We start from the raw sequence: 58,457 nt of genomic DNA, 5'->3' as shown, positions 1-58,457 counted from the left end.
TATTACTACTACTGTACTGGGAATTCTTTGGTTTTTTGAAAGTCTTCATATTTATATCACAGCTATTATCAGTTATTGTTACTGAATGCAATAATATTAATAGCCCTTATGTGGTCAATATTTAGAATTTTCAATTAACAGAATTTAGGGTTTTTTTTAAAAAAAAAAGTCAGATGAACAATCTGATTTCAAACAGATTTTAAATCAAAGTCCTATTGGGGAGAATTTCTTCAAAAAGTTATAGTTGTTGAAGAGATTAAAAGAAAACACATTTAAACTTTAAGTGTTCGTTAAATCTGGCTTTTAAATGTATTCTTGATCCATTCTCTTAAATGGCTATAAAAAGGAAGAAAGACTGATATATCAATTAGGAAGGTATGTATGTCCATTTATGGCTGTATTTGATGGGTACAGACAATTGTGTTACAATGAATTAATATACAAGCACTTGGTTTGAGGGTGCAGTAATTTTCCTAACCTTGTCAGTACTCAGTCTGGTTGATTTTTGAGAAGATAGCCAGAGCCCCATATTGTATTGCAAGCAAAACCAACAACTTTTAAACTCTGCAAACTGAATTAAGATTGATGACAATCATTTTATTATATGATCTGATATATGACTTGTGAATACTTCCCTGAAATAGGCTAATTTGCTGTCCTTGTCAAATTGTTGAATCATATTAGTAGTTATTTAAAATGTGTTCCAAATTACCTTGGAATTAGAGCTATGTTTTCCCTACAAATACCAGTAAGCTGCACCATAACAAAATTAATATCTTTTAAAATTAAAAAGAAATCTCCCATATCTTCAAATTTGTTGTGTGGGTGCATGTTTCTTTTTTAAATAGTATATTATTATAAAGTATAAACTAACAAAAGGAAGAAAAAGATAATATCAACATAACACTATGTTTAAAAAAAGCAAATGAAATGTAGGAAAATAAAACCAAAAAAAGACAAAAAAACCCTGTCATTTCTAAGTATTTTTATACAAATGATTTTACAGTATTTTAACACCTATTTAGTTTGTATTCAACTGAATACTTTCCTTGTATAATGTTCTTAAATAAAAGGAAAAGTATTAAAGTTTGGATTCTGTGAATTGTTCCAACTTTCTTTTTATTTCTGATATTCCTTCTACAGACTTTGAATATATGGGCTGTCCTAATGTAAACATGGTTTTTAAATAATAAACTAAGATATATTTTTTTCACCATTTCGTATATGCCCAACTCAAAGTTGATCAACATGTTGTTCTTTTTTTAAATATGGAATAAGGTTTAAAAAGGTTATTGACTTCCCTTTCATGTTTCAAAGAATTATCAAGACTAATCTCTGACAGTACACACTTCGTTTCTGAAAAGTTTGGTGTCAGAAAGTAGAAAATCTCTAAAGTCTCAATCAATTGTTTTGTGCAAAGAGAATCAAACAATTGTCAAAAGCAAGATTAAAATGGTAAACATCTCATTGAGATTTAATGGTATTAATTAAAGGTGGGTTTTTTTTGGTGAAACTCCTTGGTTAATGTTAAACAAATATAAATTCAACACCCCCAAAGAACCAGTTGCTTATTTATAATTCTGGAAGAAAATATTACATTTACTTAAAATGTTTGCAAATCTTTCACGCAAACATCCTCTTGTGGTTATCCTTCATCCCTGATACCACAAATAAGAAAATAAGAGCCAAACATTTTTATCAACTTTCCCAGTAGACCCTAGTATATTTTTACTATTTAAAAAATGCTTTATTTTATATTCATCTAAAACTATTATCTTTCTGTTATATCAAAATGATGCCATTAGGCCTATATCAATATCTTCATCCAAAATGAGAGGTTTTTAGTATATAAAATAGGGACACATTGAATATACAATGATGGTTGGTATAAGGATTGAGTATGAGTCCCAAAGGTGCTTTTTTAAGAGGCAACTGAACTTTCTGGGGGGGTTTTTTTTTGAAGATGTGTTGCTTCTCATCCCAGGAAGCTTCTTCAGCTCTGAGCTGAAGAAGCTTCTAGCATGAGAGGCGAAATGTCTTCAAAGAAAAACCAGATAGAGGCAACTGGACTCAAGCTCTTGAGCTGAAGAAGCTTCCTGGATGAGGAGCGAAATGTCTTCAAAGAAAAACCAGAAAGTCCAGTTGCCTCTTGAAAAAGCACCATTTGGATAGCCATGACCTGGAAGACTGAGAATCTCAACAGACACTAAGTATGAGCTACAAAGACACCATATATAGCATGATACCATTGCACAAATAGTTCAAACCAACTATGCTATATTTGCAATTATGTCACAACTGAAAAAAATGATAGTTCCTGCTTCCCTCCAAGCCATGGAAGATGACCAGGAAGGTATGGCTGTGTCCAATCAATGTACAGTACTTTCCCATGGATTACTTCAGTATTAAACCAATCACAGGTGGCTGGATTTTCAGAGCATATGGACGTTAGTCTGTTATATCACTATAATACACTAACACAATGTAATCACTTACATTGCTGAACTAGTTCCTGGAAAAGTTGGGCTAAAATTCATGCTTTGCAGTGAAAATTCACTGGGTGTTTTTTTTTTTGTCTCGGAGGCCACCCCTATTCTTTTGACCTGGCAGAGATATAGGGAGAAATTGAAGAAGTGGATATGCTACATGCCTCTCTGAGAAACTGGACAAAAAGTAGTCTCTCTCTCTCTTATCTATATCTCTCATCTATCTTCTATCTATCTATCTATCTATCTATCTATCTATCTATCTATCTATCTACCTATCTATCTATCTATCTATCTTTTATCTCTCTATCATCTCTCTACGTATCATCTATCATTTATTTATCTCTATTTTATCTATCATCTATATCTATTATCTATATATCTGCTCATATCTGTATCTATCATCTACCAATCATCTATTTATCAATCTTTTTTATCTATTATCTATCTGCTCATATCTGTATCTATCATCTATCTATTATCTATTTATCATTAATCTTCGTTCTCATCTATCATATATCTAGCTATCATCTATCTATCTATCTATCTATCTATCTATCTATCTATCTATCTATCTATCTATCTATCTATCTATCTATCACCTACTTATGTATCTATTTATCATCAATCTTCTTTCTCATCTATCATCTATCTATCTATCTATCTATCTATCTATCTATCTATCTATCTCTCTATCTCTCTATCACCTACTTATGTATCTATTTATCATCAATCTTATTATCTATCTATCTATCTATCTATCTATCTATCATCATCATCATCATCATCATCATCTTCAAAAGAACAACCTTCATAGTTCTAAGCCTCAACCATACTTCTCGGATTGTACTGATTGAATTCGCATCTGCCTAAGCAAGGAATCCATATTTTACTCTCATGAACCTAGTTAGTGGGCATATTACGGGGAGGGGGAAAAACCCCTTTCCTGATCTCTGAATGATGCGAGAAACCCCCTTTCCAGTCAGTTGTCTTCTGCTAACAAGATTTCCCGTTTTCAGAGAATCTATTTGTTCAGAGCACCAAGCAAACCCGTTTTGTTTGCTGTTTCTCCATTCTGCTTGCATCCCTGATGGGATTTGGCTGGCTTCCAGCAGACCCATGGCTCCTCTCTGGCGGCCAAGCACAGACCCACAGGCGCCAGGGAGGACACCTTTCCTTCCATTGCACTCTGTTTAGGATCAGTGACCTTGGATGCATCAGTTCCAGGCAGTCCTCTCCTCTGAGGACAAGACAATATGATTCCAGGTTCCTGGATGATGGGACCAGTTCCACCTCTTGAATTGTGCCCATTCTTTATTGACTTATCATTGATTTATTGAAAAGAGTCTTGTGCCTCTCCCTGATCACCAGAAATAATAATAAAAAATCATTACTATAAAAATTCAGGAATCCAACCTCCCAAGTTCTAAAGAAATTAGAAGAACACCACTATCACCTAAACCAATGATCAGCCAAAATTTATTTTATTTATTTATTTATTTGATTTGTCAATCACTTACAAGATACAGGTATAAGAATAAACATAGTTTTGAATACATGAGGTGGATACTTATAAGAAAAATAAAAAGAAACAATAGGACAGGGACGGTAGGCACGATTGGACGGTAAGGACACCCCCATAAGCCAAATAGGGGAGGGAGGTAAACTGCCTTTTCCCTCTACCTTCTTTCTAAAAATGTGGAACTGAAAATATGAGGATACCCTCAAAATATGAGAATTCAGTCTAAGACTTCTGAAGGCAAGAAGTTCGTAACGATCAAGGCAACCATAGAGATCTGTTTCAAGGTTTCACAACCTATGGGGAAAGGGATCCAGAGCATAGCCTCTTGGCTTAAATTACAGGGGACTTCAAACTTGACAGCTTTAAGACCTGTGGACTTCAACTCCCAGAATTCCTCTTCCAGTCATGTTAGCTCAGGAATTCTGGGAGCTGAAGTCCACAGGTCTTAAAGCTGTCAAGTTTGAAGACCCCTGGCTTAAAATGTCAGAGCTGTCCTACAATGTGCCTGTTCATGATAGACAACGAGTGGGCATGGTGAGAATAACAGAACAGACTTGGAGGGAACCTTGGAGGTCTTTTAGTCCAACTATGTCTTCTAGTCAAGCAGAAAATCACTATAGCATTTCAGACAAATGGCTGTTCAATCTCTTCTTAAAAACTTCCAGTGTTGGAACATTCACAATTTCTGGAGGCAAGCAATTCCACTGCTTCATTAGTTCTCACTGTCAGGAAATTTCTCCTTAGTTCTGCTTCTCTCCTTGATAAGAGACTTGGAGAGGAAACTTCAAGGCACAACAGCCTCTCTCAAATCAGCAACCCATTATTTTCAGATTTCAGTGCAGCTGTGAAGGTGAGGATCTTTGCAGTTCTAATTATGATGCCAAAAAAAAGACTAGGTTATCCCCTCTCCCCCAAAGATGTCACAAATACTTATTTTCAGAACATCGGAATGGATTTGAGCAATCAAAAGCAAGGGAGACACATCGAAATGAAGAATATGATTCTAAAAGCCAGGATAATATTTTGATTATTATTAGCCTCCAGTGGAAATGGGAGATGTCAATATAAATGGTCGCCCTCGACTTACAACCACAATTGAGGCCAAAACGTCTGTTGTTAAGTGAGACATTTGTTAAGTGAGCTTTGCCCCACTTTATGACCTTTCTTGCCACTGTTGTTAAGCGAATCACTGCAGTTGTTACCCTGTTGTTAAGTGAATCTGGCTTCCCCATTGACTTTGCTTGTCAGAAGTTCACCAAAGAGCCCTCAGGGACAGCAACAGTCATAAATAGGAACCAGCTGCCAAGCATCTGAATATTGTTTATGTGACTGTGAGGAATGCTGCAGAGGTCATTAACCGTGAAAAATGGTCATAACTCACGTTTTTCAGGGCCGTTGTAACTTCAAACAGTCACTAAGTGAACTGTTGTAAGCCGAGAACTACTCATACTCTGTACTAGGAGTGGCAACCTTTTTAAAAATTATTATTACTAAGGACCATATTTCCTCAGTCAAGAGGAACGATAGGTGAGTTTAAGCAATGTAAGCCAAATATAAATAGGAACATATTCTAAAGGTGTTCACACAACACGTACACACAGCAGTTGCAAACCTGGCAGCCATATTTGCTCAATGTGCTGAGTCAGGTTAGGTTTTTTTGTGGCATAGCACAGTTTGTGCAAATTCTATTTTTTTAGAACTTTTATTCAGGTTGTGCAGGCATTGCAAATAATGCTTTGAAACCCATTTTCAATGTTGTCGTTTTCATTCTCTTTAGGAAGTCACATGTTTTAGGAAGAGGCACTGTTGACTCTTAAGACAAGTAGGGTGAGAAAGAGGTACCTTGGTCTATATACTAAACCAAGGGTCTTGGTAAAGTTTAAGGCTTATGGACTTTGCAAGTTTAGGACTTGTAGACTTCAACTCCCAAGAATTTTTGAGCTAACATGACTGGGGGAAGAATTCTGGGAGTTGAAGTCCACAAGTCTTAAAGCTGTCCAGTTTGAAGACCACTGCACTAAATGAATGACACATTGGGATAAACAACTTACCTTATGTGAGGCCAGAATCTGAAAACAACATTTAACACAGCATAGTATTTCAGCAAAATGGTTTGGTTGAGATTGGCATACGTGGACTGATTTTGGTAGATTTTACGGGTGACAATACATTTTAGCATATTTTATTTATCTATATATTAAATCATTGTATTTTATTCCAATTTCATTTTAAACTGTATTTTATTCCAACTTCATTTTAAAATGTAATTTATTCCAACTTCATTTTAAATCATATTTTATCCAATTCCAATTTTAAACTGTTTTTATCAGATTGTAGTAATAATTTGTGTCTGGAACTCTGCACTTTGATATGGACCAAGAGCTAATGAATAAAGTAAACTAACTATCTTAAGACAAGTAAGATTTCTTCCACACAAGTGTTGGAGTTAAAGCTGGTTTATCATCCCCCTTTGTGATTTTCTAAGGATAAGTCCAAGAGTTGAGTTTGCACAATACAGGAGCTGAAATGCGGTTGCTTAGCTTGTGACTTAATTGCTGAATAATTGACTTAATCTTTCATGCAAGCTATTTTGAGTCAGCTTTTCTACAGAAAAAAAACTTCAACTGACAAAAAAACCTTAAAATAATGTAAGTCTTGCAATTCAATCAGGTGGTTTAATTTGTTTAAGTAAAGGTAGAACAGCAACCACCTGTAGGTCATCCCAGCAAACACATTAATTATTATTATTGCTATTATTATTGTTACTATTATTGCTATTATTATTATTGTTGTTGTTGTTATTGTGTGGCTTTTAACTTTTATAGGAAAAATGGTGAGCTTGTGCCAAGTGATTTTCAAGAGGCAGTCAAATAATAAGGCTACCCTGTGGGAGAAATAGGTTATCAATAAATCAATGGAAGTTGGCCTAATTATCTGTGTAGGCTAGAAGAACTTATGTTGGAATGGAAACTGGAGGCACCTTTCCTCGAAATGTATATGCTTAAGTTTACAGTTACCTCTTGACTTGCAACAGTTTGTTTAGTGACTGCTCGAAGTTACAAAGGCACTGAAAAACGTGACTTATGACCGTTTGTCACATTTACAGTTTCCCCAAGGTGATGTGATCAGAATTCAGATGCTTGGGCAATGACTCACATTTATGACGGTTGCAATGTCCCAGGGTCACGTGATCAGCTTTGGCAACCTTCTGACAAATATAATCAATGGGGAAGCCAGATTTCACTTAACACCAAACCGCAGGAGATGAACACCTCATATCAGGGAGGGGCTTCGAATTTTTTAGCAAGGGGCTCTCTGCCCTAATGACTGGCTGGGTGGGCGTGGCTAGGTGGTCATGTGACTGGGTGGGTGTGGCCAACTCAATGTCAGTTCTTTGGCCTAATTACCTAAAAAATGATATATACCAAAATGTTATTTATAATTCCGTGCATTTAATACTTAAAAGACTGGGTGAAGCCAGGCTTAATAGCAGTAACTGTGAGAGGGATCTTGGAGTCTTAGTGGAGTGTCTGGTGAGTTGCGTGATTCTTATTATTTGGGAATTAATCTCCTCGGAGGCTAGTGGCTATGTTATCAGATTTTCTCAATGGCTCTCCTTTGAAAACGCTGGGTGGATTGTTTATCTAGCTTGCAACAGTTTTACGAGCTGTGAAATGCTCTTGGCTGAATGCCCAGAAGTTCAATTAAGCCTATTAAGAGCTTTCCCTTGTTGCTTCTCTTTCTGAGGCTATTGGGGCTCTCTGATGCCCGCAGAGTCTTAGCTAGGGGCTCTCCTGAGCCCCTGCGAGCCCCCAGAAGCCCACCCCTGCTTCATACCTACTCATCCCTTTCAATTAAGGTACTATGGCCTAAACTCACTCACTCACTAGATCTCCCTCACACACACACACAAAGGAGAGGGGTGTGGGGGAAAGGAAGAGGGAGAGATACAGAAAGACAGACTTATCATAACTCCAAGAATACCTAGCTAAGGTAGACCATAGCTGGGTGTATTGGGAGCCATAGCCTTAACAGCTGTGGGGGATGCCACATTGCAATTTAGCTTAGCTGTAGCCTTCCCCAAATACAGTTGCTTCTCTCCTTTGTTGCACTGGCTTTAGTAGCTGATTTTTTGCACATTTCACAAAAGTTTTCTTATTGGTGCCATCTTTTGCCTCGCTCCATATTTGCGGTAGCTCTCAATGCCCCGTTATCTGTAAGAAACCCACTGCCCCAGGCACTAGTGAATTCTAGTTCAACAAGTATAACAGCATCCAAGCAATCCAAATCCCAGTTATCGACTCAAGTCATTTACCAACCCAAAGATGTTTTGTTTTTTTTCTTCAAAAGGCAACTGGACTTACTTTGGTTTTCCTTGAAGACGTTGTGCTTCCCCATCCAAGCAGTTTCTTCAGTTCTGCATTCAGACTGAAGTCCTCGGATGACAAGTGAAATGTCTTCAAGGAGAAACAAAAAAAGTCCAGTTGCCTTTAAAAAAAAAAAACACCTTTGGGACAACCTAGGTTAATCTAGTGAAGAGAAAGACCAAGGGAGACAGGATAGCAGCCTTCCAATATTTGAGGGGCTGCCACAGAGAGGGAGGGAGTCAAGCTATTTTCCGAAGCACCCGAAGGCCGGACAAGGAATAATGGGTAGAAAGTGATCAAGGAGAGATTCAACCTGGAAATAAGGAGAAACTTTCTGACAGTGAGAACAACCAACCAATGGAACAGAAGTTGCCTTCAGAAGTTGTGGGAGCGCCATCACTTGAGACCTTCAAGAGGAGATTGGACTGCCATCTGTCAGAAATGGTGTAGGGTCTCCCGCCTGGGGGGAGGGTTGGACTAGATGACCTACAAGGTTCCTTCCAACTCTGATTAACTGTTAGGTTAGAGGTTTTCAAGAAGAGACTGGACAGCCATTTGTCTGAAATGGTATAGGGTTTCCTGCCTGAACAGGGGTTGGACTAGATGACCTCTAAGGTCCCTTCCAACTCTTATTTTTCTTTTCGGTTATTCTTTTTCTTTTCTGAGACCCATTGGGCAGATGAAACTGAGCCGTAATCCTCGTCCTTGAACTATAGTATGTTCTCTATAGTGTTTTTCTAAGGGGTGGGTGGGTGGAATATTCTGAAAAATCTGATTATGAATCCAGACTCAGCAGTAAGGCATGATAACCGTGACTTGAATGACTGTGAAGCTCCACAGTCATTGACCAACTCATTTCTTCTCAACTTTTTTCCATTGTGGGGAGAGTCTTCTTGCAGGAAGACACACACACACACACACACACACACACACACACACACACACACAGAGCTTCTTGAGCTGAACTTACCAGCAATTCCTAGTTTGTACAAGAGCCTCTTTTGGTCCAAAATACAGATCAGAGGGATGCGATACCGTGGAGCTCCATCCACAAACAACCCAGCAACTGTGCAACATCACCTTCTTTGACCTCTTGGTGTGTGTGTGTGTGTGTCTCTCTCTCTCTTGCTCCCTCCCTGATGGGAGGCACAGTGAGGGACAGCCAAGAGGACAGATTACAAGTGGCGCCGAGCACAAAACTGGACAGGCGACAGGCAGGCTAGCCAAGGCACTACCCAGCGCCACTGTTCATTTGGGCAACTGGTACCACTGTGTCCTTGGCTGGGGGGTAGGTGAGGCAGGCATGGTCTCCTTTGTGGTCAAAGCAGCTCAAGGACAACATTACTACAGGCAAAACATAACATTTACCTCCACTCCCTCCCAATTCTGACCATACCCACGTAAATATGTCAGAAAGTCCAGAGTGTAGGTTTTTTTCTTAGAACAAAAAGAAAGCACAAAACATTCTTTTGCAAGCAGTCGAGGAAAAAAGCCATGTCCACACACGTGTGATAATAACACCACAGCTTTCAGGATGTAAGAAACCTGGGGTCTTCGGAAGTAGCTCCCTGCAATTCTCATGGACCTTTGCCGTGAGTAATTTATAAATATTAAACCAGAAACGCCAACTCAGACAGTTCAAACTGCCCAAGGAGCTGCTGATTCAGTTCTACAGAGGAATGATTGAGTCTGTCATCTGCACCTCTAGAACTGTTTGGTTTGGTTCTGCAACCCAGGAAGACAGACACAGACTTCAGAGAGTAATTAAGACTGTGGAAAAAACAATTACTACAAACCTGCCTTCCACTGAGGACCTGTATACTGCACGAGTCAAAAAGTGGGCTGTGAAAATATGCAATGCGTGCCCCCCATGCCTCCTGCGCATGCGCACGCAATCCCACCCCCTGCCATCCCCTTACCTGCACTGCACCTCACAGCTGATTTTTCAGCTGGTTTGAGGCCTTTTTCGGCCTCCCAAAAGCTTGGAAAAAACCTCTGCAAGGCTTTTAAGGCCGAATAATATGCCTGTTTCGTCACTTCCGGTATTACAGGAAGTGACTAAACCGGCCTATTTGACCTGAAAACCCAGGGATGTTATACGCTTGTTAAGAAAGTTAAAAACCAGTCAGCACTAGTTTAAAAAGTGCTTTTAAATCCAGACAGACCCCAACTTTCGAGCATAATTGAGCCTGGAATTACAAATTGCAATCGCAAATTGAGGCAATGCACTACCATTTGTCAGGTTCAGGTTAGGGAGTTGTAGCTTCAAAAGATCACTAGACAACTGGACATAAATCAAGGACTACCTCTATTGGAGAATTCTTTCCAATTTCTAATCATTTTTTTTAGGAGCAAAGATAGGTGGGATTATGGGGAATACTGCTCCCCCTGCTTTTTAATGATAAAGGTACTGCATATCTGGTGGTTACTGCAAAACCCAAGAATTCAATATATTGCAATGCACACTCCAGCTGATAGAAACCACTTTTAGAACAGGGAGGAATAATATATGATTTTTCAAAAGTTCTCCATATCCAAGCATGCCTTAGCAGTGGTCCTACTGGAAAGGAAAGGTCACAGCTGTAAGATCTGGAGGGCCACATTGTGCTTTCAAAGATGTTTCTTTTTTAAGTGCTTTTGTGCCACTTCAATCAAAAGAACAAAGTGGCTTACACAAAATTAAGCCCTTCTTGCTCAAAAAATAAAGGGAACACTTAAACAACACAATGTAACTCCAAGTCAATCACACTTCTGTGAAATCAAACTGTCCACTTAGGTAGCAACACTGATTGACAATCAATTTCACATGCTGTTGTGCAAATGGAATAGACAACAGGTGGAAAGCAGAGGCAGTTAACAAGACATCCCCAATAAAGGAGTGGTTCTGCAGGTGGTGACCACAGACCACTTCTCAGTTCCTATGCTTTCTGGCTGATGGTTTGGTCACTTTTGAATGCTGGCAGTGCTGTCACTCTAGTGGTAGCATGAGACAGAGTTTACAACCCACACAAGTGGCTCAGGTAGTGCAGCTCATCCAGGATGGCACATCAATGCGAGCTGTGGCAAGGTTTTCTGTGTCTGTCAGCATAGTGTCCAGAGCATGGAGGTGCTACCAGGAGACAGGCCAGTACATCAGGAGACGTGGAAGAGGCCATAGGAGGGTAACAACCCAGCATCAGGACCGCTACCTCTGCCTTTGTACAAGGAGGGACAGGAGGAGCACTGCCAGAGCCCTGCAAAATGACCTCCAGCGGGTCAGAAATGTGCACGTGGCTGCTCAAATGGTCAGAAACAGGCTCCATGAGGGTGGTATGAGGGCCCGACGTCCACAGGTGGGGGTTGTACTTACAGTCCAACACTGTGCAGGACGTTTGGTATTTGCCAGAGAACACCAAGATTGGCAGATTTGCTACTGGCGCTCTGTGCTCTTCACAGATAAAAGCAGGTTCACACTGAGCACATGTGACAGATGTGACAGGGTCTGCAGACACCATGGAGAATGTTCTGCTGCCTGCAACATCCTCCAGCATGACCGGTTTGGCAGTGGGTCAGTAATGGTGTGGGGTGGCATTTCTTTAGGGGGCCACACAGCCCTCCATGTGCTCGCCAGAGTTAGCCTGACTGCCATTAGGTACCGAGATGAGATCCTCAGGCCCCTTGTGAGACCATATGCTGGTGCGGTTGGCCCTGGGTTCCTCCTAATGCAAGACAATGCTAGACCTCATGTGGCTGGAGTGTGTCAGCAGTTCCTGCAAGACGAGGCATTGATGCTATGGACTGGCCTGCCCGTTCCCCAGACCTGAATCCAATTGAGCACATCTGGGACCTCATGTCTCACTCCATCCACCAATGCCACATTGCACCACAGACTGTCCAGGAGTTGGGGGATGCTTTAGTCCAGGTGTGGGAGGAGATCCCTCAGGAGACCATCCGCACCTCATCAGGAGCATGCCCAGGCATTGTAGGGAGGTCATACAGGCACTTGGAGGCCACACTGAGCCTCATTTTGACTTGTTTTAAGGACATCACATCAAAGTTGGATCAGCCTGTAGTGTTGTTTTCCACTTTAATTTTGAGTGTAACTTATTTTTGTGTTCCCTTTATTTTTTTGAGCAGTGTACTTTGCAACCATTGGAGGAACACAGGCACTCTGAATTTCAATAGATTGGCAGAGCCTTCAAGGTCAAATGTGCCACAATTTAAATTTGATGCTACGGGTCCTGTAAGAACCGAGTATATTCACTGGGATAGAGCAGGGGGTATCTGCAAAGAAGGGGTGGGCAGAAGCAAGATGGTGGATGGAATGTTGGGATGCAAGCCCCACCCCTTTGGAACGTCCACTTTCAAAAAGGGCTGCCATCTTGAAATTCATTCTCCCATCTTGTCTATGTAGATTCTGTCATCTAGGTCACAGTTGTCCCAAAGGTGTTTTTTTCAAGAGGCAGCTAGATTTTCTGGTTTTTCTTTGGAGACATTTCACTTCTCATTCAAGGAGCTTCTTCAGCTCTTCTTCTTGACTGTTCTGACCCAAACCCTTTTCCAATAAGACAAACAATAATTAAAGGGAACAGAAACCTTTTAATTAGTCTTAAGAATCCCTAGTTAAAAGGCTGCTGCAAACTAACTTTGATAAGCACAAGCCTGGCCAAAACTGTACGAGACTGCCAAAAATCACAGATAAGAAATATTTCACAACACAAGAGTCCAACTTAAGATACTGTAATGTTCACAAGGCTGAGTTTCAAAATGTCTTTGCTTCCCGCAAAGAACCTTTGCTTCACATCTGGCTTTTAACTTCTTGAACTAGGGGCCATTACCTTGCAGCCTTACTCCCGGGTCACCCATGCTGTTGTAGCTGCTCTTTACTGTGAGCAATCCTGCGCACATGTGCACTTGGTATAGGCTCCTCAGGAACCTCCTCATTGCTGCTGCCAGCCCCCACAATCTCTGAAGGCAGCAGTCTGCTCCCCAATGGTCCTGGCCTCTTATCTGAGTCCTCACTCTCCTCAGCCATCTGCACCTGCTGCTGGCTAACCACAACACTACATGAGAAGCAAAATGTCTTCAAAGAAAAACCAGAAAACTCAGTTGCCACTCAAAAAAGCACCCTCGGGGCTTCCGCCAAGTTGCCAATTTAATTCCCCTTTCCCTGGACATCCCTAGAAGTACTTAAAAGCCAGGAGCTGGAATTCTAGTACATTGATCTTCCTGAAATTTCTTCTTGGATTATTATCAAACACCCGAAAGGTGCTTTTTCAAGAGGCAACTGGACTTTCTGGTTTTTCTTTGGAGACGCTTTGCTTCTCATCCAAGAAGCTTCTTCGGAGTTGAAGAAGCTTCTTGGATGAGAAGCAAAACGTCTCCAAAGAAAAATGAGAAAGTCCAGCTGCCTCTTGCAAAAAACACCTTTGGGACAACCATGACCTGAATGACTGAGAATCTCCATAGATTATCAACATTTTTACTACACCCATAAATTACATAGTGAGGAAGACAACAGGTTGAGCATGATGTATGTGCACTCTGAAGGAGCAGGATGGAAAAAAATTGTCCACCTGGACTGATACTAGCATTAAACTTACTTAGGCAGCTGCCAGGATCAAAGCAATGAACACAGGAACTAAGACGTTGTAGTTTTGGAATACTTTGGTTCTAATTAAGCAACCCTAGGAAGTCATTCCGTGAACAATTCCCCTTCTCTCCTTAAAAGCAAAGCTCCAGTTTTACTTCATATCTTCTCAGGCTTCTTCTTATAGTCCCAACAACCTTTTCCCTGATATGGAAGGATGCCCCAAAACAATGCTAAAAACACTGATATAAAAGCCAAGTAGACTGACCCAAGACTGACCCATGTTCCAGTCCACTGATCACCACAAACATTCACTGGGTGATTTTTGGACCAACTCCTCTTTTACCCCAAGAACTTGGATGAGGTAGTGGTGAAGGTGCTGGATTGTTTGGGGAGACCCAGGTTGTAATTCTCTCTCAATCACAGCAGCTCAAGTGTTGTCACCTGTCAGCCGCCAGCCCCTCCAGCAACCAAATCAGAGGAGGAGGTGTGGGAGGCAGCGTCAAGGCAACCTGAGAGCAACCTGAGAGCAAGGGGGAAGAGGGAATGGAGTTCTCAGATTGTGTCAATAGCCCCCAGTTCTGGAGGTGGCTGATGAGGAAGAGGAACAGCTGGGTCCGGTTCCTGACTTGCGGATGCGCAGAAGGCAGAGGAGAGCAGTGGAAATCTATGGGCCGGTCCTTGGGATGGAAGAGCCACCGTTGTTAGCAAGACCCACCCTAGCTCTGGGGATGAAAGGCAGAGATGAATAGTGTTTTTCCAAAAATAAGACCGGATCTTATATTAATTTTTGCTCCAAAAGACGCATTAGGGCTTATTTTCCGGTTAGGTCTTAATTTAGGGGAAATACAGGTCTAAATGCATCCATCTGGCTGACAATCTTAACTGGGGCTTATTTTCAGGGTAGGGTTTTTATTACGAGCATCCTGAAAAATCATGCTAGGGCTTATTTTTAGGGAAACAGGGTATGGCAGACAACTATTCATCTCCCTGCCAGACAGACTTGTTAGTCTGTTGTGTGTGAGTGTGTGTGTGTGTGTGAGAGAGAGAGAGAGATTTTTTTGCCAGGGCTGCTGGTGCTGCTAATAAAGGCAACAATTATGTAATTACAGTGGGTTTGTTCTGTTTTGGAGCTGGGTCAGAACACTCAACTGGGTGATTCTGGATCAGTTCCTCTCTCTAAGGCCAAGATCCAGTGTGGCATAATGGTACTGAACTTGAAAAAGGAAAACTATTCCATCTTCAGCCACCAAAACTGATTGTTATCACAGAACTGGGGGAAAACAGGTGAGATGGTTATATACATCGGCTTGAGCTCTGAATGAAAGGGAGAATATAAACCTAATGCTGCTTCTAATAAGTAAGAATAATAAGTGCTTCATTGCTGTGCTGGTGATGTTCCACCTCTATCGATAGCAAGGGTCTTCAAACTTGGCAAGCTTAAGGCCTGTGGACCAACTCCCAGAATTCCTGAGCTAACATGACTGGAGGAGGAATTCTGGGAGTTGAAGTCCACAAGACTTAAAGCTATCACGTTTGAACGCCCCTGCCTTAAGGCACAGCAACCCTATCAAAGATCAGGCATTTCCTGCCTTCCTGAAGCCAATGTACAGTGAGTTTAGTGGACTCCATCACCTGTAAAACTCTATCCTTCATCTAAACCAAGGATCTTCAAACTTGGCAAGTTTAAGAGTTGTGGACTTTTTGAGCTGACATGACTGGAGGAGGAATTCTGGGAGTTGAAGTCCACAAGTCTTAAAGCTGTCCAGTTTGAAGACCCCTGATCTATAGGGTTTAAACCAAATGCAGTTGTCTTGCTTGACCATATAGTCCTCAATTTACAAACCATTCGTTAGCAACCGAAGTTACAACGGCATTGAAAAAAAGTGACTTACGACCATTTTTTGTGCTTACCACCATTATTATATCTCCATAATGACATGGTCAGAATTTGGATATTTGGCGATCAGTTCATATTTACGATGGGTTGCAGTGTCCCAGAGATCATATATGATCACCTTTTGCCACCTTCTGATCAGCAAGGTCAATGGGGAAGCCAGATTCACTTAACAACCGTATTGTGTTTTGCCCCATTTCATGACTCCTCTTGCCACTGTTGTTGAGTGAATCACTGCAGTCCTTTCATTCCACCCCCGTAACAACCCCAAGGAAATGCTGAACCACAAAATGATCAGATAGCAATTTTTTTTTTCTGTGCAGGTTTTTTTCTTCTTTATAAACAGAATTATTTCCCACTTTGCAACAAACTCTGCAAGCCAACTCCTTAATCTTTTTTTAAAATATATATATATATATGTATATTTATATATACCGTATGCTTTTATTCCTGCTTGATTTTGCTTTTTTTCCCCTCCTCGTATTGACAGAGGTCTCAACAGAATCAAACAGCACAAACTGTGACCACAAATTCAGTTGCAAACTTAAGATATTTTTCCTTCTTCTTTTTTTTTTAGGGAAGGGTGGGTGATTGGTATATATAGCTATCTTTTTTATATACATATAAAAAATCAGGTCTATGTTATTTGCTGTTACGATAGTATTTTACCATTTTAGGAACCATTTATTATTATTATTTTTATTTTATTTTAAAAAAAATTCTGTTCAGAAGTTGGGTAGAAGGGAAGGACACAAAATAGAGATTTCCTTTTTTTAAAAAAAACCTCATCTCCTGATTTTTTTTTTTTTCAAACCTGAAATCCTAAAACACTGCTGAAGTTTAATTAAAAAATTATATAATATCAAAAAACACACACGGAAAAAAAAAAACAACCCTGTTGTCATTCGATCCACCACTATTGCCTTTCCTAACGACCTGGGTTATCAGCTATCATACAAACACCGTACCTCTATACAAACGCGCTTTTAAACTAATAAAATAAAGATTACTTACAAGAAAGAGAAGGGGGGAAAGAGAAAAAGTGAGTGACAAAGATAGGAAGGGAAGGCAAACTTTTAGAGTGGGTTCTTCTGCCCAGAGCCTTAAAACAACGAGAAAGAAAAGAACGTGAGACAATAATTCGAGGAACTGAGGGACTCGAGTTACGAGGACAGAGCAAAAAAGAAAAGAAAAGAAAAAAAAAAGGCAGAAATTCGGCATCTGGCTCGTCCTCTCGGTGGACAAAACGCAGCGAAAAATCCTGTTGGTTTGATTTGCAAGTCCCCAGAAAAGGAGATAAGAATTCTGTCCGGGATTTAGAAACACCTCACAGGTTGCCCGCAAAATGCAAAAGTTTTTTTTTTTCCCCCTTCTTCTTTTCCTTGCATAAGGATGTTTCCAACCTCGTCGTGAAACGGTGCATTGCCTGTCTGCAGGCTGTGTTGAAATTAACTGGCTAATTTGTGCAACGAGTGTGTATGTGTGTGTGTGTGTGTCAAGCTGACCCCCGCGGTATTTGTATTTTCTTCCCGTTTCACCAGACGTACCTGTGACACCGAGGCTCTCGGGCTGTGGCCGTGCGCCCCCAACGGAACAGGCCCCCTCCCACCCTCTTGGAAGCAAGATGCGAAACATGCAGAGGAGACAAGAAAGGAAAGGGGGGTGGGGTGGGGGTGGGAAATTTAGCAGGTTTTGTTTTTTTTCCTTTTAAAACAGCCAAGCTCAAGGGAGGGTGTGTGCTTCCCCACAATCCCCCCCAACAATACCACCCTGAGTTCCCACCCAGGAAAAGGGTGATGGAAATCGGTGAACCTGTGTTAAAAACCTTATTGTAAAAATAAAATAAAATGCAGGATTTTGTCGGTTGAATCTTAATACTTCCCGGGAGAGAGAGAGAGAGAGAGAGAGAGAAAGGGGGTGAGAGAGAAAAAAGAAGGAAGGGAGGGAGGAAGGAAAGAGGGAGGGAGGATAGGAAGGAAGGAAGAAGGAAAGGAAAGGAAAGGAAAGGAAAGGAAAGGAAAGGAAAGGAAGGAAGGAAGGAAGGAAAGGAAAGGAAAGAAGGAAGGAAGGATGGAAGGAAGGAAGGAAAGGAAAGGAAAGAAGGAAGGAAGGATGGAAGGAAGGAAGGAAGGGAAGGGAAGGGAAGGGAAGGGAAGGAAGGAAAGGAAAGGAAAGGAAAGGAAAGGAAAGGAAAGGAAAGGAAAGGAAAGGAAAGGAAGGAAAGGAAGGGAAGGGAAGGGAAGGGAAGGGAAGGAAGGAAAGGAAAGGAAAGGAAAGGAAAGGAAAGGAAAGGAAAGGAAAGGAAGGGAAGGGAAGGGAAGGAAGGGAAGGGAAGGGAAGGGAAGGAGGGGACAAGGATGCACCTGGTGGGAAGAAAGCCTGATACCATCTTTTAGAGCAGTAGCAAGGTTTGGGGTAGAAAAGACCCCTCCCCCCATCTCCTCTGTCCACTACCTCCTCCCTCCTACCCCTCCCCACATTCCCCTGTCCTCAAACGCAGGTTCATCCACCCACAGGCGATGATGGGTTTCGCTATGTCATTATTGTCGGGAGGAGAGGATTCGGCGTAAAACAAACAAACAAACAAACAAAAAAAACACCCCAGAAGAATTGGGAGGCTGAGATTCGGCATGTAGTAGGCAGAGGCGAAGGAAAGGGGCTACTGCCCTGGGGTGTCGCCCACCATTTCGATTCCGTGTTGTTGAAGCTGTGCTCTCAAAAGGGCGTTTTCATTCTTCATCTGCTCAATCTGTTGGGGGGGGGGTGAGGGTGGGAGGGAGGGGGAGGAAGAGGAGGAGAAGAGAGGACAGAGTTTATCAAACTGGGGAAAAGTGGAGGAAATGCAACTGGGCACGGCAAAACACACACACACACACACACACACACACACACACACACACACACACACACACACAAAGAGGCACCCTCTTGATTTATGACTGTAGTGGAACCTGGGAATTTCCCTCATACGTCATGACCATTGTAAGTTGGAGGACTCAGCTAACCAAGTCGGAATAACATAGTTGGAAGGGGCGTTAGAGGTCTTCTAATCCAATCCTCTGCTCAAGCAGCAGACCCTGTACCTGTGGTAGCTAACCTTTTTTTGGGCTCCTGTGCCAAAAATTGTGTGCACGCTTGCGCGCGTGTGCCACTGCCCAGAGTGTGATGCGTGACCCCACCTACGCCCCCTATGCATGCATGTGCAATCCCCCACTGCCCCCTTTATCTGCACTGCGCCTCACAGCTGGTTTTCGGCCTGCAAAGCTTGCTGAAGCCTGCAGAAGCCTTCCTCGAGCCTTTGGGAGGCCGAAAAAAGGCCACAAACTGGCCGAAAATCAGCTGTGAGGCACACACATGTGCAGTGAGGTAAGTTTGCCTGCACCTCGCATGCTGGCATAAATGGCTTCGCTGACACCTGTGGCACGCATGCCGGCGCCTATACCACTTCGGACAAATGGCTGCCCACTCTTGTATTAAAAACCTCCAGTGATAGAGCGCCCACAACTTCTGGTGCCAAGCTGTTCCACTGGTTAATTCCTCCTTAGTTTTAGGTTGCTTCTCTCCTTGGTTCATTTCCATCCATTGTTTCTTGTCCCGCCCTCAGGGGCTTTGGAGAATAGCTTGACTCCCTCTTCTTTGGGGCAGTCCCTGAGATATTGGAACGCTGCTATCATGTCTCCCCTAGTCCTTCTTTTCATTAGACTAGACATACCCAGTTCCTGCAACCATTCTTTATATATGTTTTAGCCTTCAGTCCCCTAATCATTTTGTTTATCTTCTCTGCACTCTTTCCAGAATCTCAACATATTTTTTATATCATGGTGATCAAAACTGGATGTCGATTTTTATAACATTTTTTGTGGTAGTTGTAAAGCGGAAACTGTGTCGTAAACAAGCCCATGTGTTCTTAGGGATGTTTTTCACCAGAAACTGGGCAAAAGAAAACACACAAGCATACGTGCTTGCGCACGCGCATATTTTGTGAAAAATACACGCATATTTTGTGAAAGCAAAGGGACTTACCCTGTTTATATTATACCTGAAAACATATAAACTGTCCATCTTCTCTTCTTCTGAGATAACGTTTAACTGCAACAGCTGAAATTGTACTCTGCTGCACTTACAGATTTGCTCCAAGGCTTCTGCACCATTACTACAGGTAGTCCTCGACTTACAACAGTTCACTTAGTGACCGTTTAAAGTTACAATGGCACTGAAAAAAGTGACTATGACCGTTTTTCACCGTTATGATCTTTGGAGCATCCCCATAATCATGTGATCAAAATTCAGATAGCAATAGCAATCGCACTTAGACCTATATATGCCTCTTCACAGTGCTTTACAGCCCCCTCCAAGCCGTTTACAGAGTCGGCCTATTGCCCCCAACAATCTGGGTCCTCATTTGACCCATCTTGGAAGGATGGAAGGCTGAGTCAACCCTGCCTGCAACTGTTAAATTACAGGCAGCTGGCAGGCAGCAGAAGTAGCCTGCAGTACCACATTCCAACCACTGTGCCACCATGGTTACTTGGCCACTGGCTCGTGTTTATGACGGTTACAGTGTCCAGGGGTCACGTGAACCTCTTCTGCGACCTTCCGACAAGCCAAGTCCCAGAGGAAACTAGATTCACTTAACAACCGGGTGACTAACTTATCCACTGCGGCGACTCACTTAACAACGGTGGAAACAAAAGTCCAAAATGAGGCAAAGCTCCCTTAACCAATGTTTCACTTAACCGCAGCAATTTTGGCCTCCGTTGTGGTCGTACGAGGACTACCTGTAATCGGTTTTATTGCTGGCCACAATCCCTGTTCCAAAGCAAGAGAGGGAGAAGGTGGGCTGAACTACCTGTTGCCGTAGCAGGTCATTGTCCATCTGAAGCCTCTCAGCTTCCTTGAACGTCTCCTGCATACGCTGGTTCGTCTGGCGTAGCTCCCGGATGTAGTCACAGGCTTTGGACAGGATGCCCCCTTTGCTCTAAAAAGAGAGAAGAACAAAGACCAGCTCCATCACTGAGCTTCCTGCTCGGCCTCACCTTGGATGGTGTGAAGGGTCTTCAAGACCATCAGGTCCTTCCTCCTTTACACGCTGTTGTGGCCCGCTAGCAGCCAGCGGAGCTGGTGGCAGACTCGGACAATGAGGAGGTTGGGGAGGAACATGGGCCAGTCCTGGAGTCTGGGGAAGGCTCTGACGAGGGCTCTGCATCGGAGGCAGAGATGGGGCCAGGGCCATCCGACAGTTATCAGCTGCCTTCGGAGTCGGAGATCAGTGAGGCAGAAGAACAGCTGGAACCTGTTCCCAGTGTGCGCATGCACAGAGCTGCCAAAAGAAGGGAATAGCTAAGGAACAAAGTCGACTTGGGAGTAAAGCCACAGTTTGATGGTGAATGGCCCCTCTCGTAAGGAAGAAAAGAGGAGTGAGGTTTTGCAGGAGACAGTTAGTTCATTTGGGTGAAGATCTGTTCCTGCATTCTTGCTAATTATTGTCTGCTACAGTGTGGCCCCTGGAAGATATCAGCCTGGCAACTCTCCAAGCCTGATTAAAGGTATGTAATTGTGGAATATCTTGAAAGACTGTTGGCTGGGAATTTTATGGAAAGGAATTGACTGTAAACTAAATAAAAGAGGTTTATCTGGACCAAGAGTCAGCTTCGTGCTGTTGGGGAAGCCTAAGTCAGAACACTCACGTTCAAACCTCCAAGGATTAGCTGGTTCTGTTTTTAGGATGGGACCTCTTTATTTATTTGTGGCCGGCTAAAATATTGATTCATCTCACTTTATAGAACTTGCTGTTATAATCAAAAAGGAAGCGTTAAGTGCTGTTTTCTATTTGTTTTGAGTCAACCTCTCCATGACGTCTTTGTGTCTTTCTTGAAAACAACAAAGACATTGTTCATTAATTACACTTTCCCCCAAGATGGTTGAAGTTGTTTCCACCACGCCCTGACTTCCTAGAGCTTTAGGACTATTTACCTGGTAGCTCCCCATTTGAGTACTAATGAAGTCAAAACGGCTTAACTTCTTGAGTTTAGGCCAAACTGGCCAACTAAAGGCCACAGCTCCAGGATTTCTCAAGTGGAAAAAGAGGTTTCTTGTGGGATTCTCCTCAGCTAAGGAGAAATCATAAGGAAGAAAGGTCTGCCAATCTATGGAACTCTTCAAGGAATCATTGCTCCAATCAAACCAGCGCTATTTGGTGTCAGTGTGGGTAGAGATTAAGGATTTGGGTTTGTGTCATTTAACTGTTAGTGGTACATACCGTGTTTCCCCGAAAATGTTACGTACCCTAAGCTTAAATCACACATGTGATTTAAGTCCTAGCTTGATTTTTACACATGTGCCCAATATATAAGCCCTATCCCCCCAAATAAGCCCTAATTTAAGATCCCACAAACTCCAGGGTGCACGGGTAAAAATTAAACTAGGGTGGGGATGGGGGTGGAGTTGCCCTACTACTTACCTTCAGACAGTTGCAGCCAGGCCTCACACACCCCGACACCTGCCTTGCCGGCCCATTTTTTCTGCAGCCGGCAAGGCTTTCCTGAGGGCCTCTGTAGCCGATAACAAAGCTCCAGATCGATCCAGAACTCTGTTATTGGCTGCAGAGGCCTTTAGGAAAGACTTTCCGGCCTTGCTGGCTGCTGAAGAAGTTCCTGAAGGCCTCTGACAGCAAAAAGAAGGCTGGGGGTGACACACGTAAGGTTAGTCAGTGGATGACATCCCCCCAAAACAAGACCTGGTGCTTTTTTTTGGTGGCCAAAAAAAAATGACAGGGTCTTATTTTGGGGGGAAACATGGTATTAGGGCTTCACGCCAGAATTTCTGCAGCCTGTGCTATACTCAAAGACGTCAATAGTTTGCAATTCAGGATCAGAATTATTTAGTATAGTTCTTTTGATCAAAACTACAGTGGGAAAAAGGGATTTCTAATTTTCTTCCTAATTATCATCCCCAGAGGATTTGACTGTAACTTCTCATCAACTTCAGCAAGAAGTCCAATCCACAGGTATAGCAAAGGTAATAGATGAAGGCGAGCAATCGCCCTATAACTCAATACTCTAGCAGGGAAGGATGTTTTCACAAGGTATAATCTGACTGAACAATACTTGTGGCTCCAATTACTCCACAATTATGCATCTATAGGCAGGCCAACGAGGCTGTAATTATCCAGAACAATTTCAAACAAGATGACCAACAGGGAAAATTCATCTGGGAGAAACAATAATCAGGAAAAGTCTCCAACCTTGCTGGAACCATGGAAGGGCGACCTGGGACATCTCATGAGAGAAGCTTAACATCTCCTCCCCAAAGCTAAACATTGTTCCTTCTGTGCTACCACCACCAGCACCACCCCGGCAATCAAGAAATCACTCTCACCGCCCCTGTCTTGGTGTTGTCTGTATTGCAGTCTGGAATGATTTTTGACAGTTGTACGATCCAATTGTTGATCTTGTCCCGCCTCCTCCGTTCAACTTAGAGAGAGGGAGGGAGGGAGAAGGGGAAAGAGAGAGAGAGAGAGAGAGAGAACAAAAGTAAGTCACTGATCAAACATGGCAACCTCACAATAACATGTGGAGGGATGGAGTGATTGACTTTGGAGGAAGAGAAACAGAGACACTCACACAGAGCTATTACACAGTCCTACAGATCAGAAATTGAAGTTTTGGTCTAATCTGTTGCTCCCAGAATCTGAGTCCTCATTTTACCAACCCTGGAAGGATGGAAGGCTAAGTCAACCTTGAGCCAGACAGGATTGAACTCCTGGCAGTGGGCAGTTATCCTCAGTGGGCTGATACCAGTTCAGACCGGTTCTAGTGAACTGGTAGTTCTGGTGAGCAGTTGGCCCCACCCACTCGCCCCTCTCCTTTCCTGTCCTATATTTCCTTGTTTTATTAGCTCAGCTGATTTGCGGGGCTGAGCAGATTCCTGTGCCTCAGCTGTTTTACTCACCTGCGCTGACATAAAAGTAAGTTTTTAAGCTTAAAATGGGCAGTTTCTGAACACTGTGCACGCGAGCAAACCATGCATTAGGCGAACCGGCGTTTAAACCAGTTGCAGCCCATCACTGGTTAGCCTGTAGTACTGCATTCTGCACCATCATGGTGCTTTCCAAGATTTGGAAAAAAGGGAAAGAAATTGGCCTTTCTCAATCATGTTTCAAAGCAATGCAGTCCTTCCTCATCTGATTAGGGCACAAATTTGGAGATTGGAGAGAACTGTTAGAGCGTTTGCAGTGTGACTACTATTATGAGACAACCCAGGAGCAAAACACAGTAGACTTAGACAATCAACAGTGATTTATATACAATAATTGTATACAGACATATACTTGATAGGCAAAATACCTTACAAGCAATCTTTCTTCTTCTTAACTCTATATAGAGAACTCAGCAATGAATACCAGACAGGAGAGAGGACACACCCTCTAATGGCTGCCTTTAGATAAGCACCTCTTAAAGGGATAGAACCCATCCCCCAGTCTTAAAGGGAAGTACCCATGCTATGCTGATTGATTCTTATTGCATCATCCTATATTGCATCAGCTTCACTGCTGGTCGGCTCTTAAATCCCAAGACCTTAACAAGAACTGAGCCAGCTTGGCTGTTCTGCCTACCTTCATTGTGCTGAGCTCTTCGCCTCTCATCTCGGGGTGTCCGCGTCCCGTCCATTTTCCTAGGATTTGAAGGGAAGGATTGGAATAAATCAGAAGCGCAGCAGCTTTCAGAAACCCCGTTCCCATCTCAGAACCTTTTCTATTATTTTAAAAGATGCAGTTAAAGATACCAAAAGTCAGCCCACTCCTTCAACACAGGCAGGCATGCCTAAGAATTGAGAAATCGGGGAAAGCTAACGCCCTCGTGGACTTTCTGAGTTGGAAGGAAAAGGAACATCAATCCAGTGCTGATTGCGTGTTTGTTTTTCTAAAACCCATCAGAAACACAACAATTAGAGTGGACCCTTTCTCCATAAGGTCGCAATGCTCAACGGTTTTGGAAAATGAATCTCTGAGGAGATCTGGCCTGTTGCTACTTTCTGCAGCGCGAAGACTCTAATCTTGATCCTTTCTTTATACCTTCTTCCAGCCTCACTGGAGATTCCACCACACACTGTCCCTCCACATTGGTCTGATCTATCCTTCCTTAGCTACATTCCTTTATATCCTGGCATATCAACTCGCCTGTTTTCTCTCCTCCCCGACTCCAGAATTGCCTGCTTGTGGCCCCACCTGTTCTGCCCTCTTCCGGCTCGCCTCCCTCCCTTCCTCCCCACAACCACACTGTGGAATATCTAGAATTTCCCTGACTGAAGACCCTGATTACGTACGGGGAATAGGGGTGTGTGCGAGGAGCTATGGTACGTTGTGTTCCGGTCTGCAAGACGTCTTGGGGGGTCATCATCACGTAGAACTGACCTGAAGGAGCAACGTGGAGAAGGTATTAACACCACCAAATAAATGACTAAACACTGAAACAAAAAAGGGGGTGGGAAAGGACAAAAAAATATTTCCAGTGCCAAATGCTTGCACGAAAAGACTTAGCTGTTGCTTTTTGTCCACCTGCTCCCGCCCTCCATTCCCAATTTTCCTCCTTCTCAACAATAAATCCGAGGTTTGGCTGTTGAGAATGGACGGTCCTCACTGGGCTGTCCCTTTATTTCTTTTATTCTGCCCCCTCCCCTCCCCAAATTAAAAATTAAAAACAGTTTCAAGGAATGGATAGGCTTCTACCCTGTGAGTGGCAATAGTAAACACATAGATTTCCACAGGCTATTTTGAGAGAGAGAGAGAGAGAGAGAGAGAGAGATTTATATATCAGCTTTGTTTTCTGAGGTTCTCGCGGGTATTTGTATGTGGATCTTTGGTTATTCAGGTTTTCTCCCGCGTAAGATTGACAGTATCTAGCAGCGTTTGATGAAGTCTCATTCATCATCTTCAGGCTTGTGTCTTGGCTCTGTGCTTCTCAGAGTTCACTCTGAGAAGCACAGAGCCAAGACACAAGCCTGAAGATGATGAATGAGACTTCATCGAAACGTTGCCTAGATACTGTCAATCTTACGCGGGAGAAAACCTGAATAACCAAAGATAAACCTACACCACTTCAGACAAATGGCTGTCCGATCTCTTTTTAAAAACTTCCAGTGATGGAGCATTTACAACTGTTGGAGAGAAGTTGTTCCACTGATTAATTGTTCTAACTGTCAGGAAATTTCTCCTTAGTTCTAAGTTGCTTTTCTCCTTGATTAGTTTCCACCTATGGCTTCTTGTCTTTCTCTCAGGTGCTTTGGAGAATAGCTTGACTCCCTCTTCTTTGGGACAGCCCCTGAGATATTGGAAGACTGCTATCATGTCTCCCCTAATCCTTTTCATTAAACTAGACGTGGCCAGTTCCTGCAACCGTTCTTCATACATTTGAGCCTCTAGTCCCCTAATCTTCTTTGTTGCTCTTCTCTGCACTCTTTCTAGAGTCTCAACATCTTTTTTACATCGTGGTGACCAAAACTGAATGCCATATTCCAAGTGTGGCCTTACCAGGACATTATAAAATGGTATTAACTCTTCACGTGATCTTGATTCTATCCCTCTGTTTATGCAGCCTAGGACTGTGTTGGCTTTTTTGGCAGCTGCAGCACAGGGCTGGCTCACATTTAAGGGATTGTCCACTAGGAAACAGAGCAACTGTTTTGTTCATCGGAGTTCTAACCTGTGGCACTGTGATCTGTCCTGCGATCAACACAGTTTTGACTCTTTTTACCTACAATGTTTTTACGTACAATACAAGGGGACGCTGTGGCTCAGTGGCCAAGACGCTGACCTTGTCAATCGGAAAGGTCAGCAGTTCGAATCCCTAATGCTGCATTAACGGAGTAAGCTCCTTTTACTTGTCCCAGCTTCTACCAACCTAGCAGTTCGAAAGCACGTAAAAAATGCAAGTAGAAAAATAGGGGCCACTTTGGTGGGAAGGTAATCAGCCTTCCGTGCGCCTTTGGCATTTAGTCACGCTGGCCATGTGGCCATGGAGACATCTTCGGACAGTGCTGGCACTTCAGCTTTGTAATGGAGATGAATAACACCCTGTAGAGCCAGAAATGACTAGCATGTATGTGCGAGGGGAACCTTTACCTTTTGTACAATATAACTAGGGACACCTAGCTAGAAGCATTGAACCAGTCTGGGCTAGTCTGGACTTCATGGGTCAATGATTGGGCGTGGTAGGGATGGTAGTTTAAGAGATGTGGATGCCATCAGGGCCACCTCAAACAGCTTTCCGAGGTCCCTGATATCCTACCTCCAGCTTGTGTCAGCGACTGATCAGTTGTCTGTACGGAAACTGCTGTGGCATCGCCCACCGTGGAAGCAGGGAAGTATGCAAAACGGGCTTCACCACTGACGGCATCTGTGGCTGGACTTCCACCGTTGCTGAAAGGGTTCTGAATCACAGCCTGGAAACAGAAGGAGACGCATGTGTGGGTCTGTGACAGCAAACCACCCAAAGCAAGATAAATCATGGTTAAAGAGCAAGGGAAGACTTGAATCTGCTACTGCACTGGAAGACTGGCCTGGAAAATAAAACCCTGGCTTTTATTCGTAACTGGCTACGGGTGATGCGAGGGGCGGGCAGGCCGACAGCTGGGCTAAACAGAAACTCAGAAACTGGGCTAAACTTAGGCGAACTCAATTAAACCAAGACTTCGTGGAGACTACGAAATCAATGCATGGTCCAGGAATGGATTTACAGAAACAGAGGAATATGAGGAGTGAAGATCTGATTAACTGAAGGAATGCACTGCCCTCTTGTGTTTAAGAATGGGTAACAGATTAAAGAGAGTCAGTTTGGTGGCGGTGATTAAGGTACCAGGCTAGAAAATGGGAGACGGTGAGTTCTAGAATAGAATTAAATAGAATTCTTTATTGGCCAAGTATGTTTGGACACACAAGGAATTTGTCTTGGTGAAAATGCTCTCAATGTTCATAAAAGAAAAGAGTCAAGAGTCAAGAATCATCAGGTACAACACTTAATAATAGTCACAGGGTACAATAAGCAATCAAATCATACTAGGAAACAGTCAATATAAATCGTAAGGATACAAGCCACAAACTTACAGCAGTCACAAGTGGGAAGGGATGGGTGATAAGGAGTGATGAGAAGATTAATAGTAATAGCAGTGCAGACTTTGTCAATAGTTGGACAGTGTTGAGGGAATTATTTGTTTAGCAAAGTGATGGCGTTTGGGGAAAAACTGTCCTTGTGTCTAGTAGTTGTTCTGGTATGCAGTGCTCTATAGTGTTGTTTTGAGGGTAGGAGTTGAAACAGTTTATGTCCAGGATGTGAGGGGGTCTGTAAATATTGTCACAGCCCTCTTTTGGACTCATTCAGTATACAAGTCCTCGACTGAAGGCAGGTTGGTAGTCTAGGCCCATCTTAGGCACAAAGCCGTGTGGCTGATTTTGTGCCAGTCACCTTCTCTAGACCGGAGGAAGCAGGCAACGGCAAACCACTTCTGAAAAATATTGCCAAGCAATGTGCACGCCTATCATCTGCCCGCAAAGGGGAACCGCTGGAACCACATAACAGACAAAAGCCATTGAAAACAAAGAAAGCAAAGCGCTCTGGGACTTTAGAATTCAACAGAATTCAGCACCTGCCACCTCAATACCCCAGTTAATTACTCGATCAGAAGAGAAAGAACTGGAGGGAAAAAAATATCACAAAATGCAAAGGCCTGCAAATAGAAGTAGAACAACTCTGGCAAAAGAATGCAAAGAGTACCAAAAGCGATAGGGGCCTTGAGTGTGTAATACCAAAACACCCAGAACATCATTTGAATACCAATGGCATTGGAAAAAAAAAATCACTATTGGTCACTTGCAAAAGGCAGCTTTGTTCAGAAGAGCTTCCATCCTCTGACGCATCAAACAAACATCTGTTTTTTCTTGACTGTAAAATTTCCTAAAAAAAAAATCCCTGGATTATGTTCTTTTTATCTTCATTCTGGTGATTCTTGTCTATCAGTTGGTATATCGTTTTCTTCTCTTTCTCTTTTTTTCAACTTGTACGTTAACCATCTACCTGGCTTATTTGCGTGTTCAAAAAAGTTTTGTTTCGCCATTTTAAATGTTTGTGCCATTTCATCTTGCACGATGAGATTCAGTTTATGTTTTATTAGATCAATTTTCTCTTTAATCTTTTTTTTTTCATTCTGCAATTCTACCTCCGACTTTTTAAGCTCTTTTTTTGCTGCTGTTTAATTTTCTTACTTTTCCTTGCTATATATGTGATCACTAACCCTCGAATGTGTGCTTTTGCCAGACATTTTGCAGTGATGTTTCTTCTTTTCTATTTTCCTTAAAGAAAAATTTCCATTTCTTTTTCCATCATTTGTCTTTTAAAATAGTTTGATTCACTGTCTATCTCGGTTTCTTCTTTTGTTCCTTCCATGTAATTTTTATGGGGTTTGTGGTCTGCCCATATGTTCATTTCTATGTCTACCTCTTGGACATCTCTTGAAAGGAGGTGGATAAAAACAGCAACTCCAGTCTAAACATCTGGTTGATTGTGCGACCAATCATAACAAATAATATTAATACTGGGGTTAGCCAAAACCATTTCTCACCTGAGCAACAGCTTGCTGGCCACTGGTGAAAGCTGCGGTCGAGACCACGCTAACGGCCCCCGTTGCATCCGTTTGTCCATCCAGCTGACTGTCCGTCACCTGAACTACTCTGTATGTCACCTGGGGAGAAACAGCACAGCCATATCATTCTTCTGGCTGAAGTGGGATTTATTAAGGATGGGGAGAAACGAGGTGATGTTCAGCCCCCTTGAAGTACTCAAAACAATCAAACCCCGCTATGACATGATTTCCGCAACAAAAAACATTTCTTTTTTATTTATTTTTTTGGAGTGCAATGAAATGAATCAGAAATGGCAGTGGATTTCCCCTAATTTAGGCGTTTGCCTGCTATATTCCATCATCTTCAGAGATGGTATTCAGCAGGTTCTGACAGGTTCTGCAGAACCAGCAGCAGAAATTTTGAGTAGATTGAAGAACCAGCAAATATCACCTCTGACTGGCCCCGCCCCATCTATTCTCCGCCTCCTGAGTCCCAGCTGATTGGCTGGGTCTTCTCTGGTTGCCCTGCACAGGAGAACGGAGCTGGAAAGCAGGTTAGTGGGGTGGGGAGGGAATGGGATTTTGCAGTATCCTTCCCCTGTCATGCCCACCAAGCCACGCCCACAGAATCGGTAGTAAAAAAAATTGAATTCCTCCGCTGTAATTGCAAGAGAGGCCAGTCTTTAATTGGTGGACCTCCATCCAAAGTTCAAAATCCAACCTTCCCAATATGGACATTACCTGTCCTCCATTGTTCTCTGTTCGAAACTGATACTGGATATTATGGTCTGCAAAGGCTGCTTGCTGGACGCTGGCAATGGCCACTGCTGTCTGTTCATCTGCGTTTGTGCCGTCCCCTGACGGAGAAAGGAAAGAGATTTCAATTGACGGTTTTATGATCAACAGCCCAAAAAGCTTAACACTATTTAGTGAATTCTAGAGACCTGATTAGACAGGGAACCAGATTTGAAAGGTGTAGATTTGTGTCAGGGACTTGCAGAAGAGTGATTGGGGGTAGCGGAAGCTGTTCTTGAGAGTGGAACTCTATCAGCCTGTTGAAAATACTGTGGTTCGCTGAAAATAAGACCCTGTCTTATATTTTTTTGGCTACCAAAAAAAGCACCAGGTCTTAATTTGGGGGGATATCATCCACTAACCTCACTTGTGTGCGTTGCCCCCAGGCCTCCTTTTTGCTGTCAGCGGCCTTCGGGAATTTCTTCTTCTGCGGCTGGCAAGGCTTTTCTGAAGGCCTCTGCAGCTGATAACAGAGCTCTGGATCAATCCTTCAGGAAAGCCTTGCCGGCTCTGCCGGCTGCAGAAGAAATGGGTCGGCGAGGCAGGTGTCGGGGTGTGCGAGGCCTGGATACCACTGTCCAAAGGTAATTAGTAGGGCAGCTCCACCCCCTCCCATTCCCACCCTAGCTTAATTTTTACCCGTCCACTCTGGGGTGGACAGGATCTTAATTAGGGCTTATTTTGGAGATAGGGCTTATATTGGACGCACGTGTAAAAACCAAGCTAGGACTTACTTTCAGGGTAGGTCATATTTTCAGGGAAATTGGGGGGGGGGTATCAGCCGTAGCAAGATTGAATATCCTCAAAATTTACACTAGACTGATCCGGATTGCTATTTAATGTACTTTGTTCTCTTCTGTCGAGGATGTATAGCTGGGACAGCCAATGGGGCATTTGAAAACAGAAGAAGGTGTACAAGTAGTCCTTGATTTATAATCATTCATTTAGTGGATGTTTGAAGTTACAACCACACACTGAAAAAAAAGTGACTTAGGACCATTTTTTACGTTTACAGCCTTCTCAAGGTCCCCATGGTCACGTGATCAAAATTCAGACACTTGGCAACTCATATTTATGACGCTGGGGCTCCCATAGTCACCTTTTGCAAACCTTCTTGCAAGTGAAGTCAATGGGAAAGGCAGATTCACTTAACAACGGGGTTACTAACTAAAGCACCGCAGTGATTCACTTAACCACTGCAGCAAGGGAGGTCATAAAACAGAGCAAAATTTCACTTAACCGTCTCGCTTAGCAACATAAATGTATGATTCAATCGTGGTCTTAAGTCAAGGATTAACTTGTCGTTGCTGACTTTGGAACTCCAGAGAGCTGAGCGTGTGACAAAACACTGTGCAAACATGGACTGCATAGCTACTTTTCAAACTGATCTTAGTAGTGTGGTTGTGAGACCCGGGGAAACAGAAAGAGAATTCCTAGTGTTCTGACTTAGGCTTCACAACACCACGAAACAGACTCCTTGTCCCAACAAAACTCCTTTTTATTTGGCTAATATGAATTCCTATCATTCACATTCAGCAAAGTCCCAGCAAACAGTCTTTCAAGGGTGAATTGCAACCACAGACCTTATCAGGCTTGGAAGAGTTGCCAGGCCGATAGCTTCCAAGCGCAAAGCTGTACAAGGATATACTTGGAAAAGAGTCTCTGGGAGTCACAAACTCAAGATTAAACAAATCTTCACAATCATTAAATGAATTGTCTCCTGCAAACCCCACTCCCCTTTCGCTCCTTTTTATTCCCTATGGGAAGGGCCATTCGCCATCCACCTGTGCCTTTAATCCAGAGTCAACCCTTTTTCCTTAACTGTTCCCTTCTCCTGGCAGCTCTGTGCATGCGTACTGGGAACAGGCTCCAGCTGTTCTTCTGCCTCACCGATCTCCAATTCCAAAGGTAGTTGATAACTGTCAGAAGGCCCTGGCCCCATCTCTGCCTCCAATGCAGAGCCTTCCCCAGACTCCAGGACTGGCCCATGTTCCTCCCCAACCTCCTCACTGTCTGAGTCTGTCGCCAGCTCCACTGGTTGCTGGTGGGCCACAACACCTAGCACAAGTTGTGTTGGTTGCCATGGGAGAGCAGTCAACACAACTTGTACGCCTAACAGGGAACCGACTCCGGAGCTGTGCAAAGGCTGGTGGGCTACAACTCCCACTGGCCACACCGGTTGGGGCTGATAGGAGCTGTCGTCTGGTTACATCTGCAGGACTCTGGATTTCTTTGAGACAAGGGATACTCTTTCTTGGATAGTTCTCCTCTCTCTCCAATTAGCATTCAACAGAGAATGTTGCATCCTTGGTGGTACAGTGGTTAGAGTGCAGTACTGCAGGCCACTTCTGCTGACTACCAGCTGCCTGCAATTTGGCAGTTCAAATCCCATCAGGCTCAAGGTTGACTCAGCCTTCCTTCCATCCTTCCGAGATGGGTAAAACGAGGACCCAGATTGTTGGGGACAAGATGCTGACTCTTAAACTGCTTAGAGAGGGCTGGCTGTAAAGCACTATAAAGTGGTATATAAGTCTAAGTGCTGTTGCTATTGTATCCTGCATGTGACAGGCCAGCCAAAAACCTATGCATGTTGGCTAGATGTTGGCTGCAAAATCATCTGCAGACTAGATCCAGAAAGGAGGTGAGACAACTTTGCTCCCTTTCTTTAAAACAGTTTATTAATATATTTTTCTTTAACATACATAAGTGCTTTATGAACAGTGTATTGTCTGGGACTATTTGCTTACATAATCATGTATAATATAATAATATATTCAACATAAGACATACATAATAGTAGTTTTCCAATTTCTAATTTCTTCTGTTGTCCCACCATTGATAAAATAAGTCCCATGTTTGAAAACATTCTGTATCTTCTTTATCTTTTATCTTAAACGTCAACCTATCCATTTCTGCACAATCTAGTTTTTTTAAAAATTACATCTTCTTCTATGGGAGGGTTCCTCATTTTTCCAGTGTTATGCATATACAATTCTTGCTGCTGTCAAGACATGTAATATTAAATATATATGCTCCCATTTTTATACCCCTGGCTGCAGAAATGCCATCCATGCAACATGTTTTTGAGGATTTCTGGACCAGCCCAGAAATTTTCCTTACCTTCTCGTAGCTCAACTCCATCTTCACTTTCTTGATCTTTCTCGTGGCTGAAATGCAAAAGGAAGAAAAAAAAGAATTCAGCTGTATTTCCTTCCTGCTAGATATGGGGAAGGGGGGAGGGGAACTCAACAATTAAGCATAGAGGTTGTTTTTTTTTTAACCCTCAGTAGGACCAAAATGAGCCAGATGAAGTGTTTAGGACCATATAGAATCTCTCCCTCCCACACACACACCGCAAATGGCTGCCTCCTTTTTAAGGAGTTTTGCAATCATTTGCAAAAGTAAAAAGCAACTCAGAAGCTGCAAAATAGCTTTTTGTTTGCTGTCCTGTTTTAGAGGAATGAAAGCATAGAGCACTTTAAATTTTAGCCTCCAGCTCTGGGTGTTCATTCACTCAGAAAGATTTCAGAGGCCAAAGACTTGGCACATAAAGTAGACCTGGAATGGGCCAGGATCACAATTTATGATAAATAAGTTTCTGGTCTCATGTTCCCCAAATGAAACGGCGGAAATCCAATGGCCGACGACTAGTTGAGAAGTTCAAAACAGGAGGAGCTCAAAAGATGCTCTGTTGGGAGTTGGGGTTTCAGCGCTTGGGACCCACAAAACCAGAATGCACCCACCCACCCCAACATGCTCCACTGCAGACAGTAAAACGTTGCGTCAAACAACTGAAATGATAGTTACAGAATTGTCACATAAAAGTGCTTTTTTCAAAAGGCAAACTGGACTTTATTTCCTGAAGACATTTCACTACTCATCTAAGAAGCTTCTTCAGTTCTTACTGAAGGGTTGGGGGAGGAATGGAAGGATTTATATATTCCTTGCAGTCGCCTGGTCCTTAGCGCTCTCTGAGGGCCATTGAGACCACTTGGTATTGTGGTTCACTGGCAGCAGGCATGGACGGCTGAGGTCTCGGAGAGCGAGGACTCAGATGAGGGGCCTGCGTGTGATGCAGGGATGGGGCCAGGACCATCAGGGAGTAGAGTGCTGCCTTCGGAGATTGTGGAGGCTGGCAGCAGTGATGAAGAGGCCCCTGAGGAGCCTGGGCCCAGTGCGCGCAGGGCTGCTCGTAGGAAAGAGCAGCTGCAGCAGCATGGGCAACTTGGGAGAAAGGCTGCAAGGTAATGGCCCCTTCCTTAAGAGATAAAAGCCAGCTGAGAAACCAGAGTTCTTTGCAGGAAGCAAAGAAGTTTTTGCACTCAAGCCTTGTGGACGTTCGGACTCTCTTAGTTGGTGTTTGGAGACTCTTTGTGTTTGAAATATTTCTTGGCAACTTAATCTAGTGTTCTTGGCAGCCTTGCACAGCCTTGGCAGGGCTTGTTCTTATCAGAGACAAATAGTTTGAAACAGCCTTTTAACTGAGAAGGAATGGAATTTGTAAAGAATCATTAAAAGGTTTTGATGTTGTTTGGTGTTTACTTCCTTGGAACAAGGTTTGGGTCAGAACACTTTGGTGGGGGCGTTATCTGCACCCTCAGGGTCACCTGAATCAGAGTTCAAATGAGTGTCGCGTCTTCTTGGAACTGCTGAAAGGACTGTGTTGTAAAACAGGAGACCCCCACCATCTCATCAATGGTCCCCACCATCCAGTCAGAGCTGAAGAAGCTTCTTAGCTAAGAAGCAAAATGTCTTCAAAGAAAAAACCAAACCAGAAAGTCCAACTGCCTTTTGAAAAAGCACTTTTGGGTCAACCGTGACCTGGATGACAAAGAATCTCCATAGATATTTACTTACAGAATTCAATTCATTCAGTGCAGAATTCAAAGGACCCAAGCTAGGCATCGTAATTGTCCTTGGTGCTCTCTGAGCTCGGCTGTTGTCTTGCAGATACGATGGGACTGATGATGTTAACTAGCTGGGTAATGAAATGTCTGCACCCCAACAACCAAACTCAACAGACCCCCAAGGACTTCACGGTTCAACTTTATTATTATTTATTTTGTCAAACGATTATAAGATAACAGGTAGAAATATATACATAGTTATGAATACATGAAAATGGGTACATATAAGAAAAATAAAAGAGACAATAGGACAGGGACGGTAGGCACGTTGGTGCGCTTATGCACGCCCCCTACAGACCTCTTAGGAAAGGGGTGAGGTCAATAGTAGACAGTCTAAGGTTAAAGTTTTGGGGGTTTAGGGAAGAAACCACAGAGTCAGGTAGAGTATTCCAGACATTGACCACTCTGCTGCTGAAGTCGTATTTCCTGCAATCAAGTTTGGTGCGGTTGACCTTGAGTTTGTATCTATTGTGTGCTCTTGTATTGTTATGGCTGAAGCTGAAGTATTCATTGACTGGTAGGACATTGCAATGCATGATTTTATATACTATACTTAGATCGGACGAAAGGAGGCGTAGTTCTAGATTTTCTAGATCTACAATTTCGAGTCTGGTGGCATAAGGTATTCTGCAACGAGTAGAGGAGTGGAGAACTCTTCTTGTGAAATATTTCTGGACTTTCTCAACTGTGTTAATATCAGATACGTAATGTGGGTTCCAGACTGATGAGCTGTATTTCAGTATTAGTCTAGCAAATGTTTTGTATGCTCTAGTTAGTAGTGTAATATTACCAGAGAAAAAGCTATGTAAGATTAGGTTAACAACTCTTAACCCCTTTTTGGCTATGTAGTTACAGTGTACTTTCAATTAGAGAGATTCTTCTCTATTAGACTGTAAATTCTTTCTTGCCTGGTACATCTCCTGCGGACTGAAGAGGTTCGTTTGATGCGATAAACTACGTTTGCTGATTGTGTGCACACCCAAACAAAGCCTCACCTCTGCGGTGGGTCACAGCTGTAGATTCCAACTTCCTACCGAAATCCACGGAACTCAATATTTCAATACTGAAAACAGGAAACGCATGGATGAATATCAAACACCCCCCACCCCAAGTTCAACTTTCGCTTTCCACAGACTGGAAGGAGAAAACAGCCTTACAGTCCTGGAAAGCAGCTATCTTAATCCTTCACTCTTGGCAGTTGTTGCTAACCGGGCTGAAAGCACAAGGCAGAGCACCAAAGGTGTCCAAAGGATGGCAGTTACTGTACATATTTGTGGATAAGCCCATCCGGATAAGCCAACCCTTGATTTTTTTTTTAACCAACTTACCATGAAAAATATGCCGCTCGTGGATAAGCCAAACCTCATTTTTCATGCTTATTTTAGTTCAAAACTGGAGGGTCAGCTTATCTAAGGCAGAGGTCGCCAATCTATTGGACCTCGGGGACCACCAAACTCATAATTTTAAATCCCATGGACCAGAGACCCTGGGAAAATCCCCCAAAAATTCTGCAGGAAAATTCTCCACCCTGTTTTCCTACCGATCGATCATTCTTTATTTGGGATCACAGGATACCGTCTCCAATTCTGATCTCAGGGGGAGAAAGAGAGAGAGACTTTTGGCTTCATGCAAGGAAAGCAGCAGAAGTCTTTCTTTCTCTCCCTTAAATTCCGCCAGAAATGAGTCTCTGTGAGGTTTGTCGTGCCGGCGCAGCCTCTTGGAGCAGGAGGCCTTGCAGGGTCCCAAAGATTCATTTCTGGTAGAGTTTGGGGGAGAGAAAGAAAGACTTTTGTTGATTTCCTTGTGTGCAGCCAAAAGCAGAAGAGCAGAAGAAGAAAGAAGCGGAAAGAAGCAGCCCAGTGGCCAGGCAAGGCGCATGGGGCAAGTCCCCACCTCTGCCCTTTCCCCCCGTCCCCTCACTACTTCGTGTTGTTCTCAATGCAAGCGATGCAAGCCTCGTGTTCCCACAGGCCATGTGGGCAGCACAGTCTTGTGCTCCTGCGCAGCCTGGATTAATTGCTTTGGGGGTGTTTTGGGAGTGACATTTCTCTGTGGACCATCAAAATCTTTGCGCGGACCACCAGTGGTCCCCGGTCCACTAGTTGGCGACCACTGATCTGAGGGACATACAAGTACTTTTATGAAGTGTTATTATATACACTTGCAGATAAGCCCATTCGTGGAGGAGCCAAACCAAATTTGGGGGGTGTATTTTGGCATCTAAAATTCTCAGCTTATTTCCAAATATATATGGTATGCAAGAACCAATTAAGTGGGCTTAGAAGAATCCTGGGGTCAAATTCTCTAAGAGGGCAATCTGTTAGGGATGGATAGATTATGGGTTTATTTTATTTTTTTACTTCTACTTCCCTTCCTGCTAAATGCTCATCCTTCCTTCTTGTATAATTTGAGCCAAAGCCCAGAGATCACCTGCTCCCAAAAAAGAGAATTGTTTATTTATTTATCTATTTAATAAATTTATGCAGTCGCCTATCTCACAATGGCAACTTTGGGTGATCTACATAGGATTTTTTTTTTAAAAAAAAACAGATTTAGGCTATTTGAGGGACGGTGCATCTCAAATGGTTTCTGCTCATCCTACCAGAATTAGATTAGAGGCAATGCCCATCTTGCTAGAACCAACAGTAAGGGTGCCTTCTCTGTTGCAGAGCATGTCCTATGAAACATAATTGCTCCAGAGATCTGAACGGCCCCAGCTACGTAAGTCTTGCATAAGGGTTTTTAAAGAGCTGGCTTTTCCCTAGACTTTTTTGAGTTTATAGAGGCAGAACAAGCTCTAATGGCTAATTGGCTTCTTGTGCTTTTCTCTGTAAATGGAATTATTTTTGCAACCTCAGACCTTCATTATTTAGTTTAGTTTAGTTTACTGTCATTGCACCGCGTACAAAGCAATCAAACACCATCTTCAGTGCACATCGTGACCATGAAAATAAACCCAAACACACATCCTTTACACTCCACACATTGAGTTGAAAACCACTCGACTCTGCACTATATAGTAGAATTCAACAGAGCTACTGCCCTGGGATAGAAGCTGTTTTTCAGCCTATTTGTCCTTGCTTTATTTGGATTGTTTGGTTGCTCTCGTTGGTCGTAGTTATTTCTATGAGATGGGACAGATATGGGAACCACTGGAGTGAAACCCCATTTAGAAACACAAAGAAAAAATAGAAGCATCCATAAAGAAATACAGGGAATCGTTGCTTTAACAACCAGTCAAAATTATGACGGGGCTGAAGGAGTGGTCGTTAGAATAGGTTCTTGAAGTTCTGCCCCCACAACCCCCAAGGGAGGTTGTCCCATGCTTGTTTTCCTAACAGTTTTGACTGCATTTGGAAATCCCGGTGATTATTTATTTGGAAATCTGTGTATCACTTTTTGCAGAACAATAGAAGCTACCCAAGGAATTTCCCTGCTTCAAGAATGGTTTAGAAACGCTGCTTTCATGGGACAAAAACAGTGACGCAAGTCTAAACATCTCTCATGTGTAAACACTTCATTCTTTTTTAGCAGTGGTGTGTGTTTGTGTGTGGGGGTGTGTGTATGTGTATGTGTACGTGTGTGTGGGATCTTTTCTAATTTTGGTTGCCCCTCCTAAGCATGCTTTCATGGCTTTAAGACCCCAAATTCACTGCAGAGAGAAAGGAGGCTCTGCAGTGATTAACAGATTAACACAGTTGGAAGGGACTTTGTAGGTCATCTAGTCTACCCCCTCCCCCGAGTGAGAGAGGGGTACCCCCAAAACGTCAGATTTGGTGAGGTTCGTTCACCGTCATTCTTTCTCACCTAAATCTAAATTACTGAGATCTTCCTATTTCAATTCCAAATGGCCTTTTTAAAAACCCAGAGACGGTTCAGCGCCCCATCCCAGCATTAGAGTACCTGCTGAGTAGCGAATACTAATAATAGATAGCCTTTCCTGCTTCGTCCCTGTTCTACTTTTTGTCAAATCAGGTCGGTTTGGGTTATTTTGGGGGGTGGGGTGGGGTGGGGAAACGTCCCCCTCCCCAATACAGTACATCAATAGGGACAGAGAAATGAGCAGTGGCAGGAATCGCCTCGGGTTAAGTCCAACCAGGAACAAGAGAAATATGATAAATAATTAAAGGACAAGCGTAGGGGCAGAATGAATGAGAGTTGAATGGAGGGGAGAAGGAAAGGGGATTGAAAAGAACCATCAAATTGGATGGGATTTGATTTGGGCAGTTAAAACTAACTCAAGCTGTCTTGCCCGGTTTGACACAGACCAAATCCAGAGCAACCCCAAAAGGCCTTGGTTGAAGATTATTATTATTTTTTTCCTTCTCAATCTGTACAGTTGCAACTTTACTGGGCCAATTAACATAACTGCAAAATTCCAGAAGGGTTCCCCGAAAAAGGCAGGCCGCGCAGAACGTAACACTCTTTGAGCTTTTTGGGTTTGCCTCCCAAGTTACTAGCCAGAAAAAAAAAATTTTTTTTTACTGGTCTCTTTTGAGGGGTGGGCTATGAAAAGAAGATCAAACCACCCACTGACTCGCCTTCCTACTATTTCTAACCGCCACTAGTGATGAAGCGAGTCTATAAAATATCAAGGCTGAATTATTTAGCATTTCAGCATACTCATTCCCCGCCGAGGAATTTTGAACAGCCTGCCCGATTCTGGCATAATCACTTTATTCTGCTTTGGCACAGCGTAGTGGCCGAAAAAGGGCAGCGGACTGTAGTAGTTAAAGTACTGGACTAGGTGAAGAAGAGATCCGGGGTTCAGCCACGGTCTCAACCCAGCTAACCACATAAGAGTTGCTATTGTTTTAGTTAGTTTACTTCATTATCATTGCACCTTGTAAAAGGAAAGTAAATGCCATCTTAAGTGTACATTGTAACTGTAAAAATAAAACACAAACACACATCCTTCACATTCTACACCAAGGGTCTTCAAATTTGGCAAGTATTAAGACTTGTGGACTTCAACTCCCAGAATTCCTGAGCTAACATGACTGGAGGAGGAATTCTGGGAGTTGAAGTCCACAAGTCTTAAAGCTGTCAAGCTTGAAGAACTCTGTTCTACACAATTGAATTGAAAACCCTTGATGTCGCATTAATATTGTACTATACAGTAGAATTCAACAGTTACTGCCCTAGGATAGAAGCTGTTTTTCAGCCTATTTGTCCTTTTTATTATCCTGTACCGTCTGCCAGATGGTAACAGTTTAAAAAAAAGTGGAGGGGTTCCCAGGATGAGATGGATCTTTGAGAATGTTTTGAACTTTCTTAAGGCAGCGGGAGCTATAAAGCTCTTCCAAAGAGGGGAGAGGGCAACCTATGATCCTCTGGGCAGTGACCTTAACCCTCTGGAGTTCTTTCCTATCTGCCTCTGTGCAACTGGCAAACCATACAGAGGTGCAGTAAGTTAAGATACTCTCTATGGTGCAGCGGTAGAAGGTCACCAGCAGTGTTTCATTCAGTTGTTGTTTCCTGAGAAGTCTCAGGTAGTATAACCTCTTCTGGGCCCATTTAGTTTACTTTACGGCACCTCGTAGAACAAAATCAAACACCATCTTCGTGCACATCATGACCATGAAAATAAACACAAACACACATCCTTTACACCCCATACATTGAACCGAAAACCCCCAACACCGCACCAACACTGCACTATACAGTAGAATTCAAAAGAGCTACTACCCTGGGATAGAAGCTGTTTTTCAGTCTATTGTGCTTATTCTGTGCCGTCTGCCAGATGGTAATAGTTCAAAAAAGGGGTTCCCCGGAAGAGATGGATCTTTTGACCACTGCTGTAATGTGAGCACCCCAGGTCAGGTTCTCTTTTATGGTAACACCCAGAAACTTGATGGTGGTGGTGGGGACAGGGAGGAGGAGAAACAGATAAAAGCTCTACACAGCTGCTTTGAGCTCCCGAGTGAAAAAGCAGAATATAAATCTAAGAAGTATGACTGTCTGCTGGAAAGGTGCGTCACCTGGCCTGCTCCTTGCTTTGTCAGCACTGCTGGGAATTATTCTCTGTCCTAGATCTGGTGGAACGATCTGAACCAAAACTGGATTAAGTGTATTTATTGTGCAAGCCAGCCAGGTTACATTTACACGGCTACGATGACACCCAGAGAAAAGTACCACTTCAAACTCTGCACTAGGCCCACATCACACCCCCTCCTTATTCACACCATCAGTTTCACTCTGCTTTCCCCCACCCCCCCACCCAGACTGCCTTCCTTTCTGCAACCACTTGCCGGGTATGTCAGCTTCCTGACAAACAGCCCTGGCCGAAAGGGAGGAGTAGAACATGGAGGGTTGTTGCTTTTTCAATTGGCCTAACAACCCCACCAGGCAGGCCAGACGGAGAAACCACTGATAGACCCAAAGTGCTTTTTTTTCCAAGGAGGCTACTGGACTTTTCTGGTTTTTGCTTTGAAGATGCTTCGCTTCTCATCCAAGCCCCAAAGGTGCTTTTTCAGGAGGCAACCGGACTTTTTCTTCTTAAGACATTTTGCTTCTCCTCCAAGAAGCTTCTTCAGCTCTGACAGGATAGTGGGGAATGGAAGGATTTATACTCCTTGCAGACAGCTGGTCATTTGCATCATTTAAGGGGGTCGTTGAGGCTACCTGGAGGTTTATCTGTGTCCACTGGGTCACCTGAGTAATGCTCCTGGTTCAAGAACCCTCTAAAACAGGGGTGTCAAACTCACAACCCAGATGCATCACGTGTGGCCTACCCCACCCCCTTTACAGGAGGAAAAAGGCCCTGATACATCACCTGAGGCCGTGAGTTTGACACCCCCCTGCTCTAAAAGGATGCAAATGACCAGCTGTTTGCAAGGAATATAAATCCTTCCATTCCCCATTATCCCATCAGAGTTGAAGAAGCTTCTTGGGTGAGAAGCAAAACCCCTTCAAAAAGAAAATGAAAAAAAAAAAAACCCCAAGAAAGTCCAGTTGCCTCCTGAAAAAAAAAAAAAAAAAGCACCTTTGGGACAACCATGACCTGTGGATGACTGAGCACCTCCACAGATAGCACAAGGTCAGCCAAAAAAAGACCACGAATCCCTGCTCCAAGTCTACAACACGGGGTGTTTTAAAGGCCTCTTGGAGATCAGGCTGTTGCCTCCCTTTCACCCAGAGGACTTCCTTTTTTCCCTGTTTTGACAGCAGGGATCTGGATGTGGGGCTGTCCTTTCCTCCCCCCCCCTCCCCAATCCCTCCCTCCTTGACGGCAGCCAACCAATCTCTGCCGGGCTGCCCTTTTCCAGTGTGACAGCAAACAAACCGGACACCCCAAACGACGGCTGCTTTTCTTTTCTTTCTCCCCTCCCCCTCCTTCCTTCCTTTCCGGATCGCCCCAGACATTTCCCATCTCGGACCTACGGGAGGGTGGGGGGAGGAAGGGAAACCTCACCCGCGTCCTCCCCCAGCCCTTTGGCCAATGCAGACCCCCACTCCCCACCCCGCGCAGCCCTCCCAGTCAGCCACTGGGGGAGGATGGGACTTGTAGTCCGTCCAAGCCCCCTCCCCTTTTCCTCCCGCTTGGAAAGCAAGAAGGGGTATAGGGAAGAATCCCACCCGGGCGAGCATTACACTTGAGAAACCCACCCACCCACCCCACCAAGCCTTAGAAATCGCGGAAGGGATCCCGTTTTGTCCCCTCCTATCTGCATTCTCACGACCCCCGGAGACACCCCCGCCCCCACCCCTCCTTCGGAAGGGCCCCTCTTCTCCCCCTCCTCCCTCCGGGGCAGAAAGAGAGGACCGTCCGCCGTGTCCTCCATTTTGTTCTTCCTCCCCACTCCCCGGTCGCCGCCGCCGCCGCCGCCTGCACCGCAGGAGCAGGGTGGATCGTCGCTGGCTCTCCCCCTCCCTCCCCTCTGTAGTCTCTCTCTCTCTCCCCTCCCCCATCTCTCCGTAGGGTTGAGAGGCCGGAAAGGAAAGGAACCCAGGCCCGGGGCAGCTTTTGGACGGGCTTCTTCTGCCCTCCCCCCCCCCCCTTACCTGGAAGCAGCGGAGGCGGTGGCTGTATCCAGACCGGGTTCCAGCATGTCCATGGGAGGGGGGAGAGAGGGGAGGGGAGGGGAGGGGAGGGAGGGAAGGGGGCGCCCCGCTGGCCCCCAAAGGGGACGCAGGGGGGGGGGGAGGGAGGCAGCAGGAGAAGGAGGGGACGAGTTTTTAAATCTCACGCCGGATGGAGGTAGAGGGGACGCGGAGGAGACACGGGAGCCGAGGCGCTGATCACGGGGACAAACACTCGGGTCATGTGAGAAGGAAAGAGCGAGCGAGCGAGCGAGCTAGCAGCGAGAGCGGGTCTCTCCCTCCCTCCTTGCCTTTTCCCCAGCTGGGAGCCCGGGACACGTGAGGGGGGGGGCGGTGGTGGAAAGCGTGGGAACCGGAGGAGGAGGAGGAGGAAGAAGAAGAAGAAGGAGCCGGGCTTCTGCCGAGGGAAGGTCCGCGCGGCCTGCTTTGGAACGTCGGCGGGCGGCGGATGGAACGTTGCAGCCCTTACGGAGCGGGAGGGGAGGGGATAGAACGTTGCGACGATCCGGGGCGGGGGAAAGGGGAGGGAATGGAACGTTGCGGCCCCGCGGATGGAACGCGGCGGGGTTCGATCGAACGTTGCGGCAACAGCGGCGGCGGGGGGGGGGGAGTTGGGAAGCCTGGGTCGGGTTCGGTTTGGTTTTACATCGCGGGAAAGAAAGGAAAAGAGAGCGGAGGAAACGGGCTGGGCTGCCAAAAGGGAGGCGAGGCGAGCGAGAGCCGAGGGAGGGAGGGAGGGAGGAGGGGGGGGAGGGGAGGGAAGGAGTAGCCGAGCGCGATCGGCTTGCGCTCGTTTTTCTCGCTTCCTCCTTTCCTTCCTTGTAGGCCTCCGGGGCGCATGCGCGCGTGGCTCAAGGGCATCGGCTTCTAAGAAGGGATAAGTCGGGGAGGTTGGGGAGAAGGTGGAGCTCACAGGAAGCGGGAGCCTCGTACGCCTTTATCTATCTATCTATCTATCTATCTATCTATCTATCTATCTATCTATCTATCTATCTATCTATCTATCTATCCATCCATCATCTAGCTAGCTAGCTAGCTAGCTAGCTGTCTAGCTGTCTATATGTATGTATGATATTCAGCCATACATACACACACTTACACACACACACACTCATATACATACTGTATATGGGAAGGCCTTGGGTGTTTTATTGTTCAGCCCGTGGAGACGAGATTTTGTATTTTTCAAGCATGCAATGCAACAACAGTACTTGGCCGAGCAACCTTGGAGTTGAAAGCTCGCCCCCTTGAGAATTGTAACGTTTGCACCAGGCCGTGTCAGGGGATGGCTGAACTTGGGCTCGGGGAAATTGGCCTGGGGCTGAGTTTGGGCGAGAGGCCGAGCCTCTACCAAACAAACAAACAAAAAAAAAAAACCCAACCAAAATGACCCGAAAGGAAATTTAATCAAATTAAGTCTTGCAGGTGGCACAAATGGGACGCGAACAAAACTCTCTGCCAGTCTCATTGCAGGTCGTGCAAATTCAATGAGAAAAAAACTGATTAGATTGTAGGTGAAAATGGAATTGTGTATTTTGTGTGTGTTTGTGTGTGAAAGAGAGAAAGACAAAGAGCGGGGAGAGAGGGAAGGAGGGAGAGAAAAGAGAAAGGAGAGGGGGAAGGAGGGAGACAGCAAAGGAGAGGGGGAAGGAGGAGGGGAGAGAGGGAGAGAAGGAAGGAGGGAGAGGGAAGGAGAAAGAGCAAAGGAAAAGGAAGGCGGGAGAAAGGGAGAGGAGAAGGGGGACAGCAAAGGAGAAAGGGGGAAGGAGAGGAGGGGAGAGAGGGAAGGAAGGAAAGAGCAAAGAAAAAGCGAAGGAGAGAGAAAGACAGCAAAGGAGAATGAAGGAGGGAGACAAGAGAAGGAAGGAAAGAGAATATGAATGTGCACTTTATAATTTTGGATGCTTGGAGGAAGAGGGTGGCACATGCCATTTTGTAAAGGAAGAAACTGGGCCATAACAGGCTTACTCTGCTAGGTCCCAGTCAAGTGAGTTCACACAATGTGCCAAACCCGATATATGGCTTAATGCGAGGTGGGACCAGACTTCTGCAGCTCTTTAGACAAGCCAGGATGAAAGCAAGCCCTGGTGTGGTTTCATGTTTGAAATTTCAGCTCTTGTTCCTTTTTTTTGCCTGCTGCTAGTGATAGTAGATAACACCTGCCAACGTTTTTAAAATTCATACTGGCTGGTCCTTTGAACCTTCGTTAATCAGCAACAAAACGCGTGAGTGTTAAATTGGCCGTGACATAAATATTACACTTTTCAGAAAGTTTATGCATACTGTACAAATAATATTAAATCTGAAATATTGACAGTATTGCATCAAAAAAAATTCATGGGTGGATTTTTTTTTTTAAAAGGAAACAAATCTCTGAATTAATCAGTTTAGTGGAGGGGTTTTCAGTGAGGTGGTTGTAAATACTGGAGGTTCCCGTCCATTTTTTGCAAAAGGACTAGTATTAAAATCTCATGTCTGAAAAGATTTTGCCTGCCATGGCTATAATGGATTGGTACGATGACACCTGTTGTGATTATAGAATGGGTACAAAAATTTGCAGAGGCAACTCATAAACATTGATCAATAATGTGGAGAAGGGCAGGGAGTCAAAACTGGGGGATATAATTGATTATTGTACGAAATTGGTGGGTAAAAGGCTTTTGACCAGCAAACCAAGGAACAATTATTTAAAATGAAGAATTTAAGGCTGGAAAGTGGGCAGTTTCATTCCATTCTGTGGAATACCAAGGCTGAATTCACATGTGTCTAAACCTGGCTAAACTGAGGTTTATTTTACAGGTGGTCCTGTTATGGGAAATACCACCTGCCCTAGGCTAGGTGCCTCAGACAGGCAACCTCCTATCCACGTCTTGGCCCCAGCCTCCTTTTCACTCTCTGAGGCTTTCAGGAACTACTTTTGCAGCCGGCAAGGCTTATCCTGAAGGCCTCTGTGGCTGATAATGGAGCTCTGGATCGATCCATAGTTTTGTTATCAGCTACAGAGGCCTTCAGGAAAATGGGCCGGCAAGGCAGGTGTTGAGGGGTGTGCAAGGCTGGCTACAACTGTCCAAAGGTAAGTAGTAGGGCAGCTCCACCTCCCCATCCCCATCCTAGCTTAGCTTTTACCCATTCACTCTGGAGTGGGCGGGATTTTAATTAGGGCTTATTTTGGGGAGGGGGGTAGGGCTTCTATTGGGCACATGTGTAAAAATCAAGCTAGGACTTACCTTCAGGGTAGGTCGTATTTTCGGGAAAACTCAATTGTTGGAAATGCAACAGTACTTATGTATGTATGAATGTGTGTATGTATGTATGTATATGTATTTGTTTTGGTTAAACAGGTTTGACACCACATATGTGTTGTGTATTGAGTCTGAGCCTTGAACTCTTAAATTGGTAAGTGTCTATGGAGATCCAGGTCATGGTTGTCCCAAAGGTGCTTTTTTTTTTCAAGAGGCAACTGAACTTTTCTTGTTTTTTCTTTGAAGACGCTTCTCTTCTCATCCAAGAAGCTTCTTCAGCTCTGACTGGATGGTGGGGAATGGAAGGATTTATACTCCTTGCAAACAGCTGGTCCTTTGCATTCTTTTAGTGGGTCGTTCAGGCCACCTGGAGGTTTATCTGTGTCCTCAGGGTCACCTGAGGGGTGCAAACGGGTGTGGAGCCTTCTTGGAACTGTTGAAAGGACTGTGTTGTAGATTGGAGATAGATGATGTCCTATCCCTCCCCCTCTGTTCAGGTTCACTCTCTTCTTTTTTTCCTTTTGAAGACATTTCACTTCTCATCCAAGAAGCTTCTTCAGCTCTGACTGGAGGGTGGAATGGACATCAGAACTGAAGAAAGCTTCTTGGATGAGAAGCAAAATGTCTTCAAAGAAAAACCAGAAAGTCCTTTAGGAAAGCCTTGCTGACTGCAGAAGAAATGGGCCGGCAAGGCAGGTGTTGGGGTGTGCAAGGCCTGGCTACAACTGTCCAAAGTTCAGTAGTAGGGCAGCCCCACCTCCCCATCCCCACCCTAGCTTAATTTTTACCTGTGCACCTTTGGGACAACAATGACCTGGAGGACTGAGAATCTCCATAGATCGACTGCTGCTTTTGTTATATATAATTACATAATTGTATACTTACAATTTATATCGACTGTATCCTAGTATGACCTGATTGCTTATTGTACCCTATGACTACCATTAAGTGTCATACCTTATGATTCTTGACTCTTGACGAATGTATCTTTTCTTTTAGGTATACTGAGAATATTTACACCAAGATAAATTCCTTGTGTGTCCAATCACACTTGGCCAATAAAGTATTCTTTCTTTCTTTCTTTCTTTCTTTCTTTCTTTCTTTCTTTCTTTCTTTCTTTCTTTCTTTCTATCTATCTATCTATCTATCTATCTATCTATCTATCTATCTATCTAGTTATACAGATAGTCCTCGACTCACAACAGTGAGTGACCGTTCAAATTTACAACAGCATTGAAAAAAGTGACTTATGACTGTTTCCCACTTATGACCGTTGCAGCATCCCCGTGGTCATGTGATCAAAATTCAGATGCGTGGCAACCAGCTCATATTCGCGGCCTTCTGACAAGCCAAGTCGGTGGGGAAGCCAAATTCGCTTTGCAACCAGCTTACTAATTTTAACAACTGCAGAGATGCCCTTAACCAAAGGCAAGTCGTACAATGGGACACAACTTCCTTTAAGAAATGTTTCACTTGGCAACATGAATTCCAGGCTCAATTGTGGCCATAAGTCAAGGACTACCTGTAGTTATAGAGAAACAAAAGAGTTTTAATGTGCTTCCTCCTCACCCCCCCTTCCTCTTTGTGAGAATGAGGGTGTTACATTTCTGCCCTGGACTCAAGTTTCATTTTATCTCCAGGTGGCTGGAGAATTCTGGGAGTTGAAGTCCACAAGTCTTAAAAGTTGCCAAGTTTGGGGATCCCTGGTTTATCTGAATGTTGTCTCAGTAGGTTTTCCTGCCCACCAGAGCAGCCTGTTGGTAAACAAATGGGTAGCCTTTTTTCACGGAAAGGCTACCCATTCATTTTGTGAATCTGCTTGTGACGTGCTAACAAAAACCACCCAGGTAGCCTATAACTCAAAAAAAAAAAAAAAACGCCCTGAAGTTGCAACCCTTGCATTCTATTTTACAATTAACAGGGAAAGGAAAGTGCTCTAGAAAAGAGATCCCGAGCCGCAGAATATTTAGGCAATGTATTCTAACAAAACAGGGAGTCAAAATGGTGAGACTGAGCAAGACTGCTGGATCACGTGTGAGCAAGAGGTAGATTATGATTTACTGGTAAATACTGTTGATCAACCAGAGTGTCCTCATTTACAACCCACGTGCAGAAAGAAACTCATCCTTCTAGATTAACTGCAGAGAAGAACAAAAATGTTTAGGGAGAAAGGTTTAAAAAAATATAGGCTGGCTTGGAAATTCTGGGAGTGAAGTCCACAAGTCTCAAAAGTTGCCAAATTTGAAGACCTTGATTTAGAAAGAGAAAGAGCTAGTGAAGGTGGCTCACTTTTCATCTTTTAATAACCCCATAATCCCTTGCGGTGTGGAGTCTGGGCAACTGAATGGACTCAGTGTTTACTGGTCAGGTGACCTTCCTGTTGCCAATGTAGAGGTTTTTTTATCCCCAGCAGATATATTCTCAGTGTGCCCAGAGAGAGAGAAATATCTGCCTCTACCTAGGATCGAACTCACAGCCTCCTGATGGTGAGGTGAGAGCTCCACCTCTAGGCCGCCACACCACCCCAAAGATCGATCCACTTTGCCTGCCTTGCATTTCTCATCCCCAAAGCTCCACAGCATAGAAGGCAGTCTTTTTTTTATTACTCCCAATGCTGGGATAGAGATTGCAAGATTAAGGTTTGTTCCCTTTGCTGAAACATTTGGTAGTGCAATGGTGGGGCTGATATTAAACTCGCAAGCTTTTAGCTTTCAAAACAAAACAAAACCACAGTTGAACTTGGTGCCCTCGCAGTTATGGAGGATATTTTTCAAAAAAACAACCCCACAACTATCATTCTCTGTTGTACAAAATAATAATAATAAATCCACTTGTTAGTATGATATACTGAACGTTGGGATGCTAAAATTGTCCGTGTTGCGTAGGGTTCATAAACTGAAGGCTGATGGGCTGCATGGAAGCTGAATTGGGGAGACCAATGGGGGCAGTTTGAATGGCCGGATGGCCTTTGTTGTCCTGCAGGAGGAAAGATGTCTCGGCAGGCGCGGCCATGCACGGCACGCTGGTGAACACCATGATATCTGGCCGCAACGGGGAGATGGTTTCTTGTGGGGCCGGCAGCCCTGCGGCACCAGTGAGGGAGGCTTTGCTGGCATAGCTGAGCGCCAGCTGCTCCAGCCGCCTCTTCTTGAAGAAAGCCTGGGTGGTGGCGTGCAGTGGTTGGAGAAGACGAGGGATGGGTTGTCCCGGGTGCAAGAAGAAATCAAAGCCGGAGCAATCGGCGGGGTCGTAGGCCGATAGGCGGGGCCCTTCGTTCTCGCCTGGCCAGGCGAAAGGAAAAGGGAGGGTAAAATCTTCGGTGAGCACCCGGATGGCAAAGTCATCTTCTTTTCCAAATTCCTTGTAGGCCCTTTGGATGCTGTGGAAATGCTCTTCCCATTTTTTCATGTCTCCGTCATAGATGTCTGGGAAGGAACCCGGAAGTGTCTGAAAGAGCCTGGAGAGAGTGGGGCCTGCTGGAGAACCGGACAAGCTGTAGATGACCCCGGTTGGAGTGCCGGACGAAACTGCCTGGTTAAAGATGGGGGGTGGCTGGAGGGAGGTCAGCGGTGGGGGAAGCAGGAAGTCCTGTGAGCTGCTTCCTAGTTCTCCTCTGGGCTTGGATCCGCTCCCTGTGGTGGGAAGGGCCTTGCCCTGTTGCAGGGAAACCAGCGGCCCCGAAATCCCTCCATCACCTAGGTGGAACGTAAGAGAAAGGCAGCAAAGTTAGAGCTAAATTTCAGCAAACCCACTTATTAGAAGTTCTCCGAAGCTCTTTGAAGAAGACAGTAAATAGTCCCTCCCGAATATTTATCTTATGATACAATAAATGGCAGACGTTGGGTTGTACGGTCTCCATCAATGAAACAACAGCTTCTTGTTCAGCCTTTGCTAATGGGATTCAGGAGAGAAGAATTTGTTGGCACTCACAAATGAGAACTAGCTTGGAAATAGCCCTAAAATGTGTGGAGTTTTGGTTAGATATGAGCAGTTGCAAGACAACAAAAGAAGAACCTGAAGACCTATCAAAATGAAGAAATCTTTAAAATCGTGTTAGCGCAATTTTATCCCTTCCAAAGAAAATCTACCAAGAAGGAAAACCATTTAATTTAACAAGGATTTTCCAAAACGAATCTGGTTAATTATTCCTCCCACCTCGTTATTTTGATTCTTGCCTTTGACTTGTATTTTGGTTCCCCCCCCCATTTTTTTAAAAAAGTACATTACTTTTCATGTCTCATTTCAATCTCTTTGATCAATTTTATTTAAAAAGCAACCCATAAGAAGTAGGATGTAACACCCCCCCCCCCAAAAAAAAAACCTCAGAGAGCTGAAGGGGATACATCTAATGATTCAATAATACTGTAGGCAGGTGACATTTTCAGTTTACTGTATTTTGGGGGCACAGTTAGTTTTGTTTAGCTGCTTAGAGGTTTAGAAAATCAATTCTGCTTGTTCTTGGATGAAGCATTTAATTGAACGTGAATGGTTTTGCCATGAAAATGGCGGCACATTTTCGACATCTAAGTGTTGTAAAAAAAAAAAAAAAGGTACAAATTGCTCACTTCTTTAAATTTTGCTAGTAAATAAACAGCAGCAACTAAGGACCTCCAAGAAGACAAGAGAATATGGCTATGGTAATAAAACAATGGATGGAGAAACAACAAAGAGTCTTAAGAAATTATGAAAATTTCTTGCTGGGAAATTTGGCATATATAAGTGGATGATACTAAAACAAATATCCGTGCTGTATATGATCATCAGTAAGAAGTCAGGCTTCGTTTAGGTTTAGAGCCACACCCATCTGTTGTTACTTCTTGGGTGACCTTAGGATAAGGGACTGGCCAAATTGTAGGGTGGCTGTAGAGAAAATGTGAAAGAATTACCATGTAATCTGCCTTGAGCTCTTCAAACAGTTTGGGTATATAAGTGTTAAGAATGCTGTTACATGGTTTTCAAGCCAGTTCTTATAAGAATGGAATAGAGATACTGATAGCAATAGCACTTAGACTTCTATGCCCTTTACAGTTCTCTCTAAGTGGTTTACAGAGTCAGCCTATTGCCCCCAACAATTTTGGGTCCTCATTTTACCCACCTCAGAAGGATGGAAGGCTAAGTCAACCCTGAGCCTGGTGAGATTTGAACTGCCAAATTGCAGTCAACTAGCAGTCAGCAGAAGTAGCTTGCAGTACTGCACTCTGACCACTATGCCACCATGGCTCAATAGTTCCTAGTTAGCATCCAGTGGAGAAATCTTGACCCTGTTCTCTCATTGATACTGCCAAGAACTCTAGCTGCTGCACTCAATTGTGACTTGCAATTGGACATCAGGTGGGCCATCTTGTAGGGGTGAGATTTGGCCAGTTGCTTAGGCCTACCCTATGCTTGCTATATGGTCTACTCTAAGGCTTGTTGAGTCTTCACCTGGAGGATGGGATGGGTTGTCCAAAGTCTCTGCCCCTAAAGAAGCCATGGTCATGCCTGGGAAGTTGGTCTGAAAGGGGTGGAGGGCCCATTGTTGACTGCCGTTTCCTAGGAAACTACAATGGCTTTCTGATGACATCACAGCTGATCAAAGGGGAAATGACAATGTGATGCAAATAATCAGAACTGAATGGGGCTCTCGATATTTTTCTGTTGAGGGGACATCTATTTGGAAATCGATCAGGGGTCATGTCTTTACAATCTGTTAATCCTGGATATCAAAATCACATTGTCTCCAGTTTTATGCAATGCATGGAATCCTAAATCCCAACAAACCAGGTTTATACAACATGCTAAATTACAAAAAATTTAACCAATCCAGGTTAGCACTAACAAAGCTGAGCTTGTTAGTATATTCGCTAGGGCTTTACTTGATTTGATTGAAAGTTCTTTGCTATTGGGCACCACAAAGAGCCGTTCAAACCCTCTGTCTAAGATGAAGCCATGATTCACAGTACCAGTTCATTAGCCATAGTCCAATGAATCTAGTAGGTTCAACTCTTCTTTGGGGACTATGGTAAGTGAAGCACATGTTTTACCTTCTATGGATTGGATCCAGAGGTGGTATTCAGTAGGCTCTGACCAGTTCTGGAGAACCAGTAGCAGAAATTTTGAGTAGTTCAGAGAACCGCCAAATACCACTTCTGACTGACCCCACCCCCATCTATTCTCTGCCTCTTGAGTCCCAGTGGATCAGCTGGGTCTTCTTTGGTTGTTCTGCACAGGAGAACAGAGCTGGAAAGCAGGTTAGTGGGGTGGGGAGGGAATGGGGATTTTGCAGTATATCCTTCCTCTGGAATGGGGTGACAATGTGGGTTTTACAGTATCCTTCCCCTAGAGTGGGAAGGGAATGGAGATTTTACAGTATTTTACCTCTGCTATGCCCACCAAACCATGCACACAGAATCGGTAATAAAATTTTTTTTGAATCCCACCACCGATTGGATCCATATGTTTTAAATCGTAATAAGATTTGAGACAGAAGCATCTACTGAGTGAGTTTGCTCCTACTTGCAGAAGGTCTGCTCAATAACACATTAATTCCCAACGGAAGGCCAAATAGATTGATGAACATTTCAGACATTGGAAGATATATAAATGACCCCATGCAAAAGGTGCCAAGCTCACAATGACAGTGGGTAAAAAAAACCCTTTGGTTATAATATAGAACATGGGTCTTCAAACTTGGCAAGTTTAAGACTTGTGGACTTCAACTCCCAGAATTCCTGAGCTAACATGATTGGAGGAGGAATTCTGGGAGATGAAGTCCACAAGCCTTAAAGCTTTCAAGTTTGAAGACCCCTGATATAGAACTAGAGAAATGGCAAAACGTGTGGGAAAGGAACTATCAATTGACAATGGCAACTTCTTATAAAGAAAATGTATATTAAATGTTTTATAGATGGCACTTACCACCTGCTAGGTTAGCTAAAACGTTCAAAAAATATATCTAGCAAATGTTGGAAATGTAACCAAAAAACAGGTGCGTATCATATGTGGTGGACTTGTGTCAAAGCAAAAAGAAGAATCTTTGGCAAAAATACATAAATGTTTAGAAAAGGTGATAGGAAAGCATGTAGATTTTAAACCTGAATTGTTTTTATTAGGTATAGCATCAGAAAAACTCCAGAAACAAAGTATATATTTAATATTGCATGTCTTAGCAGCAGCGAGGATTATATTTGCACAATATTGGAAAAATGAAGAAACACGGCAAGAGGAGAGATAATCAGGAAGATACTAGATTGTGTAGAAATGGACAGACACTGAAGATTAAACAGAAAAGACACAATATTATCAAACATGGACTTCATTTTACCAGTGGTTGGAAAAAAGAGGTGGAAATTAAGAATGTAATCTGAATTGTTAAACAAATTAAATAACCCAGACAATACGATGTTTATTGGGCACTAACAAAATGTAAATAGAAGATCAATAAAATGTTTATTTTAAAAAGGGTATCAGGCTTTAAAGTACCACACTAGCAATGGACAGTCCTGAATAGGGTTCACACCTCATATAGTGAGACTTATTGTATAAATGGGGCATCGCATCCTCCCCTGTTTGACTGCCAGGTCCCATGTCAAACGAGATCACATTGTGACCAGCTGTAAGCTAAGGGCATATACTGGTCCAGCACCTTTTTTTTTTTATAAATGATGCTGCACTTCAATAGTTAGCCTAAACCAGAGGTCTTCGAACTTGACAGCTTCAAGGCTTGTAGACTTCAACTCCCAGAATTCCTCCTCCAATCATGTTAGCTCAGGAATTCTGGGAGTTGAAGTCCACAAGTCGTAAACTTGCCAAGTTTGAAGACCCTTGGCCTAAACACTGGTGCCTGACTATATATTTTTTAAACATATTTTGTTCTGTGTTTTTTTTAAATTTAGGTGAAATGCTAATATATATTGCAAGTGCATGTATGATATCCCATACACTTAATAAATAAATGTGAGTCTGGAGCCATAGGGTAAATCTCAGGAGTTTTTTGGGGGGAAAAGGGCATTGAGTGTTGAAAATTATTCTCTTCATAACTCAGGAACCCCAATGGTGGTTTAGTAAAAGGGGGCATATGATCTGTCTTGCAATCTATTGGTTTTCACGCTAAGCTTTGGATAACAGATTGATTTGGAAGGGACCTTGTAGGTCATCTAGTCCAATCTCCTGCCCAAGCGGGAGTCCCTACACCATTTCTGACAAATGGCAGTCCAATCTCTTATTCAAAGCTTCCAGTGATGAAGCTCCCACAACTTCCAAGGGCAACTTCTGGTCCATGGGTTGATTGTTCTCACTGTCAGAATAGTTTCTCCTTATTTCTAGGTTATATCTCTCCATTATTCCTCGACTGGCCTTTGGGTGCTTTAGAAAATAGCTAAATAGGGTTGAGGGCGTGGCCAGCCAGAAGTTACTATTGGTTTGGCGACCCCTGCCAAATCCTTGCTACCGGTGCATACTGGCTGAATACCACCACTGGGCTTCCCCCATTGACTTGACTTGTCAGCAGGTTGCAAAAGGGGATCACGTGACCCTGGGACATTGTGACCGTCATAAATGTGAGTTGCCAAGCATCCGGATATAATCACATGGCCATGGGGATGCTGCAATGATTGTGAAAAATGGTCATAAGTCACGTTTTTTCAGTGCCGTTGTAACTTTGAACGGTCACTAAATGAACTGTTGTAAGTTGAGGACTACCTGTACCACAACTTCGCCCAACTTGAGTGCTTTCCAGATGTGCCAATTTCCCAGAATTCTTCCACCAGCATGGCCATTGCAGAAGATTTTCCAAGTCTGCAAATCTGGAAGAAACTGTGGGGAAAGCTGAGCTACAAATTAAAGGGGACGGCAGTCTCAGCTATCTGATTTCTTTGACATCAACTTAAGGCTGTCAAAAGCTTCTAGTGTCTTAATTCTAGTGGTGGGGACCATGTTGTAGATGTTTGGTTGAGTGTTTTTGCAGTTCTTTTGCTTTAATCACTAGGTGGCAGCAAAACCCAATAGTTTGTCTTTTTCCAAAATTCAAAGTGAACTGTTGATGGATTATTGATAATACTTTGCAAGTGAGGTTTGTTGATTCTTGTTGTTTTCTTTCTATATAGGAGCCAAAGAGATTAATCCTTCAGCTAATAATTGCAAATAAAGTATGCTTCATGCTTCAAATAAAAATTAATGGCAAACCCACTTCCTGCCAACTCTGGCTTCCTTGTGGAAAAAAATAAATGTAAACATTGATAACATTGAACTATATAACAATATATGCTTTATATAATAATAAAATGAGTGAAACACATTATAATTATTCATTTAATGATCTTAAGCACCATGATAACTCTTGCCTCTGCCATTGGACTGAATCACATGAGGGCAGCTGGAAAGTTAAACGTTTGCCCCATCAGTCACTCTACTCCATAAGAGCTATGCAGTGGTGGGATTCATTTTTTTTTTTACTACCAGTTCTGTGGGCATGGCTTGGTGGGCCTGGTTTGGTAGGTGTTATTGAGGTAATTCCCCATTAGGAGAATGAGCGCATGCAGGGAGACGTATTTGAGAGTAGTGTTTGAATAATACACACACAGCACACAGATACACTGTACAGTAAATGTAGGTTTTTACTTTCAGAAACGTTAAGCAAAGTTCAAACACAGTCCAAAGTCATTCACAGGTAAGATCAGTCAATTTTAAGTCCAGGGATAATCCAATAACAAAGTCCAGTGTCAAAAACAATTCAGTATCAGACTTACATCAAATCCATGAATATCAGTCAATTATGAGGAACAGCAATATTCTCCAACAGAAGGAAAACAGACTCACTCAGACTTCTTCTGAGACTAAGACTAAAACTAGACAACCCAGGTTTTTGGCTCCATCTTATGGCCGTTTGAGAAACCACACCCAATTACACTTTTAGGATTCTCTTAAAGAGACAGTATTAAAATGTTTATCCTGGTTTATATATTGTCCAACCCAAATAGCTGTTAGGTGACTTACATTCCTAACAGGCGTGGCAGGGGAAGGATACTGCAAAATCCTCATTCCCTCCACATCCCGCTAACCTGCTTTCCAGCTCCGTTCTCCTGTGCAGGGCAACCCAAGGGAGACCCAGCTGATCAGCTGGGAGGTAGCAATAGACTGACCATCAGCTGGAACTCAGAGGCTGGGAGGCAGCGAATCGATCGATTGGATGCCCCAGCCTCACAGGATAGGTCTCCCTGCAGCCTCCCGGGAGTTGAAACAGTACGTGTGGGGACTCCTGGAAGGGCCGGGGTTAGTCAGAGTAGGTGGTATTTGCGGGTTCTCCAAACTGGTCAAAATTTCCACCGGTTCCGCCACAACCAGTTGGAACCGGTTGAATACCACCTCTGGAGATGTGGGTATTTATCTGTAACTGAATTAACTTGGCTTTTATCCTGGATTGACTCATAAAGGTAGTTCCACAGATTGGCTATGTCCAAGAAGTTAAGTTTCCACAACCAAGCAAACAAGTTGAAAATATGCTGAATTTCACTCGAGTAAGCGTGTCATGAGAATGCAATTGAGGAATCACAAGGGCTCATTTTCTGCTCTCTGAAAGAGTTCTCTGAAATAGAGATCCATAAAGGTTGCCAGTTTTCTGTGGACTGCTTCTCAGTTGTCTCGGATTTCCAGCCCTTGTCCTACTAACTAGGATAATATTTGGTGCTTTGTGTCACTCAGATTCCAAACAAGGTTTGGGCAAAGGAGTTTCTGACCTTGCTTTTCTCTTTATAACTCAAAAAAATAAAAATCCACAGGACATATTCCAACTCCTTTAAGTTTGCAATGTTGAGTACATCATATCAATAACCAAAAGTGAATCACAGAACAAGCACTGGATAAAAATAATTAGATGCTGTAGTCAAAACCAAGATTAAAATCAAAGTGACAAAGTGAAAGAGAGAGATTTTAAAGATGTGTCATTCAGAAATCCCATTTCAAAACTGGACACTGTTTCCTGCAAGGAAATCATCTTAAAAGGCCATAGTTCTAAAATCCCACACTGATTCCTGTAAAATTGAGCAAGTTTTTCCCTCTGGGAGCCATCTAATTTTCCTTTAAATTGCATCCATTTTTTATTTGTTTTTAGAAGTCGTTTATTTAGTTGTTCATGTTGAATCCATGCAACATGGCAGGAGATTTTTCCAAATCTCTTGGGAGAGAAGATTTAGTAGATTCTGAAGTTCTGAAAAGCAGTCCAGATGATTGCTGCATTCTGATTCCTTTGAGATAAAAGCAGAGGCGACCAACTGTGGCAACTTTAAGACCTGTGAACTTCAACTCCCAGAATTCCCCAGCCAACATGGTGGGGAATTCTGGGAGTTGAACTCCACAAATCTTGAAAGTTGCCAGGGTTGGACACCCAACCCTGGCATAAAGTGACAAGGTGATCACAAGAAGGCAGGATTCTTGCCCTCTGAACACTTGTAAAACCACAGTTACAACAAAGATTTTCAGTGGAAGCTCCCTTGTTTATTACACTATTCCTTTTTCTAATCCAATTTGCCTGTCCCAACTTGGGATGGAGAGTTTCATCCATTTTATTAGTTTTTGTGTCTGGTGTCTTGGTTCATGCTGTCACTAAAAGTTGATTGTCCGCTCATTTTCATCTCTTGTTTATTTTGTCATTCAGATTATTATTATCTTCTGTTATCTATATTGCTGCCCAGATATGGGAGAGACCTTTAAAAATTGGCTAAAGAGCTTCCCAACCCTCACCCCTGTGAGAAAGAAAAATAATTAAATTATTTTTAATTAAATTAATTGTATTAAGATGATTGAATGGTGGGGAAACACCAGGTTTGAAACCACAAATGGCCTTTCAAAATTCTCCGCTTGGTTTGTCATCAGGTAAATTAGAGCCTGACATCATCTATATTCTTTTAAAAGTCAGGTTCACCATCAGAAATATGAAGCCCGGGGATGGAAGGCAAAATAGCTTTTGATTCCTTCTGCAAAAACATATCCTGATGATAAGAAATAAGCCAGCTTTGTTTTCCAAGAACTAGACAACTGGACAGA

At 43.5% G+C, this 58,457-nt stretch overlaps 2 protein-coding genes and 1 long non-coding RNA gene across 3 annotated transcripts; all 3 read right to left on the bottom strand.

Moving 5' to 3' along the window:
- Positions 1-3,793: 3,793 nt before the first annotated feature.
- Positions 3,794-10,223, bottom strand: LOC148124949 (uncharacterized). The gene is made up of 2 exons (XR_015744847.1): positions 9,346-10,223; positions 3,794-4,876 (listed from the first exon to the last, which is right to left on the bottom strand). It is a non-coding gene; the product is annotated as an uncharacterized LOC148124949 (long non-coding RNA).
- Positions 10,224-16,265: 6,042 nt separating this feature from the next.
- USF2 (upstream transcription factor 2, c-fos interacting) lies at positions 16,266-43,984 on the bottom strand. The gene is made up of 10 exons (XM_026718789.2): positions 43,159-43,984; positions 33,368-33,414; positions 30,194-30,309; positions 29,453-29,572; positions 27,127-27,280; positions 25,166-25,253; positions 24,456-24,514; positions 23,219-23,313; positions 20,691-20,819; positions 16,266-18,590 (listed from the first exon to the last, which is right to left on the bottom strand). Exons 1-10 carry the CDS (start codon positions 43,209-43,211, stop codon positions 18,501-18,503), a joined length of 951 nt encoding a protein of 316 aa, XP_026574574.1. The 5' UTR covers positions 43,212-43,984; the 3' UTR covers positions 16,266-18,500.
- Positions 43,985-49,301: 5,317 nt separating this feature from the next.
- On the bottom strand, positions 49,302-51,918 carry C10H8orf90 (chromosome 10 C8orf90 homolog). Its single transcript, XM_087939436.1, has 2 exons — positions 51,864-51,918; positions 49,302-50,134 (listed from the first exon to the last, which is right to left on the bottom strand). The coding sequence occupies exons 1-2, from the start codon at positions 51,916-51,918 to the stop codon at positions 49,302-49,304; spliced, it is 888 nt and encodes a 295-aa protein (XP_087795562.1).
- Between the last annotated feature and the right edge of the window lie 6,539 nt (positions 51,919-58,457).

The sequence above is a fragment of the Pseudonaja textilis genome, chromosome 10 (genome assembly GCF_049901715.1).
Source record: "Pseudonaja textilis isolate UNSWEBS1 chromosome 10, rPseTex1.2, whole genome shotgun sequence".
In the NCBI taxonomy this organism is placed as follows: Eukaryota; Metazoa; Chordata; class Lepidosauria; order Squamata; family Elapidae; genus Pseudonaja; species Pseudonaja textilis.
Note: the sequence above shows the minus strand (reverse complement) of the source record. Positions and strands in the feature narration are given on the sequence as shown.

What these genes read in the sequence shown, in the direction of transcription:
- USF2 (XM_026718789.2), bottom strand. Translation starts at nt 43,211, where the DNA reads ATGGACATGCTGGAACCCGGTCTGGATACAGCCACCGCCTCCGCTGCT. An exon ending in GCCAGCAAGCTGTTGCTCAG is followed by an intron (nt 27,281 to 29,452) that starts GTGAGAAATGGT and finishes TTCTGTTTCCAG; the next exon opens with GCTGTGATTCAGAACCCTTT. An exon ending in GTCGCTGACACAAGCTGGAG is followed by an intron (nt 25,254 to 27,126) that starts GTAGGATATCAG and finishes TTGCTCCTTCAG; the next exon opens with GTCAGTTCTACGTGATGATG.
- C10H8orf90 (XM_087939436.1), bottom strand. Translation starts at nt 51,918, where the DNA reads ATGACCATGGCTTCTTTAGGGGCAGAGACTTTGGACAACCCATCCCAT. An exon ending in CAACCCATCCCATCCTCCAG is followed by an intron (nt 50,135 to 51,863) that starts GTGAAGACTCAA and finishes CGTTCCACCTAG; the next exon opens with GTGATGGAGGGATTTCGGGG.